We start from the raw sequence: 72,089 nt of genomic DNA, 5'->3' as shown, positions 1-72,089 counted from the left end.
CAGGGAATCCCATGTCTGCTACGCCTAGTGATGTATGTGCTCCCTTCCGCCCATTATGGCTTGCTGTTCTCCCTGCCCTGCCAGATAAAAAAAAAATGGTAGATTGACGGCCTTTCTTTGCTATTACTCAGCTTGGAAAGGGACAGTTTGGTTTCACTGGCCAGCATCCTCAGCATCCTTTTCATTTTAGTAATGTTTTCTGAATATTCGCATCTGGGAGGGTGGGTTAAGGAAATGATTGACTCTTACAAGCTAGCCATGAAATCGCTTTTGTTCATCTAGTAAATGTGTAGTTGTTATTCATTTGTCGTCCGCCTGAGTTAACACCTTGAATATCTTTTTCTGCTAGCTCTCAAGCTGCTGCAGTCTGTTGCCGAATGAAATGTCCTCCAACTAATGCATTCACTGTGACTGCAAATACTGTGCAGACACTATATAAGGCAGTGTTTCTCTAACTTGGCTTCCCAACTGTTGTTGGGCTACAATTCCCATCATCTCTAGCTAGCAGGGAAGATAGGAGTTGTAGTCCAACAAGAACTGGGGACCAAAGTTTGAGAAACACTCCTATGAGGTAAGGAGAACCTATGTCCTCCCAGATGTTCCTGAACTCCAGCTGCCATTATTCCCAACCATTGGCATGACTACTGGTATATTGGTTGAGCCTGTTGGGAATTATCTCTAGCTGAGACAAGCAGCTCACATTATTCTCTCTGCTGAAAACAATTAGTGTGGGTATATTTTCGAGGCAGACATGCCATCAGTGGGAAAGTGCATTAAGCCCATCAAACTTCAGCATGAATCAGCTCCCATGAATGCCTCTCCAGCAATGAAGGCTGAATCAAGTGTTTCATTTACGCAGGTAGCATCAAGGCTCAGTTTGTCACCCCCTCTCCCACCCTCACTGTCAGAAAAATTACTCAAGGTATTGTTTCTTGTTATTGTCTTTTTTGTGCATGAGTAATACTTATAAGAGTAATTGCTCCATTCCTTTAAATTCCCATTGATGAGCCCTTTAGAGTTGCTTTGTAGAAGAGCAAAGTAGGTAACAGCTGCCACCACACCACATAAATTGTAAGGTAATTATTGAAGCGTCTTCTAGATTCCCCATAATTACATTTTTCAGGAAAAAAGTTAAGCCTCCACTATTCTTACAATGTTGAAAATGCAAGCAGAGAATGGGCCATGATAGAGTGGCCCGACCACACTGTACAGTTGTACCTTGGTTTTTGAACGTCTTGGTACTTGGATGTTTTGGTCCCAAATGCTGAAAACCCAGAAGTAAATGTTGTGGTTTTTGAAAGTTTTTAAGAAGCCAAACGTTCAACGCGGCTTCCAATTGAGTGCAGTAAGCTCCTGCAGCCAATCGGAAGCTGTGCCTTAGTTTTCGAATGATTTCGGGAGTCGAAAGGACTACCAGAATGGATTAAGTTTGAGAACCAAGGTACGACTGTACTGTAATAGTGACATCATGGAATTCAATGGCCCCAAAGCACATGATTTATTTCTACCACTGAAGCTATGCAGATCTGGGTGTCTAAGGATGAGTACACATTAAACCCTATCTAACACAAAAAAAGGTATTACTTGATGTGTGGTTGAAAAACCTTCCTTTGATTAGGTCACCCATGCCCTTTTCTCCCTGCAAATGCCCCAGGTGAATGGAGAAAGAAACATGGATTGTGATCTTGACAAATGCCCATCCACACTGTCACTGGGCAGGTGTGGATACATCACCACCCTCACTGTTAGCACCTCCTACCTCTTTTTTCAAATGGACACACTGCAGAATCAACCTGCAATGAGCTTTTGTTTTCCTAATGTTTCTCTATACACGTTTTTCGGGGGGCGGGGAATGCAACAAATCTAGATATTTTCACTGTTTTTAATTCTGAATTTTAAATTGTTGTAACCCACCCTGGGAAAGGGTGGGTAATAGATTTAATAGGACTGCTTAGAAAAAACAAGTGCTGATTCTCCATTGCTTCTAAAACAAAATGTTGTTTGTACACAGCCTGAATGGCAGGTCACCTTTGAACCTGTAAGTTCTCCTGAGCTCCTTGGAGGAAAAGTGAGGTGTCAGTGCAATCAAGGAATCAAGAATGGAATCCGGGGGACATGGATGTGAGAGGGTGCAGAGGTGCCACTAAGCAACTCTGGCAAGGAGTGATACCCCACTAGATTCCACCCAAAGCCACCAAACAGTGTTACTCCATCTAGTCCTCCCCTTGCAAACAAACTTCCCTAGTACCAGTTACTAGTCCATCCTGCTCTAACTTCTTGCTAGCCTGCTAGAGCCCAATTTGCATATGCAAGCAGCATCCTGAGCTGATAAATGTTTCTAATTTGTTCGTTGAATGTCAGCATTTCAGACAGCGCTGCTTCCTGCCCGGGTGCTTGTAAAGATGAAGTTTTATGCTGTTTGTTTTTTAATTAGGGCTCTATATTTGTGGAAACAAATAACTTGTATTTAATTAAAAATCACTCATGCGCCTCCATCAGCTGAAACTTGCTGAAAACGAGACTCCCAGATGGACCTGGGGCAGATTGATAACCAGAAGGAGAAGAAGATATCAGAGTCTTGTTATAGAGAAATAATTAAGAGATTAATAGCGAAAGTTGCTGCAGCGATGAGACTGGAAAGTGTGCATCATTCATCCCAAGATGTCAAGGGCAGGGCCATTACAATACTGCCACCCACCGTATTATTATTGCTAATCAAGGCTGTAGTATTTTAATGAGCAGGTGCTTTGCAAATTCTGTGTTCCTAAGTATTGAGGTAAGTAAGCCATTTTACAAAGGGGAAAGAGGTGGCATGCTAAGGGCACCCAGTGACATCACAGCTAAGAAGGGGTTTGAGACCAAATCTTATTCAACCACCCACTAACTGTTGGAGACCAAGTGAGGGTGTTCTTCTGCCTTGGCTGTGCTGCAGTGGCTTCAGTGTCCTCTTCAGACCATTTGTGGCTTCCCAAGAATATTAGACTCTGGGAAGAATAAACTGTAGGGGTGTTAATCTGCAATACAGGTCTCCATGAATGTTCTGTGAATGTTATTTACACATGTATTCATAGGTGTTTAGTTTTCAACAGCATCAACAAGATTTTCTGGGACTAGTACACTGCATGATCAATGATTTATTTTTGACCCCTTCCACCCAATTTGCAAAAGAGGGCACAGATTTGCCTGTGCTTTGGGTCATATGCAAACTTCTGTCCGTTTTTGCAGGTGGAGTGGAGGGCCCCCCAAACAAATCATTGGCCACACAGTAATAGAATGTCTGACACAGAATGTGAACAAGGGAAAGTTTCCCTACTGTATTTCCAAACCAGAAGAGGCTTAACCTGTTGAATTTCTGCTTGCCACCCAGCTGTTACAACCATAAGAATTGCACTTTCCCTGTAACATCAACCCTAAACTATGCAAATAACTCATATTTCATAGAATCACAAACACAAAGAGTCCATCAGTGCCCTCAGTCCCTGTATCTCAGCGGGCCTGGCTTTTATAATCATGTCTCCTCCTATTATATTTCTGTTATTTGTATTTTTAATTCCCCAGTGCATTGTTATCAGTTATGAACTGACTGAAAGAATGGATGCATGCATGCATAAATGAATGAATGAACGAAAGCTCTGCTTAAACTGAGAGAAGACAATGGAATGAGAGTTGTAGATGCCGCTTGCAAATAAACAGGACTTTACCTTTGATAAAACAACAGAGTTAACAGTTTTTAGGGCTGGTTTATAGGTGAGCAATTCCCCTTGGAGGACATGGATTAATAAGGTATGATTGGCTGAAATTGCACCACCATTTATTTATTTTTAGAAAAGAGAATCCTGATAAGGCCAGGAAGCCCTGTAATCATTATGTCAATCTGCCTGTCACGTAGCTTTGGACAGAGCAAACAAAGGAAGGGAGACTTGGAGGACTGAACAAGAGGCAGGAAAAATATTAGAACCCTGGGGATAAGGCAGTGTGAAGCTTCCATCAATGCTCAGCCTCATCCATGCTTCTGTGGTTCTAGACTGGCCAGTGAATTAGATAGCACAACAATCTGTGGTAATTGTGTATGCAATTGGATTAGGAGCGCTTGAATATTGAAATCAATACAGGTGTTCTGACAAATGGGTACTATTGCTGCTGGTCTCTGTGCTTTGCACCTGTGATCTAGGGCTACATTCATGTTTCATCTATGTGTTTCATCTATGCTAGCAGTATCCCAGCAGTATCCAGCTAGCCACCTACTTTCCACTAAAAGTTTTGCACCTAAAATATATTGTTCAAATATATATATTTATGGCATAAAAGGGAATCTAGTTGAAAACAATCATCCTCAGGGTTCCAGTTCCTGGTTTTCCTTTAGCATTCAGCTGCTCGTTTCTCTTCTACCTGCCCCTCAGAGACATCAAGGGCATCTAAGACAATAGGACTGTGGCATCTGATCAAATCACTAAACAGTGCATTTGGACAAAAGCCACCAATATTGCTATGGTACATGAATTTATCTAGGGGGATATATATATATATATATATATATATATGCAGGTTTTGGTGTCCTCGGGTGTCTTCCCGTGTAAAAGTTGGGGTGTCTAGGCGACGTTTCGACGAGGTCTCACTCGTCATCTTCAGGCTGGTGCTTTCGGCTTCTTGTTACTGGAACAGAGCAGGATCTCAGTGTTTGAGTTCCTATAAATACTGTTGAGGAGGTGTGGTGTATAGCCTCCAATGTTCTGGGCAGAGAGGAGGTTCCCAGGCTAGTGTGCCTTTTCTTCTTTTGTTCCTTAATTACTTGAGGGATATCTTGAGTGATTTCTTGAGTGATTTCCTGAATCCCACTTAGGTGGGTCATTAGGTGTGGATTAGTTGCTAAAGCCTTCGTGTCTTGAACTCTTGAACTTTGTGAAGAGTTTTTCTGAGAAGATGGCTGTACTGCACTTGGTTGTGCTCTGGCTTGGCTTCGTGTATAGGGGCGAGCTGTGGTTTTGTGGCCTGTGCCAGCCAGATCTGTGTAGGGATTGCAGGGGGGTGCAGCATCCGGAGGTGCCACCCTGGTTTGGCTACTGGATGGTGTCTGTAATTTATCTGTGGAGAGGGTCTGGGTTTGGGTCTGGTGTGGTTGATTGGTGATGGCGTTCTGTGTGCCTCTGGATCTGGTGTCAGATTTTGTGGGGAGGGCTAATTTCCAGATGTCTGGCAAGCGGGATGTGTCGTCACGCTTGTTCATGTTGTGAGGGTGTTTCTCTATCTCGATGGCTTCCATGATTATTCTCTTGTGGTGATGTTCCATGTTAAAGAGCAATTTGGAATCTGCAAAATTAATTTCGTGTCCTGTTTCTTTCATGTGTTGGAAAAGAGAGGAAGTTTTTTCTTCTTTTTTGACGGCATTCTTGTGTTCTGCGATCCGTGCATTTATTCGTCTGTTTGTTTGTCCAATGTACGTGGCTGGGCAGACTTTGCAGGGTATTTCATAGACCCCTTGGTTTTCCAACTGAATTTTATCCTTGGGGTTTCTGAGGATATTGGCTATTTTTTGGTTGGTGCAAAAGGCTGTTTTGATATTGTGTTTATGGAGGATTTTGCTAATTTTATCTGTAGTGCCCTTGATATAAGGAAGGAGGGCTATGCCATTGTTTTCTTCTGTGTCTTGGTTTTTGGGGGGTGTTTCTTTTTGGATTAGCTTCGTAACCTTGTTTTGCTGGTATCCACAGCTCGCCCCTATACACGAAGCCAAGCCAGAGCACAACCAAGTGCAGTACAGCCATCTTCTCAGAAAAACTCTTCACAAAGTTCAAGAGTTCAAGACACGAAGGCTTTAGCAACTAATCCACACCTAATGACCCACCTAAGTGGGATTCAGGAAATCACTCAAGAAATCACTCAAGATATCCCTCAAGTAATTAAGGAACAAAAGAAGAAAAGGCACACTAGCCTGGGAACCTCCTCTCTGCCCAGAACATTGGAGGCTATACACCACACCTCCTCAACAGTATTTATAGGAACTCAAACACTGAGATCCTGCTCTGTTCCAGTAACAAGAAGCCGAAAGCACCAGCCTGAAGATGACGAGTGAGACCTCGTCGAAACGTCGCCTAGACACCCCAACTTTTACACGGGAAGACACCCGAGGACACCAAAACCTGCATTCCTGTACCCGTGAAAATCTACGAAAGCAAATATATATATATATATATACACACACACACACACACACACACACACACACACTATGATTTGCTATTACAAAAAAACAAGAGATTTTCCTACATTCCATTATTTTGGCAGAAGCAGAATTGTATCCTTAACATTTGACCTATGAACTATTCATAACCACATTATCCTCACTCTTAACCATTAGTAGTTTTTCTTTTCTAAGTTAAAAAATTCATACTCCATAAGCCTCTTCTCCATAATCCATAAGCAGGGTGCTGCACTGAGTTTTGAACTACTAGTTTTGTCTACTAGATTTGTAAGTGGGTGGTGGCTGTGCTGCTTTTTCCATTTTTTATTTTTTATTTTTGCATGGTGCCTCAAAACATCTAGCAATCATTGTCATGTCTCAGCTGTGAAGCATACCTGAGGCAGGTTGTGGCTGGATTTATAATTTCAAAGCATTCCATTCACTAGTCAGCAACAACATAGCAGGGGTCACAAGCCTTTTTCAGCCTGTGGGCACATGCAAACAAGATAGACTGTCATGGGCATATACACCCCACCCCACAATTAAGCACACACTGCAACCTCTTCTAATGGCTTCCACATAATCCTTATTTCAAGTCTTAATTTCAGCGGGGGGAAGAGACCCTGTGGGCACCGAGAAAGATCTCTTGAGTGCATGTGTACCTGAGGACCCCACATTAGCAACATCTGAAAGGAAATGGCAATTTGGGGGCATACCCTAAGATCCAATGGGGCAAAGGTAGGCCCAAGGCTATAGTGTAAATTGTTGTGTCACTCCGCAGATTGACATTTTTCTGCACAAGTCCTCATTCCTCGTCTACATTTATGGACCCCAAAACATTGCATGGCAAGCAGTGATTGGTGTCCGTTGGGAGTTGGTAAGGCTGAAGTCAGGGAGATCAACAGTAGGTGGAGGCTACTGACAGGCTGAGCCACCCCCTGGCTGGTGGTTGCAGATAAAGAAGGCAGGCAGGTGGGAGCTTGCTGTGGGCTGTCTGAGGTTGGTGGGGTAGGGGCAGGGCACCATGCACTCTAACAGAGCAGCCTCCACTGCCCTGGATGCACCTCAGACTCAGCCTATCCCACCTTTCTGGGCAGGCCCAGCCTGTTCAGTTGAATATTACTGCCTTAGGGATGTTAAATTGTGAGGGAGGCTCAGGCCCTTGTGTCTCACTGTAGGCTAAGCAGGCTGACAATAGGACATTAAGCAATCAGGAGTCAACCATTTTCTGATTCTTGATGTTTCAGTGCCAGTTGAAGCCTCAAAGACCTGCTCCTCCCCTCAGGCTTTTTAATTTGCTTCAGGCCTCCCTGAAGGCAAGGGAAACAACCTGCCTGTGTGGATCTGTACCAGAAGTGCAGACAGTGACTCTAACACAATTATTAGCCGAGGAAGGAAACCTTGGAATGTCAGTAGCCAAGGCGGATGCCCAGAAATCCTCTGTGCTGGGCCAGACCTGCTCACAGAATAAAACTGGGTGACTCCATGCATTCTGGCCTAAGGCAGTTCAGGGATACAAATACAGTAATGAGATCAGCAACACCGTGCCTTTGATAAATGATATTGTCCCAGGTTCTCACCCCTGCACGACAAGCACCCCTGCGCTTCCGGCAATTCCCTCTTCTACGCAATCATTAAAAGATACAAGAGCTATTATGTACAGCAGGGGCCACGGTGGTTCAAGCTGGTGCTTTCTGAACCTATTCGCTGTGGTGATGGATGGGTTGGAGTTTTGTTCTAGATGTGTTATTTTCTCCCTCCTCTATTTAAAAATTTATTTAAAATATTATTTATATGCTGCCCTTCATCAAAAATTGATTCTAGGGCAGCTCGCAATAATATAACAAGTGAAAAATACAACTCAAATGACACCATAAAACACAGAGATAAAAACAGCCAATAAAACAGATATGTCATACTTAAAAAGCCTGGGTGAATAAAAAAGGTTTCTGCCTGGTGCCAAAACAATAGTAACATTGGCGCCAAGTTAGCTTCCCTGAGAAGGGCAATAAACAACAGAGTAGCAGTAGAGGACCAATGCATGAAAAAGGGCAGCTTGATCTTCAGCTATTCTTCAGCTATTCAACATGGCAAGCGCTCTCTGATGTCTGTTCGTTCTCTTTGTTGGGCTTTTACTATTCAATCTTGCATTGCATGGAAATGTTCTAGTCATCTGTAGGATTGGGGTTTTGGATGGGAAAGAGGTCATGGGGCTAGAAGTCCCGTTGGCTCTTAACAGCTCTGGCAAAGTTGGCAAGTACTGTACCTCCTTTATTAGGGAAACTAAAAGTCAGTGGCCCACCCTGACCATGGAAAGGGGAGAGCCAGGTTTGTGCCTTACACAGTTGTAAGCAACTTTCCTGTCAGCACAAAGGTTTCTGCATAGACAACAGGAATTCCCCCCTTTGCTTCCCCCTCATCCCCTAACTCTGTTCTGGGCATTCCTCCCACCCTCCCAAGAAGATTTGTGAAGTCGGTGGTGTACACATGGTGGGGAGTGAAATCTACATGTCTTTCAAACTGATCCCCTTTCCCCAGGTATATGTGAGGAAAAAGTGGGGCAGAAAGAATGTCTTAATGATAAAACACGGATGGGAATTTGTCTAATCCGGTCATCCTTAAATATAGCAATGCTCTGCATTTACAAAGACCACCGAAAATGGCTAAACTCAACAAAAACCTGAAAGCAGATGGGGAAAAGCACTTGTTTTCATCTACCAAAAGATAAAAGCAGGTAAAAATAAACCATGACTGGCAATCTGTAAAACTTAAAACATGATATTCCTACATATTTATTATAAATGTATTAAACATAAAACAAGGGAGGGGGCAGGAAAAACAGAACAAAAACAAAATCACTCGCTCACATTCCCAATAGAATAAACATCCATACATCCATCTTGATTTATACATACAGTTTAATCCATACTATCCAAATGTCCAGACGGGTATCCAAACAAAAGTTGGCATTCATAGAAATGGCATTCAAATGTAGGAGGGGTGCCATGCTAATTTAAACTCTGGTTGGTCATAGGTTTTAAAGTCAGATATACAATTGCTCTAACACTAAATAATGGTAAAATCCTGACTATACAGCCCAGGCCTACATTTCTGGTAACCCCAACCTAGTACTTAGTCATGCACTCAGTCCTCTTTTGTAAGGCAACCCTGTACTACCCTGAGTTCCTTTGTACATAACCTGCATTTGGCAAATTTATTTATTTAAAACATATTTCACCCGCTTTTCATTGCACAAGGTATTTCAGAATGAGCTACTTACCTTCAGACAGAGGTGTCCTTCCACTAACTCTCAGCTAACTACTCTGTGTTCTGTATCAGTACTGGCTTGTAAGGCTTTCCTCAGCTAACTACTATAGTTCTGATTGTCACAACCTGTGGATAATTAGCTCCATTGTGCACCTGGCTTATGCATAGCTGCTGGAGGAATGACTTGCAGAGCAGACCCACTTACTGGCAGCTGTGCATTTGAAAATTGGTAGCCAAGATTGGGGAGGGACAATCTGAAGCAAATAAAGACAGGTAGGGGAAGGGTTAAATCCCCACACCTGCCACCACTCTCCCATTCAAAGCCACCCCCTTGCATCCTTTCCTGAGGTAAAAGTGGGGTATCAGGCTTTAGTTAAACATTTAGGCCTGTAATTTGTAGTTAGGAATTCCTCAGTGAGTTTGGCATAGCCAGAGAGTTTAAACTGACTGGCTCTAGCCACTGATGCAAAATCTGTATCCAAGGTCAACCAGAGGTTAATGCACTATTTGGAACTCTTTAATTAAAACTAATACATTTATACATTTGCTGGGCATCTGCAGTAGTGCCGAAACTAAATATTAGCCAAATGTATCTGAGCATAAAATGCTGTTGATGCAGTTTCTTTCCACTGTGTGTTACTCATCAGGAAATAATGGGAACCTTAATGAGCATTAATTTCTCAACATATCAGGGCAGCTGATGAACTAAAAATCAGCTGAGTGTTCACTGACCCTTGTCGTTGGTGCTGTTTATTTCTGTATCATGGCCTAAAGATGCTGTTGGGGGCGCCTTGTTCATTCACTTGCCATCTTCTGAATCAACTGGAGCTCTTTGATATCCTCGGGTGATCAACAACCTTTTGCTCCTCTTCTTCAAGAGTAGGGGTAAGTAATCATGTGTTGCTCATTAAGTCCAAGAACCAGTGGGACTATTCTGTGGGAGGCAGGGGGAAGGTAAGAAAGCATGTTTATTGAATTCAGCTCACAAACTTTGTGATGAAGCAAACTTTGTTTGTTACTTCTCCCTTGGTAACAGTGTTCTTTTAAAGCTAGCCATTCATTCCTCCTTCATTTATTCTTCAGTCACACCATTTGCAATTGATTTGTATTACACTAAAAGCCAGCGTACATTTGAGGACCATGTTGTAGAAATATTAAAGACTGTTTATAAAGCTACATTGGTGGGTTCCAGGGTTGGATTTCCTATACTCAGAAGGAAGGTACATTGAGTTCAATATGATTTACTCTCAAGTATGTCTGCATAGGGGGACGCAAACTATGGTTGTCTGTACCCTTTTCCCTTCATGTTGTGAAGCAAATTCCTCTTTGACTCCAAAAAATTATGAAGCATGTGGTGTAGTTTGGGAAGGGGGTTGTTTATTACAGAAGTGGAAAACGTAGCATAGTGTCAAAGACAGAAGTTAAAAAGAAAAAAGTATAATATTTCCCCCCAAAATAGGAATCGCTGCCGTAGGTTTGCCCATTTCTATTTCCATCCTGAAAGTGGGAATTCTACTCCCTCTCCCTCCCCAAAGAATTTTGGTGGTATTAAATTAAACTTTACTCAGAGAAGACCTGTTGAATTTAAGGGACCTAATTTAGCCACGTGGGACGCAGGTGGCGCTGTGGTCTAAACCACTGAGCCTAGGGCTTGCCAATCGGAAGGTCGGCGGTTCGAATCCCTGCGACGGGGTGAGCTCCCGTTGCTCGGTCCCAGCTCCTGCCAACCTAGCAGTTGGAAAGCACGTCAAAGTGCAAGTAGATAAATAGGTACCGCTTCAGCAGGAAGGTAAACAATGCTTCCATGAGTTGCTCTGCTTTCTCCAGAAGCAGCTTAGTCATGCTGGCCATATGACCCGGAAAAACTGTCTGCAGACAAACGCCGGCTCCCTCGGCCAGTAAAGCGAGATAAGCGCCGCAACCCCAGAGTCGTTCGTGACTGGACTTAACTGTCAGGGGCCCTTTACCTTTTACCTTTTTAATGTCTGTATATGGTGGTTGCCTTAAATACACCTTTACCACTTGTTTTCAGTACCCATAATCTATCATAACTGAGGTGTTAGCCCCGCTGTGGCTACTTCTTGAAGTTCAAATACATGACAAGGGCCCACTGAATGTTCTATTTTCAGGTCTGTTCTAAGGCTACCAGTATTGGCGCTGCTGCCCAGTGATTCAGTTCCCCACCCAAAATTTTCCCAGTCTTTATAGAATTTCCAGATTGACCAGGATTTTCATTCTATCGCAAATGCTTTGCAACTGTCAAGAACTTGGGATGCACTGAGCAGTGTGGTGCATGCAAACAGTTAATAGAGGATGTGCATGCCGTGCTCTAAGAAGACTAGTCGGCAACTAACGTGGAGGGGGGGGGGAGAAATGGGCATGACAGGCCAGATGCTATAATTGCTGAAAGGCAGAGAGTATTTTAATTTGAAATAATATGATATATTTATTTTGCAAGTGAAATATGCACCTGTCACGTCACTCCCTAGGGGCATTTGAAGGCTAATGCACATAACTCACTGGCCAACGTTAACGGTTAGAGACTCGCATCTCTCAGAGTAAATTATGTGCCTAGCCTATAACCTCCTCCCTGGGGTAAAAGCTTGCATGGGCAGATAGATCTCTCATTCTCTTCGGGTGGCAACAAATCAAGGAGGACAGAGAGCAAATTCCAGAGCCAAAGGTGCTTGCAGGCACAGCCTACCTATGTTTCCAGATGTTCAGTTGTAAGGGCTGCTTGAATGACTTGGCTTGCTTGAATTTTGTTGGTGAGTGTGGCAGTGAGACAGGGAGAAAATTGTCTTGGTGGGGCTGTGTTCTCTCAGATGGTCAGAGCTCATTTGTGTTAATTTGCCTTTCTGAATAAACAAACAGGGGAAGAGAGAGGTGGAGTTGCTTTGAATGGCTTGAAATGTGCCCCTTCTTAAGATGATAATGTCACAATGTGTAATTTGAGTTGAAGGATGGTGGCAGGATGGTGTCCTTGGGGGTGGGGCAAAATAAGGCACTAGTAGTTACCTACCACATTACATCACTCATCACAGATTGTGGGTATCCAGCTAAATCCCTCCACACAAAGAAAGACATCTGCAAAATATGAGAGCAATAGCACCTTCCCCCACTCTCAAATCTGCTCTGTACCCCATAACAGATTTGAGAGGCATTGGGAGGGGGAGTTCCATTGTGTTCACAGATGTTGTTCCACTTTTCCCACAATGATTTTGTTGGATAAAACCCAACAGATTGCCTCCTAGTTATTACATTTGCATTCCCCTCCCTAACATGGAACGACAGATACAGTTCTGACACCAGTCTGTTAGATCATGGCCAATGTGCCCATTGGAGCTCCCATTGACACCTGATGGACGATACTTTAATGGATGTAAGTGGGCTGGTTTATGCTCTTTTGGATCCCAGCAAGTTCACATTGGAGTGTCTCGTCTGAAGAAGTTTGGAACTGATTTGATAAGCTGTAGTATGTAAATTGCTGAGAAGGGACCTGCCAGCCTAAGTGAGGGGATGAAGCTCTGAATTTATGACCCCTGGCAAATCCGACTACTTAATCCTCTTGAAAGGCATTTTGCTTTCAAAATGGACTTTTCCTCCCCTAAAGTGAGTTTCATTTAAATTCCAGTCTATCAGACCATTTCTGACAACTGAAATAGTAAATAATATCCATGGTTTTCAAGGAATGAGCTGGCAAGGTTATTTCCCTTTAGGGGGAGTTTAGATAATGCCACACTCGTTTTGAATAATGGATGGCTGTTCCAGAGAAATGCTGCATGAAAAGATATGGCAAAGATCCTCCCACATGCAGGGCGATATTTCCCAGTTTGAGTGAGAAAGTGGCGAGGATTAAAATCCTACGTGTGCTCCCAGCATCGCCATTGTGCAGATGGGAGCTCATTAGGTTGACTGCATTCCGTTATGTACCAGCAACCAGGCAAGGATGTGTGATCGATGCACAGAAGTCTGCCTAAACGTGTCTTAATTTGATTCCCTTTTTTTTTTTGGAAATTAATAAAAACAACCCCATCTCTCAGCTGATCCAACATGCCCATGGAGTCTGCCCATGCAAAGGCCTTGATGGAGAAAAAGGAGGCTTTGCACATGATTCCCAGAGAGCTTTGGATAGGAAGCACGTATTGATCATGTTTTAGGCAGGCAGAGGCTAGCGGCTCTTTTCAAACACATAGTGCAATACTTAGTAGTTTATTAGATTCTTGGCTCATTGGGTCAAGGACTTGTTCTCTTCTCCCCACCCACCTATATTCTGTAAAGAGCCATGTGCAGTGACATTGCTATAGAAATAATAAACAGCAATGAAATATTAGCAATTTTGAAAAAGGTTATGAAGATTAGAGTGACAATGGTGTTATGGCAATGACCCATCCTCTTCTCTGTTCTAAGCTGCTGTTGGATGTGCAGAGGACTCCACAATGCAGCCCATTCTGGCTCTGTCTATCTTGACTTTTGAAACTCACTAGCTATAAAGACTGGCTGAAAGAATCTCTTTCTGGCACTAAGGGGACGAGGCCACACTGGTGGCCCAGTGGATGCTATGCAAGGGATACTGGACTGTCTTGTCTTCATCCTCACTCCTTCCATGCCCTTCCCAACTATCCCTAGCATAGGCACCACCTCCTGGGGGTTGAGGGGGTCTGGCCCCCTTAACTTTCAGAGGGTGTTCAGCTCAGCCCCCTGGCTCCTCATGACATCGTAGAGCATTCATGGGAATCAGAATCACCAGTGGAGTTTTTCATATGACGGTACATGAAAACTGGTGTGTTGCAATTTTTTTGTCTTTATTAAATGGGCATGGGTAAATGAATTCATTGGGTAGTACCTTGGTTCTTGAAAGTAATCTGTTCCGGAAGTCCATTTGACTTCCAAAATGTTCAAAAACCAAGGCATGGCTTCCAATTGGCTGCAGAAGCCTCAGACATTTGGCTTCCGAAAAACGTTCGAAAACCGGAACACTTGAACCCTTGATATGCTTGAACCCTTGATCTTATTCCCTTCTCCGCATGCATTTAGCTTCTGCACATGGAAACTCCCAAGTGGAATAGCTATGCATCCTACTCACTGGCGGAGGAACGGGGGGGGGGAGTGCACCGCCCCAGGCACCATCGGGAAGGGGGGTACCATAGCGGCCGACCCCGGACACGTGCTGCATGTGCCCCCACCGCGCTGGGGCACCACGCCACCGCAGCAGTGCGCCATGCCCCTGTGGGCAGTGTCTGGTGCCCATGGGATGCATGCCATGCCCCGCTGGATGCTCACCAGCCACAGCCCCACCTGCTCTCCACCCCCAGTGTCGGAGCATGCAGCTTCGCCACTGATCCTACTTTGCAGAGGACAGTTCTCTGTTTGAAGGGCTCTTTGTGGACAGTATTTGCGGGGGGGGACCAGCCCTATGTTGGAAAGACTGTCTCAGAGTCTAGTTTCAAGATCAGGACAGCAGACCGAGTGGCCTTCCCCACTATAGTGAGATGCATTGCTTTTTTCCATATAAATAATAGGAATCATTTCTAAAATGTGCACCTGTACATTAATGTATTTCAATTAATGTAAACCTATGCCCTCTTTTATCCTCTGTTTTGGTGAGGGGCTTCCTTTTTTGTTTTGTTTTGGTAATGCGTAAGTGACTGCCCTATGGTCACAGATGGACAGCAGGCGGCAGGATACCATGAAAACCCCTCACCATTTTATTTTATTTTAATGGGCTCTGCAGTTCAAAATGGCAATGCCTCCCTAGGCATGAAACACGGCGCATTTTACATAATTGGTTTAGCTGCAAAATAAGCAGATAAATAAATGTTAATGAACAGCTGGTCTCAATAAACAAGATAAATTAAAATTAATAATAATCTTATTCATTTAATGAACATGCTAACCATATTTTTAAAGGTAGGGATAAAAAATGCATGAACTCCTGCAGGGAGGTGTGAAGCCAAGCGAAAGAAATGTGTTTACAGGCACTCCAGGGCTACCTTTGAGCTTCACAGGGAGTGGGCATTTTGCCAAAAGCTTTGCTTTTCCTTATCCCCAGTGGCGGTGGTGGCCATGGTGGTGAGATTTTCTTACTTCACTTTTTAGTCAGCCTCTCTCTCCTGTGCATACTAAGCCAGATGTAAAACAAATAAGCTGCCACTGCCCTGTTCCTTGAGTGTTTCAAGTTATCTGCATCAGCACTTTTTTCCATGTCAGGTAAAGCATCACCTGCTTAACTTCTGGGTGTCAGGCTACTGATGAAGACTAAGGAAGGTGGCCAGCAAAAAGGAGTCCTGCTTCCAACAGCAGGCAGTGAAGGGAGAAAGCAGGCAAAAGGACTGGAGTGGCAAGTGAAGGGGAGAGATGGCAAGTACTTGACTGGCGCCATGTCTGGATTACTGCAATGTGCTCTACAGCCAGCTGCTATTGAGGAGCATTCAGAAACTGCAGTAGGTCCAGAAATGCTGCAGCTGGACTGTTTAAGAAGGGAGTGCATTAAGAGTCAAGGAGGAGGGTTTGGTTTTGCTTTTTCCAGTTGAATGCCCCATTTGGATGAGTGGAAGCAGTGTGTAAGATTTCCCAAAGCATGAGAGAGAAAGCCCCTCCAGAAATATGCCTCCCACCTATGACACCCACATTCACACCCACCCAGAGAGAGAATGAGAGACCCTTTTTTTGTTACACTACAGACAGCCTTCCAAAGCACAGTGCCAGGACTTTGTTTCATGTTTAGGGTTATTCTGCATTAATGAGCAGCAATGCTGGGTTTAACTGCAAGTCCAGAGACTTCAGACAATGAGCTAACTGCTCACTAAGCTTTTAGGCATGAATTGGGGAACCCTGTTCCCCCCCCCTCCCCCAAGGCATGCTGGAAGTTGTAGTACAGCAATATCTGGTTTCCCCACCCCTGCTTTTAAAGTTGCAACCTGAAGCTACTAACTAGGGAGGCTTACTCCTGAGTAGGCTTGTGCTGTTTACCACTGTCATGTGGCTGCTGGGTGTTTGCAATCCCCCTTTTGAAGCCTTGCTCAGAGCTGTGTCATCTGAAGGGTTTTGAACTCAAATTTTAACCAATACTGAGACAAGAAAGTTAAATGATTATATGTCTGTCTCCAGGCTTGGACTAGCTTCAGGGGCAACTGTGATGTTTGAAAGGGGCAGGGGGTACTTAACATCATTTGACCAGTTGGTGAGAAGCCTACTTTGATACTGAATTAGAAGATGGATGTTTGGCACACTAATTTATGCAATGCTGGTTCCCTGACATTGTCAGTGGATTTCACCCCAGGGTATGGGAAATTGAAAGGCACTGATCTATTTGTCTAGCAGTACATCACTGCCTGAGATGATTGCAACCACCCAAGTCCCTGATCAGCAATAGAACTCTACGAGTTTTTTTAATGAACTAATTGATTTGCCCTTCAACTAGTGCATTTCAAATGAGCACTAGTCCTGGTTAACCCGATAGTAATCCGGGGTCATCCTAGGAGAAATGCAGGGGCTGACGGAGATTGTGACTCCTTTAGCATAATCACAATGGAAAGTTAATAACCAAAGTCAATCTCTGCAGGGGGGGAAAAAGAGCAGAGATCCAAAACTGACCCAGTAATTAAGATAATCAAACAGTAACTCTGAGGATACTGTGATTATGTAAATCAACAAGGTCATGATTGAGAATATTTTGAGGGGGCAAAATCTCCTTTGTAAGCAGGGTCAGAAAATAGTCCTGACTTTATGCCATGTCCATTAATTTTAAATGGGTCTACTCTGAGTAGGACTTAGGCCTTGGTAATGACTTGAGCCCATTGTTTGCATTCACATCAGTATGCCATACTGAGCCTACTGCAGGGAAGAATTTAAATAAACCTCCATTACACCAAGGTTTGAAAAAAGCCAACAATTTAGCAGGAGGGAATGATAGCTTCTTGTCTGTATGGGCAGGCTCAAGCCCCAACCAATGTAGTCGTTTAGCTCAGGTCCCTTCAGATCTTGTTTGACTTGGGGAGGTTTCCCCCTCATTGCCAGCGACTGCGCTGGTGTGTGTGATGCATCTTAAAACAAAACAAGAAAAGGAGGTGTTTCTTCCTTGTTTATACAGCCTGGCTAACCCTCTCCTTCTCTCCCCCTCTTCTCCATCAGACCAGATTAATGAGAATCATCATGGTAGGTCAAACCTGAGACAAAGTACTCGACGGTTCCTTTTTAAGTGCAGCAATTCGATTACAGATATTGCACTTTGCCTGCTTTCCATCTTCTCTGCCTTTGTAGATGCTAAAAATATCTCACAATGGCTGAAGAGCGATACTTTTGATCACAGAGCTTTGTGTTAGTCTGAATAGGCTGAATTTAGCTGGGTGAGCAGCCCACAAAAGCATGCAAAATACCAACCCTAGTTATCTCCAAATGCACGGCTGGAGAGGAATGACTGGTGGAGGGAGACTTGACTGGGGGACCCCCAGTATGGATTCTGCTGTCCCATGTACAGGGAAGTAATTAACAGGCGACATTAAAAACCCACAGAGGGAAGGACTGCAATTATAAACTCAAGATGGAAATCTTTGCTACCAGGGTAGAGATACCAATTAATTTATCGTGGGGGAAAAGAAAACCACGAGTCATTAATAACTTTATGAGGAAACAAAACACGCAATCTGTGGGTCAGACACTAATTAAAGCCAGGACTGAGCAATGATCCAAATCAGCCCCACACTTCACAAAGGTGAATCTTAAGACTGGACATAAGTGATGACATGGGGGGGGGATTTAGGGCAGGGGAAACACAGAAGGAGCAAGGTATATTTCTAGGTGGGTAAGAAAGAAAATTGACATCATATGTTAATGACAGGAGTTCAGGAATGGGGGGGCAAGGTCCTTTTCAGAGGGTGCTTACCCCACCCCCCACCCCTCTGGCATTGTCTGTGATGGACATTCCAGTCTTTAACAATTTAGTGTTAGATTTTTGTATTTAAAATTGATAAGTTTCTCCCCCCCCCCTCTCTCTCTCTCTCTGTGTGTGTGTGTGTAATTTAATTAGAATTAGTATGTGAAGTATGGCATCAGTGCCAAACCCCTAGTCCAGTAGGAAGTCACAGCAAAACTGTCACTTATTTTGGGAGGCTGTCTGCATCCTTTGTTACCAAATGTCACTATACATGCACCACCAATTTTGCAAATAATGAAATGAGGCATCTTGGTTCAAACGGTCCGATTTTCCTTAGCTTGTGAGAATCAATAGCTTTGTTTCAGATGTCAGAAGAACCTTTCCCTGGAAACTTGAAAAATATCAAAGAGGTGTGTGAGGGGGAAAGCATGTACTCAAAACTTGTAAATGGCATGTTAGAGAACAGAATAGACAACCAAGTACATTTAACATTCCCTCAGTAGAATCCTCCCGGGTGTTGGCAATGACATCTCAGTAGTGTTACGTAGTGGTTGGAGGAGCCTTCCTAAAAATAGTGCCCTGCAGTATATATCGGGCTACAGTTTCCACCATCCATTTTATCTATGACGATGTAATACAAATCATGAAACAAATGAATAATGAGCCAAGCCATGGTAGTAGCCCCATATGAGACCATGAATCTCTCTCTCTCTCTCTCTCTCTCTCTCTCTCTCTCTCTCTCTCTCTCTCTCTGTAGTAAGCAGGATATAGTGAAATTGATGCCGCCACTGCAGCTAGGCCATATTGTGGCAAGCACATGCATGTCTTTGTGTAAATTCAGGAGAATTTTTACCTCAGTGACTTGTTCCAAACAAGTCAAACATCCCTAAAAATAGGACATCCAGCTAATAGATCTCAAGAACCTGGATAAACTATTTGAAGTTTGCATAGTAAGATTTGTATTAAGTCCTTTCCCCCTATATGGCAGCTTGAGGTAAAATGGGGCGGGTCAGGAATGCTGCTGGACTGCAAAATGGGTTTTTCAGGTTAATTATAATGCCCTGCTGATCAAATTACATGAAGCACTAAGGCAGAGGCAGGGAACCTCACCCCTCCCCAGGCCACACCCCTCACTGGCTCTGCATTTTTGCCCAGCCAGAATATGTCCTTGACTTCTGACAAAGAGGCATGGGTGTAACACAAGCTAGCTTACCATTCAAAGCTAAAATGTGTGGTCACTGTGCCACTCACCTCTGCTTCTGCCTCTGCCCCCCATCAGCAGGCAGAGTTTCCCTTAGACTTAGCAACATCTTCCATCTTTGTGCTAAGGGGTTCTCTTTTACTTTCCTAGTGAACGAGGGCTGGTCTTAAGGCAAAAAGCAAGATATCCCCATCCCCTGCCATGTTATGTTAAAACTTTCTTCAGCACTAACAGTGGGGAATCATCCTCTATCACACTTGAAGGCAGCAGACTGTTTTAGAAAGGGAGCAGGTGATGAAGCACACACGGCGCTGTCCTGCAACACCTTGACACTGTTTCCTGCCCCAAAGCATCTGTGGAAGCCAACTCAGCCTGTCTAATGATAGGGCTGGTCCTGCTTCTAACCTCACCCTAGTAATTCATTATCATCATCAACTCATCCTCCTCATAGGGATTCCGCTTTTCTTAGCACCCTCTCACCCTCCCTCTTATAATTCTTAGAGCAGGGAGAGGGAGCCCTTGGCCGTATGTGGCTAGACTTCAACTCCTTTCAGCCCCAGTGAGCATGGCCAGCAGTTATGGATGATGGAAGTTGAAGTCCAGTGATGTTTGAGAGGACCAGTGTTTCCTCGTCACTAGTTTATTCCTGTATTGTTTCATATGCATCCACATTCTGTAATATGGCATATGAGAAGCCACAAATGGGAAGTGATTGTCCTTTGCACGAGGGAACACTGGCAATTCCTCCACTTCCACATTGTTTTTTGGAACCTTTGTGAATTAGTCATAGCTAACATGGGGAAGCATTTCCCCTATGCCTTTTAAAATATTGCCCACATGTCTGGTTTCTGAAAGCCACCTCTGCAGCCCTAAGGAGAGTTTGCTTTCAGTTCACATCTGAAATCCATTCCACTTTGCATCAAATCTATGACAAAGCTGTGCCATCTAGTGGATTTTGCATGTAAGACCCACAAAAAACCCCAATATAATTGTTAGCCACAAAATTTTAATTTTTTTCTTCACAAAGACCTAGAGTGCCTTCTGTTCATGTAAGCAAAACTGTCAAAGCAAGGCTGACTGAGTAGACTCAAGGAGAGTTCAGTATGTCCTGAAATGGTAATAACAAAATTAAAAAATTCCTTCCAGTAGCACTTTAGAGACCAACTAAGTTTGTTATTGGTATGAGCTTTCATGTGCATTTTTAAATTTTGTTTAGACTACAGCAGACCAACACGGCTACCTACTTGTAACTGAAGTGGTCATGTATGATAACTAAAACTGCGTGTCCAGCCCAAAATTCAGACCCAAAATCCATTTACTGCAAGCACAGTAAATGGGTAGTGAGCCAGACAGACACTTATCCAAGGACTCAAACTAAACTAAAAAGAGGTGGCGGGGGTGACTTCAAAGCAAACCACACTCTGCACTGATGCTTCTACTCAATATAAATTATCCTCACCTTGCTAATTTGGTTATGTAAAGTTGTCAGCTCCCAGGTGTTACTTCCACAAAAATACATACAATTGTGTGGGCATCTTCCATGCTGCCTTGGTCATCCTGTACCTTACTGTAAGGCCACCATACCATCTGCTACCGTCCAAATATAATCTCAGCATACAAGCAGGGTTATGTGGGAGAAGTTGGTCCTTCCTGTATCCAGGTCACAAGTGGTGGAAACCATTTCCTTGTCTTTTATTAATCCTTACATGTAGCCAGTGTTTTTTTTTCTAGGGGGATGCAGGGGTACGTGTACCCCTAAACATTTTGTGAATCTAACGGGAGAAGAAACTTTTAAAAATTAGTTTCTTCTCTAGCATGGTGAATCGTCAGTTCCATTGCTACCCCCAATGGTGGCCTCATTTCCTGTCACAGTGTTTCCGGAGTCTCAGATGAAAGCGAGTGTTTAATGCTTGAAGCCAGGAGTTGGAATCTAGCACGGTGATTGGTCGGTTTTGTTGTTACCACCTCTGATGGCGGCTTAATTTCCTTTCCTGGTGTTTCCTGAGTCTCAGATGGAAGCGAGCTTTTAGTGTGTGAAGTAGTGTGGAATGTGGATGTGTGGTGTTTTACTGATGAAAGTTTGGCCTCATTGTGGAAGTTACTGTGAGCTGTCAGCTGTGTAATATGAGGTAATGCATGTTCTTAGTACTTTTGTCCATTTACTGTATTTATTTTTCTCGATTTGAACTATAAAATGGTGATTTTCTTGAGTCAAAATGAGAGTACAGTGGTACCTCGCGTTAAGAACTTAATTCTTTCTGGAGGTCTGTTCTTAACCTGAAACTGTCCTTAACCTGAGGTACCACTTTAGCTAAGGGGGCTCTTGCTGCCGCCATCACGCGATTTCTGTTCTTATCCTGAAGCAAAGTTCTTAACCTGAGGTACTATTTCTGGGTTAGCAGTCTGTAACCTGAAGCGTCTGTAACCTGAGGTACCACTGTACCCCTAAACATTTTTTTATTTTAAAAAAGCACTGCATGTAGCCCATGAGTTAGGTCGCCATTGCTTCCATTTTACAGATAAGCAAATCCAGGAGTTGGATGCAGCAAGGGAGGTTGGCTCAAGGAAACATGCAGTTGCATACAGAGATTTTCTATGGACACAGATAGACAGTGTTCATTCAGGTCCCATTGAATTGTCTGGATGTAGCTGTCAATGCGAATGAGTATACTTGCTGTATGTGGCTGGAGCCAGTGATATGGCAAAGGCCACCAACGTCTCATAAGGATGAACAGAGACTGGAACACAGGCTGCCAATGTGAAAAACAGCAATACCCAGCTGTCAACCCAACAAACTGCACACTGCATATGTCAGGCAGACACTATTTTGGCTAACAATGTAGTTGCATGATCAGCCATGCCAGTTAAGAAAAGTACTGATGCTTCAAATATTACATGTGCTGAGGTAGTTTAATATTTGCAGGTGGAAGCTGTCCCCTGCTCTTCTTTTGCTCAGATGGCATTGCAATAGCCTTTGGTATCAGATGCATTTAGCCCTGACAGATGGAAGCTTTCAAAATAGACACAAATCCTCATGGGAGTATTCCATAATGATTGCATTGCTAAGCCTGAGGAAGGCAGGCCAAGTCTGCAGCAGACTAGGTCAGGCCCAGCACTACCACACAGCATGTTTGGGGCAAATACTGGGGACCACAGCAGAGTATTACTTGTGAGTGGATCCATGCTGGTGGTTATACCTGTAGGAGGATATTGCTGCAGAGTATTTCATTGTATTTTGTGTGGTTTTCAGCTTGTGCGTTTGGAGAAGTAAGTTTCCATTGTTGTGATGTAACCAAGGAAGTCAGTGGGAGTGGGACGACATCTGTCAATCTGTTTTGGGGGATTCTCTCAAGCCTCCTAAGCAGATTGAGGGAAGGTGTGGAGAGAGAAGTAGGAAGGGGAAATGGCTAGGCTCAAACGGAGGTGGTAGCTACTCATAAAAAAACCATTCACTGTAAAAACAAAGAAACCTACCATCTGCAATCAGAGCGGTGTGTTTGTTTTTGGTGGCAGGAGAGAAATAGGAATAAACACATTGGCACCATTCTTGAAGAAAGTAGCTAAATCAACAAATCAGCAAGCCAGGTTGACACCTGGGAATATGATTCATGTTCTCACAAGCTCACTGATACTCCTACCACCTACACATCTTTAGTATCAGGCAAACTATGGCACAGAAAAAATGAGCAGGAGGTAGTGCTGCTGAGGCTTTCTAAGAGGAAATGAATTATATATGCACTAATGTGCTGCAATGAGAATAATGCTCCTTGTCACTTTAAAAAGTGGCCCATTTGTAATACCAGCTGGGGAACAGTGAGTGAATAATAAGCAGACAACCCACTTCACTGTCTTCCTTGGATCAGAAAGCAAAAAGAATAATCTTTTCCTTCCTGCTTACCCGCACAGGTGGGAAAAGCAGTGCAACATGGTCAGCCTTATTAAAATAATGGCTACGCACATGTCCATTTCATTTTCTACCCATTTGTTTTTCTACATGATACCAAATGTAAGCTTTTAGTAAGATTGAACTGGCTTGAGAATATTAAATAGGGCAAATATAGCAGCAGCAGCAACTGGGCTTTGTTCTCCACACAGGACAAGTATTTGAGGTTTTGGTTTTCAACCATCATAATTTCTAGGATATCCGACACTAAATTTGTGGACAGTGATGTAGCATCAAATACAAAGGCCCATTAACCCTCATTGATCATTAAATGGTAAAAAGTACATCCTACTAACTTGTTGGCATCCTGTACCTATAGTTTTGGATGCCACACTTTAAGAAGTATATAAACTAACTGGAACAGGTTCCAAAGAGGGCAGTAAAGGTGATCAGCAGTATGGAAAACAAGTCCTATGATGAAAAGTTGAAGGAAATGGGCATGTTCAGCCAGGAGGAAAGAAAAGTGAGATGGGACTCTCCAAATAGGAGAAGGTCTGTCACATAGAAGAGGCAAGGACTTGCTTTCAACTTCCCCAGAAGACAGGCCTAGATATAATGCTCTTAAATTAAAGGTAAAGGGTAAAGGGACCCCTGACCATTAGGTCCAGTCATGGCTGACTCTGGGATTGCAGCGCTCATCTCGCTTTATTGGCCAGGGAGCCAGCATAGAAGCTTCCAGGTCATGTGGCCAGCATGACTAAGCCGCTTCTGGCGAACCAGAGCAGCACACGGAAACGCTGTTTACCTTCCCACTGGAGCAGTACCTATTTATCTACTTGCACTTTGACGTGCTTTCCAACTGCTAGGTTGGCAGGAGCAGGGACTGAACAAAGGGAGCTCACCCCGTCACGGGGATTTCAACCGCCAACCTTCTGATTGGCAAGTCCTAGGCTCTATGGTTTAACCCACAGTGCCACCCGCGTCCGGGTCTTAAATTATGGGAGGATAAATTTCTGTTGAACTTTAGTAGAATGTTGATTCTTAGCAAAGTGTGGTGGTTAGTGTGTGTGACTTGGCTCTGGAGAGACCAGGGTTCAAATGCCAACTCAGCCATGAAACTCACTGGATGACTGTGCACCAGGCACTGTTTCTCAGCTGAATCTGCCTCATCAGGTCGTTGTGAGGATAAGATGCAGAGCGAGAAAAATCAGTATCCTGTGAAATGATCTAAAATAATATAAATGGAGGCAATATGGCGCGGGCCATGGCACAGCAGAATTCCTGAAGGCAGCCAGCATTAACTGCGCTGCCTGGCAGGCTCCCGGGCCACCAGGATTGCTGCCGCTAACGCCGTCACCGGGTCGAACTGGGGGCACCCAGCAGGTCAACCGGGGGAGCCGCCAAACACTCCCTTAGCCATCCTCATTGAGCCAGGGCTGAGAACACCCGCCCATCAGCCGGTGGAGCTCTGGGGCCTGGAGGCCTAAGGAGCCAGCAGAAAAAGAAGAAAAAAGGAGAAAGGAGCCCCAGCCTCCCCAGCTTACTGTCCTCGCTGCTGCTGCTGCCGATGACACAAAGGGAGAAGAAAAACCACGCAGTCAAGCCCAGGCCCAACCTAAGCCTACCTCCACAGAGGCTAATGTGCCTAGAGCAGGCTGGGACCCCGAGGGAAACAGAACAACAGAGGACTCCCCGCAAGAAAAGAGAACGCAGCTTAACACCATCTAAAAAACCCTATTTTTATTTGTTAGGTTCCCCACCCCCAGTATTTTTCATTTTTTCCAATTTAAAAAACAAAACAAAAACAAAACACGTCCCCCCCCCATTTTTAAATATTTTCCTTTTTAGGGGGGGGCACTGCTGCTGCAGCCACTTTTTACTCATATTTTTACTTTTTAAATCCCAATTCCCTCCCCCCCTTTCTTTAAAAAAATAAATTAATAAATAAATCTCTTTTTTCCCCTTCTCCTTAAAATAATATAAAGGTAAGTTTTTTATTTTAAAAAAAACCCAGTAAAAGAGCATGGAATATACCCACGTCAAATGTTTATCAAAGCATTGAGAGAGTCTGTGCAGTGACACCATCCTGTCATTAACTCCCAGAACTGCAAAGGCAATTTTCTATGAAGCTTGCACCTGTAGCACCTGGAGTGGAGCTTTTTGAGTTCTACATATTTTTGGCATGGTTGCAGAATTATTTTAGCCAATGGCCCAAGTTCAAATTAGCATCGAAATCAGAAAACCATTCAGTCCTGCTGTTTACGCTAATAAATGTCCAGAGATTAGCTGCACATTATCGTTTGTAAAAATAATAATAATAGTAATAAAAGGAATCGGGCACAGCATTTTTGAGTTTTACATCATTTAGGGAAGAATCACTTTAATTACTCCATGGGGCTGCTACACAGGTTATTAGACTTGCTAATAAGCAGCAGGCTACGTGCTCCCACCGGGGGACTGTCAATCAAAGCCGTCGCAGGTATATAGCAATGAGAGGGTCTGGCTAGAACCACATGTACTGTATCAAGGCTTTTCGCAGAGGTTTTGTATTACTTACAGAATGGTAGATTTTCCTCACCCACAGAGGGCTTAAAGGAGACAGAACGGCGCAAGGAGGATTTACCTCCCATTGGCGTGCATCATCAACAATAACAGAGGCTTTGGTGGACAGAATCTGCCTTCAGCACCATGAACAATTCCCTGGCTTTACCAATCCATTATGCAGGAGGCTATGAGCCCCAGGATTCCAAGGAGTGGAAGGTGGTGATCCCAGCCTTCTTGGGGGTGATCTGCCTGGCTGGCTTTGCAGGGAATGTGTGTGTCATTGGGATCCTACTGTACAACTCCAAGAAAGGGAAGCCGTCCATGATCCACTCCTTGATCCTCAACCTCAGCCTGGCAGACCTGCTCCTCGTCCTCTTTGTTGTGCCCTTCAGGGCAGCGGCTTACTCCAGAGGAGCCTGGTACCTGGGGTGGTTTCTTTGCAAAACCTCCGACTGGTTCCGACATGCTTGCATGACAGCCAAGAGCTTGACCATCGCTGTGGTTGCCAAGACTTGCTTCATGTATGCAAATAACCCGGCTAAGCAGGTGAGCATCAAATGGCACACCATCTGCGTTGTGCTGCTGGCGATTTGGCTGCTGGCCTTGGGAATCCCGCTGCCTTTGTGGTTCTTCAGCAGCCTCTGGGAGCCAGAGGTAGGCTCTGCTTTGTGCATCGTGATCATTCCAGCCCACGCTCACGAGTTTATGTCAGCCTTTGTCAAGCTTTATCCCCTGCTGGTCTTTTGCACCCCCCTCACTTTTGCTTTCTTTTATTTCTGGAGAGCTTATGGCAGATGCCAGCGGAGGGGGACCAAGACTCAGAACCTGAGGAACCAGATCAGATCCAGGTGCCTGACTATGATGCTTCTGAGTGTTACTGTCACCTCTGCCTTGATGTGGCTTCCTGACTGGATATCTTGGCTGTGGGTCTGGCACCTGAAGAAGGGTGGGCCTGCTCCCCCACAAGGATTCATGGCCACTACCCAGGTCCTGATGTTTGCCATCTCTTCGGCCAACCCTCTCATCTTTGTACTGATGTCAGAAGAGTTCAGGGAGGGTTTCAAAGGCTTGTGGAAAAGGCTTACGCTGAAGAAACCTCTCCCTGCCCCAGAAGATCAGGAGGAAACAGTGGTTGACAACACGGAGGAAGCCCCAGATTCTGTTCCTTCTCCAGAGGTAGTGACTCCTGATGAAGAAAAAGAGCCCCCCTCCATCCCTCAAACCTCAGAAAGCATGGAAATCAAGAAGGAGATGCCCATTTTGCCAGATGTTGAACAATTCTGGCACGACAGGGAAGCAGTCCCTGATGCTCAAGACAATGACCCTATTCCTTGGGAACATGAAGGGCAAGAGACAGTCGGTTGTGATCAACAGAACTGAAGATAGAAAGCTGATATATATAATCATAATTTTGTTGCTTACTTGGAGTAATGCTGAACTGGGTATACTACTTTAGTTTTACACCTTTGCATGTGTGCTTGGGACTTATCGACGTCTTCAGAATTAATGTAATGAACAAATGCAACTGTCAGTTAATTATTCCAGTTATTCTGCTTTGAGATTTTTATTTCTCATTTTACTTAAAATGCATGTCTTGTACTTTCAGATGGTGATTTAAGTTAAAATTTCAGGAAGGAAAAAATAGTAATTTGGTTACATTTGCAAAGTAGTTTTGCATCAAGAAGTGAGCTGAAATTGCATGAGATGACTATAAAACAGAAGGGCTTTGTGCTTATTTATAATACATACTCTGTATATAGGTTTTGTAGGCACGCTTTGGGGTGAACAATTATGGCTTTGAACAGGTTTTGACCAATTCAAAAAGAAGGGCAGAGCAAAAGGTGTAATTTGGTTTTAACTAATGAAGCAGTATGCATGACAGGTTCTCTCATTATTACACTTAATATGTATTAAACATGCTCAAAGAAAATGTGGCTCATGTTTTTCTGCTAACCGATCAGCCTTCTTAATGGGCTTGCCACTTCACACGAATAACAGAAATTAGCTTTATAGTATAAGTATAGTGTTCCAAACCAGGTGTGTAGAAATCTTCCATTCCACTGTATAGTCATTTAGCAATTAATATAACATTTGTATTTGGCAGCAAGGCAAGTTTTGAACAAGAGCCACTTACATCAAATGCACCAGGACCTTATTATGCAACCGGTATATATTTTTTTTCCAAAGCTACATCATTTATATATTACTTTATCTCTCAATTGTAGATACAGTTGCATGTTTCATCTTCATATGAGGACTCACTCACTCTCATTTAAAATACTGTTTTTGAAAAGAGCAAGTGAGTTACTGATTGAGTTCTATCATCAGGTGTGGCTCATATCCACAGTTCTGGAAATACAACTTTTGTATATGTAGGACAGGATTAGTCTTATTTCAGTGCAAGGCAACATGCATTATCCATCACATAGCAATACTGTTCACAACTGCTGAAGCACATTTGTATATGAAAGGAAAAACTGACTCCAGCAAACTAGCTTTTAAAACGTAAGTGCTATTCATCCTTATAGATTTTCTGAGTGCTTAAAGGTGGAACTGTACATACATACATAAAAAGTTCAGGGGATTAAAGTTACAGTTCAGATCTTGCAGCTATTCGATTCCGATGTATTGATGACATTTTAATTGGTACACATCCCTCTGAAACGAACAGGGACACAACAACTGTTCCTGGGAACATTTTAAATGCATAGAACTGTTAACAGGGCTGGCCAAAGACATTTCTGTTACCTCTAGTGGCTACTACACTGTGAGATTCAATGTGTTTGCCTTAGGCTGCATTAATAGAACTGAGGACATTGGGGAGTAACAATGTATATTGTGGATGAAATCCAGTGCTGCCTTTTCTGCTTGCAGAACAAATGTTGATCCAGTGGAGAGGGTCTTTTACCATACAACGAAAAATAATTTTCACCCTTTCCTCCTGCGTCCTCCTGCAAGTCTGTTCAGGAAGTTGGCAGATTCTCCAGAAAAGTGTTAGGTGGCAAAGCAGGCTGAGTGGGAAGTGGTAGAAATCACCTCCCCTTTTTACATTAGCAGATTATTCCACTGGATCAAAATCTGGAACAGCAACACTGCATTTTGCCAAATATGAGTTGTGCTTCTGTGACATTGCAAAATATCCTGAGATGCAGCTCTTGGATCACGTGCTACTGTATTTTTGCTTGTAAAAAAAATGCCGACCCAATCAACTACTTAGATTATGTGTGGTTAAACATGTCAGTTTCAATAAACTTCCAAGTCATTTGGGTATCCGTAAGTGCATGTATTTTCACTTGGTTGTGTACAGAGCATTGTATCTTTCATCAGTACGCTTAGTGTGATTGCAACTGCATTGGCTACTGTTTGTGCAATAAGACGTGGGTGTGCAGATTGCTCCTGCTGCACCAGGCTCACCTTATTCAGGTAGTAAACTACAGTATTTTATGCTCTATAAGACTAACTTTTTCCCTCCTAAAAAGTAAGGGGAAATGTGTGTGCATCTTATGGAGTGAATGCAGGCTGCACAGCTATCCCAGAAGCCAGAACAGCAAGAGGGATCGCTGCTTTCACTGTGCAGCGATCCCTCTTGCTGTTCTGGCTTCTGAGATTCAGAATATTTTTTTTCTTGTTTTCCTCCTCCCAAAACTAGGAGCGTCTTGTGGTCTGGTGCGTCTTATAGAGCGAAAAATACGGTATATTTGATGCAACCACAAACCTCCTCAGCAGACAAGTTTATAAAGACAAGTCTTTACCAAAGACATGGCTTATATTGCGTACCTTACCAGCACCGTAGAAATAGACACAAAATTAAAATGTACTACAAAACTGAAAAGCAATACTAGTATAATACGTTGCATCTGTAGGATGTCTCTGGAATTATACAGGAGAAATATTCCACCAGTCATATGTTGATCCGAGTTCTTTCATTGAAATGGTCTGCAAGCAATAGGGGGTGGGGGTGTTTGTAAATGCATATACAACCTATGACAACACCATAATTTTCCATTCATGGCAAGTATCATAAATGATCCGGCAACTCTAAAGAGAAAACAGCCCTGCAGAACTTGCTTTACTTTCATTAGTGAGGAAATGTGCACATACTTATTATGCATTTTTAAAAGAAGCATTTGCGGCTAAAGTGCTCTGTGGTACTTAAGAAATAAAAGCTATACTTTATTTTTACCTTGAAATTCAACAAAATATAGATGCTGTTAGTATCTTATTCAGCACTAAGGCTATTTACTCCCACACCCCTCCCCCCAAAGCACTGGAATTGGACAGTCAAATCTAGCTGGACAGTAATCATTCCCTCTGATTTCAAGCTAGACCTGTCAATCACAAGAGCTTCCCCATTTCTCTTGGTGCTTTACCTTTTTCTCAAACCACCCTGCCATTTTTGTTTTAAGGTAAGCTTTAGAGACATGTTCTCTACAGCATTTGTTGGGCGTTCAAATCACCAAACTTTGGGGGTGGGATTCTTGTCTTGAGGCATCTCATACATACTGCTTCACCTTGGACAAGCCCAGAATCCCTCTAAAGCAATTTACATTAGCTTGGGAATCCTCTGAATCCACTACAAACCCTTAGCAAACACTATCCTTTGATATAATCCCTCAAAAAGTAAAAAATGACCCCCCCCCCCATTATGATGCCCATGCTCTGGCATTTTGACTACTTTAAACATGTAGGCGATTTTTCAAAAAAAAAAATCCCATGCCTATTTGTATGATTTCCATATTGCCTGACTCATCAAATAAACAGGATGTGATCCTATGATTGCTGTGGAAGTCCAGGAATGTTAGCCCTCATAAGTCTTCCCACTGTGGGTGTGGCAACATCTGCCATCAAATTATGCCAGCCTTGGAACTAATATACTTACTTTCCTTCCCACTGCGCAAGAAAACCTGGAAATGAAATAAGAAGGAAAAAAGCACCTACCTATCTAAAAAGGGGAAGAGGGAATAGAAAAATGTGCCACCATCTTATACCCTGCTAGGGCTATGGATATGGTATTTCCTTTGCTTCAGATTCTCCCTCCTCCACTCTGCCCAAATGTAATGAGCCATTTACTAAGCATGTACAATCCATATATAAAAAGGGTTGGTTTATTGTCGTTCAAATACGTAAACTGAACAATCCCAACATTTCAAAATTAAACTTTAGAAACACAAGTTTAACATTCAAAACAGGAATATAGTTTACAAGAAATACCCAGAAGGGAACTTCATATTCTAATCCAGAAGTTGGTAGAGATCACTTTATGGTAAATAAAAGTGTATTTGTACAACCGTGCTATCCTGGGGAACACACTTTTTCCTGTGCATTTCCAATTTACAGCAAAAACATTACCAGACTACTGGGCAAAGCAACTTGATTGTGCCTACTGGGGAGGACAAGGAGAGGGGGGAATCAAAGCAGGCCTGTGAACAAGATCAAATGGTGTTTATTCAATTTGGTCACTGCAAGGCTCATTCTCCTCTCATGCTGGATCTGACGTTAATGGGGTTAGTCCTGATTTATATACAGGAAAGGCCACGCATGAGTAGAGAATTAGGCCCTATATTTTCAGGTTCATGAAGGGGCATAATCTTACTGCGGTCTTCAGCAGTCAATAGTTTAATCATAAGAATGCCTGACCTTGGCTCTCCCATTAGGATATCTGCGGTATCTTTTGCCGTTCTTAACTTCAAACCACAAATATCAATCATCCCAAGGCTTTCACATGTAACGCTGCCAAGAACGCTTCAAAATGCTACCAACATTCACACCTTGTACACAGATATCGCATTGTTCTAGGACCTAAAAATCACTGGAAATAGCTGCATGGTTAGAATATTTGTCAGTCATGCGACAAAGAGAAAAAGCATCGATAATGCAAATGTTCTCTCTGCATAGAGACTGCTTTATGTTCACAAATGTTGCTTTTCTCTCTGCTCCTTGGATGGTTTTTGCAATAGGTTCATGGTAATGTATACGATTAAACCTGACAGATGGCTCATGCAATCTTCTTGACTTAACAGATATTCTTGTTCAAGAGTATGTCACAATTATTTTGTTGTTCGTCTTGTAGGCTCTGAAGCTGTGGGAGGAGGCGGGGGACCTCTGCGATCTAAGTCATCTACATAGGACACAATGAGTTTGCGTCTCTCCTCCGGCACACAGTCAAGTACCAGATAACGTTTGTCATTCTGTAATATCTTTTCGATATCCTTCAGGTGCTGGTCAGATTCCTGGATCAGCTTTTTGGATCTGCAATTAAGTGTAAGGGTCATCATTACCATTGGATGGCTGGGTGCACCGCAGAAATGAACTGGAATCTTGGTGAAGATGCTAGTGGACAGGTGTCCCAGTAACAATTCCACCCACCAAAATCAATCTCTCTTGACATTGCAATCAGGTAGGCCAAATGCTCAAAAGGACACAGAGACTGGGCTATCCTCTCACCTATAAGGTTGCCCCTTCAGGTCAGGGGTGAGGCAAAATGGCAGGGATGTGTGAATGTAAAAAATCTTGCACTGCCACTGCCTGTGCTGTATCTGTTCTGCAGGTAAACAGAAGACTTCAGTCTCAAGGGCTGCCAGTACCTTTTAAAATCAGCACTAATTAAACTATAAAAATGTAAAATAAGAAAAATGAGCACATTTCAAATTAAACACTGCAGTTGAAGAACACCTGTAGAAAATGGATGCCAATATCCCAGTTGTACATTCATTTGAGATAGTGCTTTATTTCAATGACAACAATAGCAATAATCAAGTATAAGAGAATAAGCCTGAGTGGGGAGCTCATGCCATCAGTTTTTGAATAAAGCTCCACTGGCCTACAAGAACTGTTGTTGCCAGTCCTTTCTTCATCTTCCTGGGGCTACTTAAAGAACCAAGAAGGAAAGGAATAAGAGAATTCCAGCCTACAAAGCTAAGCTCCTCAAGTAGAGATCAGCAGAGATCACTAACAGCTGGAGGTAAATCTGCTATTTTGTTAGTTAACATTTCTGAAACTGCACTGAACACTTTAGCATACAGGTGGTATATAAACAACGTAAATTGTTAAATAGATACTCTGCAAAAGGACTAACTAAAAAGAAAAGTACACAACCTATTGGGGTCAAATTATCCTTAGTAAATGGATAGAATTATCCATGGGTAGGGACTGCTGTTAACTAAACAATCAGTGGCTTGGAGCAGAAAGAGTGCTTTCTCATCAGCTCTCTCACAGGGGCTAGAATAGCCTTTGCCAACCTGATACCCTCCAAATGATTTGGATGACAGTTTGTCGCATCTCCAGCCAACATGCTGGTAGGATGCTGCGAGCATGGCTGTTGGCTGGGGTTGATGAGAGCAGTAGTCCTAAACATCTGGAAGACACCAGGTTGGCAGAGGCCAACTGAGCTCAGCAACTCTTCATAATGCAGCAGCACAATGTAGAAGGAGTTGTGCTACACTGTAAGAAATAGTGAATGATAATAATACAGGTTGTAGTATATAAACATTGTGGATCACAAAATGGTTTTGAGGAAGAGCTTGCACAAAACGAGAGGTACTCTTCTGGACTTGGGGCAACTTTCTTCATGCAACACTCTTCTGCTAGGTAAGAAACAACCCTTATGGGAGTGGAAGAACAGCTCTGTATCCAACCCAATCTGTTCACACCGCTAAGTAAAAATTCAGAACTAGGGTTTTCTGGAGCAGGCCACATATTTTATAAAATATACATCTCTAAATATTTGTGTACATAAAAATTAGCTTGGCACAGATACTCAATTTGAACAGCATCATCCCAGAAATCCAAATCCATGATTTAGAATACTTTCAAATTCATGGAAAGAACTGATGGCAATCCATTTTTTCCCTGTTTAAAAAACTGCTAAAGCTAACCAGATATTCAACATAAATATTAAAAGGTTGAAGAACCATCTCTGTGTTGCTTTTGAATACACACCTGTATGTTATAAATTTGGTCTCTTTCAAAAGCGTTCTGAAATCCGCTTTGGCTGTAATATATTTGTCTCTGATGTACTCTTCAAACTCTCTTTGCTTTTTCTGCATGAAAAGAAAGAAGGAAATTTGGACATTGCATCTCCATTACAACATAGATCTCCTAATGTCTGTTAGGGGCTGCTGAACAAAATATATGAGGGAGGAAATTACTGTTGGTTTTAACATCACATGGCTATTCTAGAATGACCACTGAAAGGCTTCTTACCCTGTCACTGGAGGAGAATTTAATACACCTGGGATCTTCTTTAATTATTTTCTTTACTTCTTTCCATGTTGATGTTAAGGTAATCTTTTGAAATAGAAAAATAGAAATATTACAGGCTGGGGTAAGAAATTCAAACATGCAATACTAAGCTGCAATTTTTGCAAAGGATGGTTTCTGACTTAACATGTGATAACCATAATCAGAGAAAAGCACCCAAAAGTAGAAGAGGCTGCTACAAAGAAGCAAAAGACCTTCTATTCAGCAGATGTCCAGGGGGAAGGATTCACTCTCTCACAAACAGCCTATACTACTGCTGCACAACACAGGAAGTGGGATGCCCTTTAATTGTGCTCAAATGTTAAGTGAGGGGAAGGAGATAAAAAGGTGCTGACTGACAGTTTTGGTCTACTGTTACACTGTTTTCACTTTTGAACTCAATGCTACTTTTAAACAAGATTTGCAAAATAAAATAAGTTGAGAAACTGAAGTCATTTAAATAGTGAGATGGTTAACTTGGTAGACTATAAATCAATTCATGCTACTAAATTGTTAACATTTATTCATGTAGGATTAAACCTATTCCCTGCCCCACCAATAAACATTTTCATATGTATCTGAGATCTACTACCATCAGACTTTGTCAAAAGGAATCAGATAAATGTTTGCAAATCTCTCTCCACCCGCTCAACATGGCTCAGATCTAGAAACAGGGGCACAACGTAATGGTGGGCTTGAACAGACTACTTTTTAATTCAGCAAACACACATTTTGTTCCAAGATTTGCTAGGCAGAAGTCAGTGGAAAATGAAACAACAGTAGAAAATACCAATTTAATCTCAATAATATTTTGTAGTAAGATATAAAACACACATAAAACTATGTTAGAACCCAAGAAAAATTGCAGAGCATCTGCTTACTGAAGAAGTTTCATCTAGAAGTTGCCGAAAATGCTCTTTCTTTTTCTTTGTAAGTGCCTCAATGTGTTCGTTAAATAGTTTTTCCTTCTCTTCTCTTTCCAGAAGGGAGCCAGATTCCCACCGATGATCTTTTCGAAGTGTCCTTCTAGTATCGGACCATGACACATCTGAAGATCGCACCTAATGGAAGGAATAATTTCAATCACTATAGAGCTTGTTAAAATATATACTTCAAAAGCTTTAGTTAATTTGCATTAATATTATTACTATTATTGCTCCATTTATTACTTGCCCTTCACTAGAAAGTCCCTGGATGGGTGACAGGAATATTAAAATACAGCATTAAAAACAGTTTAAAAACAATTACAGTCACAACTAGACCGGGTCGTAAAAATATGTGTCAAGTGTCAAGTGTCCATTACTTTGGTATAAATGCATCTACCAAAGAGGGAGAAATATGTCTGCATTAATGTAAAAATCTTCCCAAGGTGGTCTCTTTTGCTATGTGGGTGCCCCCCCCCCCAAAAAATAAGAAGTATGGATTTTGGCTGTGCGGAAGACAATACTTATACCTACGTGTTTCATGGAAACACTGAGCATTATCCAACTAAGTCATACTCAAGAGTAGCCCCACACACACAAAAGAAAAAAGTAAAGTCAAAAAGAGTATTTGAAAGTAGAAAAACTTAGCTTAAAGAAAGATCAGTGAGAGCTGGGGAAAAACAATCTGATCCATCAGGCAGGAGAGAAAAAAATAAGGAGACTGTTCCTGCCTCGCAGAGTTCTTTGCTCTCCTGCCTCCGTCACATGATGAGGAATAATACCCAACCCATTTGGATCATCAGCAACTGCCTCAAATATAGACGGGCTTAAGTTACTGAATCCCCCTGATTTCAGCAGAGTATAACTAGCAGTGGATATCACACATTACTTTGAACAAATGAGCTGGAGTCCTTGATTTAAAAATACTGACTGGTTATCTATGTAGATACCGGGGGAACAGTGACCCACCCCCCATTATACAAAATGTACAAACATACATACAGCCCCAAATTACTTCAAAGCAAAGAGAAATTAAGATATTGTGGTTTAAAGTATCTCCATGTATTTTCTATATGTTACAGACCATCAATCTCACATTCTCTTTGTTGTTATTATTCATTTTGAGGGAAGCAGGATTGGGTTTTTGCTATGCAACACTCCCTTTCCTTATCACGCTTCCTGTCTTTTGCTACCATTTGCTATTTCTTGGCAGAATTCTGCAAGTGATTTAACAGTCAAACCGTCTTCCTAGGGAACTCTGGAAACTGTAGCTCTGTGAGGGGACTAGGGGTCTCCTATTGACTCTCAACATCCTTAACAAACTGCAGTTCTCAGAATTTTGGGGGGAAGCCATGACTGTTTAAAGGGGGGGGGGGGGAGTCATGACTCTAAAATGGAGATGGAGCCCTAATCATGTTCATTAATTTCTTTGAGTAGCTAAGCAAAACCTAGTTGAATACCACCCAATTATTACACTGGCCAATGGAAAAAAGGGGGAAAGGAAAGATGGATAATTTAGCTCTTCTGAAATCATAGGACTTTAGGGAAGGCATCTATACTCACACCAGTCTCTTATGGGATTAAAATCAACAGGAAACAATTTAATGTGTTCTCTATACATAAGTGCATACCTGACCTTGTTAATTTCAACACACAGGAACCTCACCATATCAGATAGGAGAGCTTTGAAATTCTGGATGGCCTCTTCTCGTTTGTGCTGCTCTCGTTCTCTATCAATCTCCTTTGTCTGTTCAGAGCGAGCTTTCTGAACTTCTCTCTCTCGTTCACGCAAGCTTGCTTCAATGCGAGCCTGTCTTTCCAGTTCTTTTTCTTTTTCAGAATCCACATTCTGAAATGGAAGCCAAAATGCACATTACATTCTGCTTAGACTAGCTACGAATTTTAACACAAATGAACTCAAGAAAAAAACTGATAAAGCAAATTAATGCAGCTAGTTAAAAATCCATTAAACTGCTGCTGCTAGTGTAAGGTTTCAATTAATTTTTTAAAGAATGTTTGTTAACTATAGTTATCACAGCTCTGATGGGCTATAGAAATGAAAGACACTGAGTTGTATCCAACTGGTATCGCTCCATTAATGAAGTGGAATCAAAGCAATTCCTCTTCAGCAGCACCCCACCCCCTCCCATGATATTACAAGGGTTCCTTAATTCTGTACAGCATATGGAGAAAGGGGGGAGAATTCCTAACCATCATCTTAAAATCTGTTATGTGGCTGGAAGGCTCTGCTGGATCAAAGAACCTTTCATCAGTGGAGGGACACCAACCCAACCCACTGCATACTAAAAGATGTGATAAGACTACCTTCAAAATCAGAACCGCTGAGTGAAGAATAAATCAGGGCTAGGATTCAAGTAAGTGCATGACTAGTTCTACGAGTTCAAGCCAACTCTGGTCTTCTACTGGCAAAACATCTCAAGGACTTTCAAAAAGGAGTGGCGAAAGTCCAACATTTCATTGGGCATAGTGAAGTCATTTGGAATACCTAAAACATCCTCAGGGCCACCTTACTCCACTCCCTTCTCCTGCCTCCAAGAATTTGTTAGGAAAATAGGGTGGCTATTGGTCCAAAACTTCCCCTAATCCCTCTATCATCACTGCAGAATCTTATGGACCCTAGGATGGGCTTCCAGATTGTGCTCTTGTTCTTTTTTATATATAATATATATCATGTGTCACCTCAAGAGAGTGTTTTATAAGGCAATATAAATAAGTAAGTAAGAACCCCAATCTGGGACTATGGGGCAATTCCTACCACTGCTAAGAAAACTGATTTATGCTTGTGGGGGGTATTTCAAAGTCTATTGTCAATTGCTTCATCACTGAAATACTACGAACATGGAAACAGCTTCATTAGTAACATACGTACTTTGGCTATTTTTTCAATGTACTGCTTAAAAAGATCCTCCCTTTGTGAAGAGCTATCCACAGCTTTGTAACGAGGGTCAGTCTCTACTTTGTCCTTCACTTTGCTCCAGCGAGACTGACTGTCCAAGTGGTGATTAGATAAGAGTTCAAAGAAGTCCATTTTGATCTATATTTCAAAACATAAGACAAAAGGAAGAAAAAGGGAACAAAAGAAGTCACTTAGACTTCTGAATGCTTGCAGTGTAATTTAGAAATAAAAAGAAGCAGACTCACCGTACAGCATAAACTATTTTAATTTAATAGATTCAAAACTAGATGATTCCATTAGAATATTAAACTTTAAATTTAATCCACTGCCATTTTCAAAGAGAGATTTCATTATATATTAAAACATAATACAGAAGCCTTAAAAATGCAATGTGACTAATTCCTTTAAGGCTACTGCACAGTCATGAGAGTCTTAGGACATTACATAAAGAGGGTGCTTACACATGTCAAAGAGAACCATCTCAATAGTTAGGGCTTGCTTGAGAAGTGCCTACTACAGCAGCTCTAATCTGCTCTTCCACTTAAAAGAGCGTGCATTATATACACAACTGGTATTGCTCCTGCAGAAACTGCACAGGAAACCCAGAATGTAAATATGGGACTAGTCCTCATATTTATTGAAACTGTCTTCTACATGCATGGTAGGGAAACACAAATGTGTAATGTGCAGCGTGGGACATATGTGTTCATTTGTGCAATCCTTCCACCTTAAGGAAGTGTGTGCATGCAGTCTAAGTCCACACCACTTATAACGAGAGCCTGCTTTGATAAGTAGTCCAGAGCTCTAGAACACATGTGTATACTGTACTTTTGGATTCGAGGCATGGTATAATCCACTGAAGATTGTTGGTTCACAGAAGCAATGCTTGGTGGGCTACACCCTTAGATTTCTCATTGCACTTTTAAGTACCAACTCACTGAATTAAGGAATAGAATCATAGAATAAAGTATCAATATCTATATGTGAGCATAACAATGGGCACGTTAATGTTCCAAGGACACCTTCGGTAGCAGCTAGCAATGGATAATGATTTCAAAACTTTGTATGAAGCGCACAATTACGTTTCATACAAAATAGTGAAAAGTTGTCCAAACATAGTTATCTGGCTGAATGCAAGCATAAATCATAATAGCAGAATTCAGTCTACAATGAAATCTTTCATGAAACAATTCTCCCTTCCATATAAACAAGTGTAGCAAAACATAAGCATTATTTTTCTCTTCTTCCTTCCCCCTCTCTCCCAAGTTATTTTTTTCTGTTGGCTTCCCTTGGAAATTCTGGCATTTTCTTAATTTTATGTATGACAGGGATGTCATTGCAGAGCCTTTGGTACTGTCACCTGGATGGGTAAAATCACGTAACTACAAGGCACAGTAGCACATCATAATCTGTTTGGATGAATCAACTTCTCATGTTGTTGTGGCAGTGAAAACCCACCTTTTCAGGAGTTGTGACAGCATCAACAGTGGTTTATGCATGTATGTGGGAGAAGTGGAGTGTCCTCCAGGTGGTGGTGCTGCACAGAGAGGTGGCAAGGCTGGAGCAACTCCAAGTTGGTGGCAGCTCCACAGATGCACTGCCAACCAGAGCTCTCCTGACCTCGTTCCCTCCCAGTTATTCTAGCACTGCCACCAGCACCTCTGCCCCATGCATGGCTGCTAGATAGTAAGAGTACAATTGCTGCAATCACATGGGAAGATGCTTCACACAAACAACTTATGCTCACCCGTAATCAGGCCTCTGACCATTAAGAAACCTTTTACCAGTTATCTTATCTTTGTAAATGGCTAAGCCCTGCCAAGGGGCCAAGTTTATCGCTTTTAGAGCATTCACAGCTTCTTTCTGAGATTAGAGAGATCATAGTTACTTTAGCTCTAGAACGGATATTATTCCATTGTAATCCAGGCTATATTATAAATCTCAATTCCCACCCCCAAAACCCAAATCATGCATGCAAAGGGTGTTACCTGCAACCCCAAGTCTTAATGCATTATAGGACACCAAATCCCAATGACTTAAGTATGATTAACAGTGCACCTTGATGCCTTACCAGCCAATTAAAACTTGCATTCTAGCTTCCTTCAATTATTAATTACTACATAAAAATAATGCTAATGGTCTGTAGATCTCCCTCAACACTTATGTTTGGTTCTTGGCACAGTATTATGCAAGGACAATGAATTTTTTTAAGTCCAAAGGCAAATAAAATCATGAAAAGGCTGCACAATACTGTGTAGAGCAATTTTTCTCTCCACCAATGGCAGATCTATCAGAGTAGTATTTAAGAAGATATTCAGTAATCTTACAGCTATTTTTTAATGGTATTTGTTATTCCAAAGTCGAACTTAAGCACAGCATGCAACTAGTATCAAAATAGAAAGCTTTCTAAGCCAGATATATGAAAACAACACTTACAAAATTAAAAACAGAATGTGTTTCTGTGGAAATCTTTAAAGTAAGGGTCATTGTACAGGCACACCTAATCGATTATTGCTATTTTTCTACTGTACACAAAGCTAATCTTCAAGCCATAATTTAACTGGGATTCGTTTAGAAGGCTTCAGAACCTTACAACACAAAGAAGGTACAGTAACAAACCTGCTTGACATCTACACAGCATGCACCCGTCTCTCTAGAAACCAGCAGCTGCCCTCCTTTTTCCAACTTGAAAGCCAGCATGATCTTACCACCTAGTGCTGCAGGAACATACAGTATTCCAACTAAAGGCAACCCTTCCATGGATTTTTCTACCAAAACCAGCCAATCCATGCTCCTAATATTTTAATATAATTCTAGGGTTTAGGAAACATGCAGGTTTTCTGGTCTCATATGGTGGTGAGAACACCACATTTTACTTGAAAACTGTCACCCTTCAGGAAAAGCAAAGTAGAAAATGAAAAGCGTAAATCCAAGATTATAGATACTAAATCCATAAATGCAGTAACAAAACTGTACCTGTCCCTCTATTCTGGCTTTATTTTATTTAAAAAACAAAAACATGGACATGGTAGCTGGGTGTCGCTGAAGTTTTTCTAGTGAAAAGGAAGGGAGGCAGAATTGTTTAGTTATAAGGTACTGACCTGGCAACTTTCAGCTTAGTTAGACCTTACTGAGTGGGGCTATATAATACACTTCTGAAAGATGAAAATCCTCAGTTTAGTTGATGTGCCTTACATCTCTTCCTTAGTCATATTCTAGTCCTAAGGGAACTTTGCTATCTTCTCTCTTTAATTTCACTAAACAAGTGAACCACAGAGTTGGAAGATGCCAAAACAAACAAAACCCAAATCACTTACTTTAAAGGTTTGTGGGAAATCACAAAATTATAGTATTAAATTAAAGATAGAGAACCTGAAGCCTTACAGATATTGTTTGACTCCAACGCCCATTACCCCCAGCCAGCAATGATAGGAATTGCAGTTCAACAAAATCTAGAGGGCCACAGGTTTCTCTGCCCCTCCATTAAACCTCATTTTGGGAAGAGAAGAACTGGCTGAGAAAGCTTCACTTAACACTTTAAGCATATTTTAAATAAACTTTTATGTTTCTTGTGGAATCCAAAAAGCATGTATGGCTGAAAATACTTTGCTTTTATTTAGGAGGATTTTTCTCCTCTTTTTGCAGTTTACACATTCTGGGTACAACTCTCATCACTTCACAAGGAAAAAACTGAAAAAAATGTAAAGTACCGGAACTGCGGGAGGCTAAAGTCACCACACAGAGATACCAATTCTTTCCTCACTAGGGAATCCCATAATACTTTGCGTGTCAGTGATTGACAGCTGTCAGACTGAACTGATTGACAGGCCGCACAGCACAAAACTGTAAAATCTATCCACTTGTTACAAAACAGAATACATAAAATGGTTACAAGAGGCTTTGGGAGAAAAGAAATAATTAGTTTCAGATGCAAAGATAAACACATTTATTTAACACAAAATCTTGTTTGATGTAACTCATGCAACATAAAAGAATTTACTTATTAACTATTGATTTTGATAATGGCTAAGATGCAACAATAATGTTTAAGCCATGATTATAGATTAAAACAAGTAGAGTACAATTTAGGCTAGTTCTAGGTTATACATGTTCACCTCTAGAAAGCTAATCATTCTGGTGCATATAGAGTTGATGTACCATAGAATCTAAGGGCACAATCCTGTACATATCTATCAGAAGTTCTACTGAGTACAATGGGGCTCAATATCAGGTAAGTGGGTAAAGGACTGCAGCCTATGAGACTGAGCAGTGCATTAAGTAGTTGCTGGGCTGAATCTCATGCCTAGTATGAGTGGCCTTATGTGAGTCACTTGCCTTTATTTTCAGCTCCCTAACGGGTTCCATCAAATGCAAGTGTGGAACAAATGCTTGCTCACACAATAGGGCAGCAGTGAGGAAGCGAAATACCCAATACGTGGGTGAAAGTCCACTCGGACAATGTTGGATCCTACTCAAAGGATTTTCCGATTATCATTTTTTGCAATATTAAGATTTTTGCATTTCAGCTGTTTTCCATTCCTATATGACAGGTAACTTTTGCCTGAAAGTTTTGCCTCTATCTATGCTACTTATTGAAAGGAAATTATATTAGCTTCACTTAAGGAGTATGTAAGGAAACAGAAATCCCAGAAATGATTAGGTTTCAAAGGTGTATGCTAGGACACTGAGGAAAGTTGCTGCATATTTTGATGCTAACACTTGTTGAAGATACTTTGTAGCATCCACCTTCCCCAGTGATGTGCACTTTGTCTCTTGTATTGACAGTGCAGACAAATGACATTTGAAATTCATTAATCTTTCATAGGCGACCTTTAATTCTGATAAGTAGTCATGCTAAGATACATTTACTGGAAGATTAAAAAAACCACTGAAGTGTTAGCATTTTGAAATTTGCCCACAAATAGTTCTCAAACCTTGCTTGCAATGGTCTGCTTGGAGTTTACCAGTCAGACATTTGTCCCCCCACCAAAAAAAAAAATATCTAGGATTTTATAACCTAGATATGAATTTAGAATAAAATTATAGTACATTTTCTAGAACATTAAACTTATTCCAAATTTAGAAGAAAAAAAGAGTAAAATGACCAACCCCACACCTCCAAATAAGATACAAATGCTTAAACTAGGGGAGGGAAACAAAAGGAAAAAATAATTTGGGGGGGGGGGGGTGAAGGGCAAATCTAGAAGACTAGCATGGGCCCTTCCCCAATCCTCCCATTATGCTATTTTCACATCCTTGATATAAAAATCTTACCTTCTCTCCTCTGGTCTTCGAATCTTCTTTTTCCTTCTTTCTTGCTGCTGTGATAAACTCATTAAACAAGGCTTCCCGGTCTTTCATTTTTTCAATTGCTTTGAATCGTGAGTCTTTAGCATGCTTGGCTGCAAATTCACTAAAAGTAGTTCTGTAACAAAATGGCAAGCGTACTGATTTGGCAGGGCTTTCGTAGACGGAAAATATATTCAAAAGCACAACTGTGTTTTGGTTCTGTTGGAATACATACACTAGGCACCAATATATTGGTATCCTTGCCACCGTTGAAGGTCCAAGACATAAAGTTTGTCTTTTTTCTTTTTTAGAAAGTTGACATGAACCAGCTAAAACTATTTTTTAAAAAATTGCACACACTGAATGCAGTTCTTCACATATAACATAATCCTTGCAGAAGACAAATTCCATGGTCAATCTGTCCTGATACTTCATGATTATGCAATGTAAATTTAACAATGCTCTTTTGCCACCCAACACTGCCAGAAATAGAACTGGCATGGTACAAAAATTCAGATTCTTTTAATACTGTGAGCAAGGACAGTAGTGTCTGAAGGGTTTCCCACCCTTTCTCCCTGCAGTTTTAATTCTTAACAGTACTCTCACCTCCAGGGCCAGATTCCAATTCTCAGATGTGCAGTAGATATAGTACTGCCACTTACCTCGAAAAAAACAAACACTACTGTGCTTTTTCCAAGGTCTGATGCTAATCTGGCCCCAGGTTTACGTGAGACATTATAATCCTACGAATGTTTTCATCTCAGCATGGAAATAATTAGACTTGGGCAATCCCGCCTAATGTTGCTGTAGGGTAAATTAAAACAAGAGAATAATTGGGTAGCTTATTCAACTGACTGGAAGTGAATGTAAACCTAAACTAAAGAAAGTGAGCTGCAAAAGCAAGACTGGACATGGATTTCTGAGCACACAAAGCACAAATATGATTTTTAAGGAATGCAAACTTCCAAATGGGCACTGTTACCTTGGATTAAAAAAGGGAAATTAGTTAACAAGACTTGCAGGTCCTTTGGAGATTGGTTTTAGTCAACAGTGGGTAAAGAAGACAAACATAATATATAAATGATATATACTTCTGTGTCCTTTGGGGTGCAAAAAAGTAGTAAGAAACAATTAAGGCTAAGTAAGGAAAATGGTTACACTAACAAAGCAATTATTTTCAAGCTCAGTACTGTTCAACAAAGATGGGCAACCTGAATCCCTTGACCTTATTTTATGTGGCCCACAGCCTAATTTCAAAAGCTCTTTGCAAGCAATCAGTTCAGACTGCTGGTGAGAGTGACTCATCACTCCCTGACAGTCTGCTGGACAGGCAGGAAAGAGGAGAGAGAGAAAAGGTGGCATCAGAAAGTGAAAAAAATGTAGTCTCAACCACCACTGTCCCCGCCCACATATGGCATGTGGCCTCCAACCGATTACTCCTGGGGGAATGCAATCCCTGACAGAAAAATGGTTGCCCCCACCCCCTGCCTAATAAATGTGTTTAGGGTAACCATTTGTAGACATCAAGTTAATTCAAGCAAAATAGCACAATTTCTGAAGAAACATTTGGGTGTTTCACTGCATTTTACTGTGGTTAAAACCACAGTATTAACCTAAAGCAGACAAACATGTAATGCAAAGTAAATCCTAGCTAGTTTACACAAAAAGAAATACTTTAAAAGGAAATGATAACTACATACTGTTGAACAATATATTGGCAATGTCTTGCTTACAATGTAACTGAACTATGGAAACCTATTTGGTCATGAATAAATAATATAAAATTATTATTATTATTATTTATTCAATTTGTATACCACTTTTTTCTCCTTAGATCTCAGGGTGGTTCAGAACCTAAAATTACAAAGCTAAGTAGAGAGAATCCACCTGGTCCTTTCCCCCATGCTGACTATGGAATAGCTTATGGAAACTTGCCTGCCATAGCTAGGGCCCATTTGCATACGTAGTTTGCTTAGGTAGAACAGACAGCTTTTAAAAAATACTACTCAAAGTCACAAACAATTCTGGTACTAATATGTTTCATATCTACATAATGCTGGAAAAGAGTAGAAGTTCCCTATTATATTCTATACAGTAATTACAGCTAATCAAGATGAGGGAACCTACAGATTGGAGGACATAGCTTGTGAACATTTAGGGCAAATAAATCCATCTTCCACACCTTGCCAAGCATTTTGGATTGTTTCATATCCTGAAACAGCCAGTGTCATAAAATTTGGATTAAATGACAGTAAACAAGCAGAGGATAGTACTGGACTTCAAGTAAAACCAAGTCTAGCAGTACACAGTACCTGAAAAAAGCTCTAAATTTATTTATGTAGGAGGATATTCTTACCTGGGATTAATCTTCGCTTCTTCCATCATTTTCTTGAAATCTTCCTTAGCCTGCATTATTTTATTTTTCTTCTCTTTGCGCTCTTCTTCTGCCCTGGTTTTCACATACTGATCAAATACCTACAGAAACACCAGAGTATACCATTTGGAGCATTATCACCCTGTAAGTGGAGAGAACTCCAAAGGACAAGTCAAAGGCTAGGATGCATCATTTGCAGTAATATGAGAAGTTACCATATATGACGCCAAGAGTATTCCTTCACTAAGCTTGGACTCACTGAAATATTCCTCTCTATAAAAACTTTTATGTAAAGCCATTCAACATAAATTTTAACACTGTTCTTTAGGGCACCAAGTAACAATCACAGCAGCAACAGTACCAAACGTAAAATAGTTGGATGCTTAAGAACTGCTTCCTTCCATCAGGATGAATTTCTGTATTTTTAAATTGCACAGAGGTCTTCATTAGATAATGGCATGTCCTTTGATAGATCTGTATGTCATCCCTCAAGCTGGGATCAAGCCCATCCTGAACAATGTGGCATGGAACAAGGGGGTCCTGCAGCTCAAGAACCCAGGCGGGGAGGTGAAGAAGGGTATTGCCAAAGATACTGCTACATACGGAGACAATGACATGCTCTTCTCTATCAAAGCCAAAAAGTGTAATTCTCACTAAGAGAAGCTAATATATAAGAGAAGCTATCAGAAAAGAGCCAGCTCTTTCTTCTTTCATACCTCATAGCCAGCATTTAAGAATGCTCAATAACCCTAGAAACACTTTTATGGCAATATTAATGCAATCAAATTATCATTTATTCATGAGGACACAGTATCCACACCTATTACTAGTTAGGATAGGAGAATATATGTGCATGATTTAATATGAGAGACATACACCTGACCACCTTGGTTCAGAACCTGGTGGTTCTACCAAGTCTCAGCTTCTAAATAATCACTCTGGAGATGAAGAAATTAAAACAGAGTACATAAATCCTGATTGTTCCCTTTTGCAAATTTTACATTTCCCATTTATTTTCATCTTTGTAGTAAAAGATTTCACACAAGAATATTTTGGGTATGAATAACGTATTCAGGGTTTCTTTGTCAAATACTCCTGTTAATATTCTTATACAAATCTCTGCGACAATTATGGTTTGGGGGTGTGGGACTTCGTACCTAAACATACATTTGAGTTTGAAGCTTTCATTTCCCTATAGAAATTGTCAAGTTCTCTTTCTTAAGAAATACCTGGAACCTTACCCTTTCCCCACCCCATTCCCTAAACTTTTGTTATCCGAAACTCCAGATATCACAGAATTCTCAGGCCAGTTGTGTTTACCTGTAGGCCTTTATTTTACCTGTTTTCTTTCTTTAGGGTTAAGAAGCAGGTAGCGGGGATCAAAAACTATCTTGTGTAGCTCCTTCTCCCAAGTAGAAAATGCAGAAACCTTAAAAAAAAAAAAAAAGAAAGAAAGGGGTGGAGTGGAAGAGAGAAAAGTGCTGATTTTCCTAGCAATTAAATTCACCCAAAGACAAGCAAGTCGTGCTATTTTGCTTGAAACCTACAGGACATCTGTTAGAGAAGAGCTATAACTGAAACCCTTACAGCAGTTTCATCACTAATAGATGACAAGCTCCAGGAGGTCAGCATCACAAATTTCCACACTAATTGGCTCCAAAAACGTCTACATAATTACACAGAACTAACACACATCTAATTACTCATTAAAATAGCCACTACTGTGTGACATTTAAAAATTGCCACATCAAAAGAGAGCCTTGAAGTTCTCTACTCTGACTTCCTATGCTGCCTGCATAGCTCTTTTTCTAAATGATCCAATGTCTCCCCCGCCCGCCGCCACCCCAAATAAACCCAAAGGTTTTGCACAGAAATTGTCTCTGGAGCACTTTTAAAAAGACAGGTTAACAAGGCAGACTTATAACATTTCATGGAAACTGCATTGGAAAAATCACACCGAAAGCTGATATTCTTTAGAGAATTTTGAAATCAATTGCAAACATATGTGCCGTTCTCCTGTCCCACCTATACCAAGGCTCCAGGAATAGCAATGATAGTTGCCAAAAATGCTCCACTTCCCTAAACTGCCCCTGAAAAAGACAACTGTTGTGGGCTTCATTTTGCATGAAAAAAATATTCTACTGAAATCCAGAATTTATCTTCAGTACACACACATAGGTAACAGACACACTCTTCAAATGTGAAACTATAGTAGTATAAGGATTTGAACAGAAGCCCAATTTATCCAACTCCCCAAATTAAGATTACGCACCCACCCAACTAGTTGTGTGCAACAATCCTACATCGCAGAACTTCAACAGATGAATAGGTGTGTGAGAATGTGTGTGTGTTTCCCAATGGCATTTACTTAATGTGAACACTAGTTTTATCTTTGACCAGTTATTCTGCACATGTGCCTTCTGAACAATCAAACAACAACAAATTATCAAAGCACGGGACATCCTTATCATTAGCACCATACAGAGTTGGAATATCTTATTAGTATACAGATAACCAATATCCTTCAATCCTAATGACAGTATGCAGGAATAACTTGTCAGTGAAAGAATAACAATATAGGAACTAACAGACTTTTTCCATTATTTGGGCTAAAATGTCAGTGTAATCAGGAAACACCAAGGTTGTTCCAGTTCTATTTCTTTTCCCAATCTGATTTAGGGATGCAATACTGCATGATAATTGTCACCAAAAAAAAAAAAAAATAGTCTGCAACATTCTAGAGAACTTAATACAATAATAGTTTCTGACCCCTCTTTCAAGTAGCATGTCCTTGAACTGTTTCATTCGTGCTTCCAGCGGGACAATTGCTCTCTCTCGAGCAGCTTTAATTTCAGCTTCCATGGCAGCCTCCTTCTCTGAATCAATGTCTTTGTTTTCCTCCTTCCTATGAAAGTGAAGGCATACAAGACTCCATAAAAAAAAATACAACTAAATCTTTAGCTTTACATCACTTTGTTAACATATGTTCAGGGTGGATTCCATTCAATGCATTCCATTCAATGCACAGTGGAACCAGAGACTATTTAACTTGGCCCAATACCCCCCAAACAACTAATTAAAAAATATGATTGAGCATACAACAATACTTTCGGCGTACTGCAGACAAGCAATCTCGCTCAATATGGTGACTACAAAAGCCACTGTGTAGTGTGGGAAACTTAGCTTTCCACACTGAAAGAGTTGAGCCCCAGTTCAGACTTAAAAACTTTAAAGCTCAGAAATTAATGAAGTCTATCCTTTCATACACAACTTACTTCCGCTTCTTTGCTTTAATAGGTTCATCATCATTTGTTTCATCTAGCATTTCATGCTCTTCTTTTACTGTAAGAGAGGCCTCTATTAGCATCCCTATAGGTACAGTTCAGGGGAAAAAACACACCACTTATATTCGCTTGTTGTCTACATAAAGGTAAAGAATGCATCTCATGTTAATATTAAGACATGCCAAGTTAGTCTATGGATACACATTAGAATCTCAATAAAGAATGCAATATTCCACTCTGAGGTTTTCCCCCACAATCAATAGGTATATTAATTTTATGAAATAAAATTAAACAAATAATAACATTTGATCAATAATGTATGCTTCCAAAAAAATAGAAATAAAAATAATAAAAAATAATGTATGCTTCCAATTAATAGCTATATTTTTTTAAAAAAATCCACTCTACCATAGCTTCCAGAACCTAATACATACCAGCCTCAGAGGCAGAGGCTCAAATCAGATAGAACAGCCATTTATGGCTTGGTGTGAAATCTTAATTGTTATTATTTATAAATTTTATATTCCACACTTCCTCCCAAAGGAACACAGTGCAGCAAACACATAAGCGACACATTGATATTTTTTTAAAAAAAACACCTGTGAAATGTTAAGCCAGACTGAACCATGTAGTTCAGGAATGACACCGTAGTTATTCTTGTGGGGTGCTAGGACTCTGTTACAATGTGAGTGCTGCAGTCAGCAAGGTCTCTGAAACTAATTTGTGCCATGGCTCAGCTATGCCCAAGCTTCTTGGTAAGACTGCAATGTATTTTGTGAGGTACGTAGTGTATGTATATACAGAATAAAAAGCACTTCGGTATTCCAAGTGTTTACATTGGAAATCTCACTAATCCTTTAGCACCATCCAACCAAAAAGGCCAAATCAAGCTCATAGATGTGATGAACCACTGCCTGGTTTCCAGCTGCATCTCCAACATCACAGAAGAGGATCCTGTATCCCCCCCCCCCATCTCATCATCCCAGACCACCAGCCATGTTTCCCTAACTTTGTTCTACATGCCGGTGGACTTAAAGTAGAGGGAATTGTTGAGTGAAAGAAAACATTAGCTTTTGAACCAATGGGAGATATCAAATACAGAGGACCTGCACTTCCTGAGATTATGTAAATATTCACATTACTGAATATATGCTTAGCCTACTTTTAGCAATCATAAATGATTTAATATAGTCACAACTGAGTCCCAGAAATCATGCATTGATCAATAACTTTTTCCAGTGCAGTTCTCTCTTGCTTGTTAATAAGCACAAAATATCTCTTGCTTTGAATAAGCACAAAAAAATTGAACCTGTAAGTATATTCAAAATTGCAAAATAACCAAGACAAAATAGGAAGAATACTGTTTTTATTCTTACTTTGCTTTTTCACTTCATCTATTCCTTTTTTGTGTGGAGGCTCCTGAATAATTTTATCCACATCTGCTCTTCCAATTAAGTCATCTGGTCTATCCCACATAGACAGACGTGTGGTAGGGTTGTAAAAGAAAACCCTCTCATCACCTGTCCACACCACACACCTACAGAAAAGCCACAATCAATCAATGGTTTATCAATACTCTATCAAAGTTTGTTTAACCTATAAGCATGCTTTCAGTTAATAAAATACAGAGGTCCAAATGCCTTTGTCACATGCTTTTAAACTCCATAAAACACAGAAGAAGAAGAAGAAGAAGAAGAAGAAGAAGAAGAAGAAGAAGAAGAAGAAGAAGAAGGAGGAGAAGAAGAGGAGGAGTTTGGATTTGATATCCCGCCTTTCGCTCCCTTTAAGGAGTCTCAAAGCGGCTAACATTCTCCTTTCCCTTCCTCCCACACAACAAACACACTGTGAGGTGAGTGGGGCTGAGAGACTTCAGAGAAGTGTGATTGGCCCAAGGTCACCCAGCAGCTGCATGTGGAAGAGCGGAGAAGTGAACCCGGTTCACCAGATTATGAGACTACCGCTCTTAACCACTACACCACACTGTCCTAAGCATGCTTACTCACAAAGAAGCAACATTATATTCAGTGGGCTTATTCCCAGATAAATGTGCATATGATTATAGCCAAGATCAACAGCACTTAATTATACCTGTCTTTACTAGAATGTTTTATAAACAGAAAGTAGACTTACGATCACTGCTAACTGCTGGTCAATCTCATACAAAAATAATGTAAAGCCAATTTTTTCTTTATTCAACATGAAATGTATAATATAAGCCTATTGCTAACATTATTGATTGATTAAATCATTGTAAATCTAACATTAATTTTATATTAGAAATAAACAATGCATAAAATGTTCACTATGAATAGAATGCACAGATTTAAAAGTAGTACTTATATATTCACAGTTACAGGTAGGTCTGCCTTAGTCGAAACAAAATTTAAAAATTCCTTCCAGTAGCACCTTAGAGGCCAACTAAGTTTGTTACTGGTATGAGATTTCGTGTGCATGCACACAAAAGCTCATACCAATACAAACTTAGTTGGTCTCTAAGGTGTTACTGGAATGAATTTTTTTTATTATTATATATTCACACGAATCAATCTGAGGGGAAAAATGTTACTTACCATGGAGTACCAGGAATAGGGGTAGTAGCGACAGGTTTTGCTTTCTGAGCTGCTTTTTCTTCTTCCGTCATTTCTTCTTCTTTTGGTTCCTGGTGAGAGATCAAAGGTAATTTAAAACCAACTGTTGCATTTCTAGTGAATTGACAAGAAGGATAAGGAGGAACTATATAAAATCAATTGGTAATAAAAAGTAATTTGGAAATCAGTGAAACCAATGTGTAAGAAAAGTTTCTGAACTATAATGATTAATTCATTTTATGTTTAACACACACTAAGGGCAACATCCTAAGATGCCCACCTGCTTTTGCACAGTGGTTAATCCATCTGTGAAATGGGATGTCTGGTTTCTTTTTGCCCCTTTCCACCTGCACCCCCATGTGCCCCAAAATCTGCTCCAAAGTAATATAAAAGCTGCCAAGAGTTTGTGATATCTTACTACTTTCAAAACTATGCAATAGCACTTTGTTTTGATGTTTATGTTCCTAAATGTAAATCAAGTTTTCAATATTTAAGGCACTGAATGTGTGCCTTAAAAACTGTGGACTGTATTCAGCTTGTTTTTACTCAGAATATGCATTTGAATAAATGAACCTAGGTTGTCATACTTATTCAACTGATTGACGCAAAGTATGATTAACATTGGATACGATCAAGTTTTTCAGCCATTGAAGACTATCCACAATGCTTTACTTTCTAAGTAATTTGTAAAATCAAATATTGCTTCTAGTTAGTTCCTAAATATAAGAACAACCTATTCACGTTAGCGAGCTGTCAATATGCTGCCAATATGCTCTCAATATCCAGACCAAAATGTGCGCATTTTCTATTTTATTTTGGTTTACTTAAATGCATCTTCCACTTCATTCTACTTGATCTGCAGCTTTGTTTTCACAAACCAACATAAGAGTATTTAAATACAGCAAAATTAAGCTGTAGGTTTCTCATGTCTTTTACCTCTTTTATAAGTTCCTTGATAGGTTCAATTTTGGGTTCCTCCTCTTCGGTCTCCATAGGTAAAGGGTCTTCGGCAGGCTCCTTAATGCTTTCTTTCATCTTCTCTTCTACTTTTTCTAGGGAAAAGCATTGCTTTTTTACCTTCCACTTTCTGTAAATTCAAACTTAAGGCTCTTATCAGCATAATTATTCATAATGAAAAGTGCATTTGAATGCTAGTGTTTTCATTTTTGTCAGAATTTTTCTCAACTATGGACATGTATCTGTGATTATACAAATTATTACAGAGCTAGCAGAATGACACTGGGAAGCTATATTTCTGCTCCCAGACAGCTACACTTTTATGTGCTGCATGATGCTGTTTAACATCTATATGAAGCTGTTAGAAGTGGTCATCAGGAGATTTGGGGTATGGTATCATCAGTATGCTGATTACATCCAGCTCTATTTTTCTGTTACATCCAACTCTAGTGTGCTGTGCAATCTCTCAATTTCTTGATACGGTGGTGGACTGGACAAGACCCAATACTGAGTCGGAATCCTGGTAAGATGAAGGCCTTGTGGGTGGTTTCCCAGTCCAGAAATCAAGAAAATCTGTCTATTGCCGACACAGCTGCATTTCCCTGAAGGAACAGGTATGTAGTCTGGAGAAGCTCCTTGACATGCAAGGAGTTCGAAGAAGCAGCTCTTTGTTTTCACTAGGCAGTCTGGTTTTATTTAAAGCAACTGTTATTTACAGTCTTCTACTTATATTTCCAAAAGAAACGTATTTTCATACTTTCCGTCTTTTCAAAATTACCATGGATATGCAACCGCCTTATACTGGTTATCTATGGTAAGGATGGCAATCACTTCTGTAATCAGCAGATACCACAAGTACTTTAGAAAATAATTGCTAAATGTTTACACAACAAGGATGAGATAATATAGTGGTATTCTCTTGCTACTGATATGTGGAGATTTATATTGGCTCCAGGACTACTGTTATGTCTTTGTCCAAACTAAGACAGTTATCTATGCTGCAATTCTAATCTAGTTTGTTCTTAGCAATAAAGTTGCTGTTTTGTTAGGTATCCTTTGGGGTTTGCCTCCTTCTCTGAAATAGTATGAGATGGTGTCAGAAACCCAAGTCTTAAGTGTTACAAAAATTGCTCAACTTCCAGCCCCAGAAAGCTTCAACAGACCCTCAGAATAACCAGTCTGGCAGAAAAGATTTGATTGTTGCTGCACAGCAACATTGTGCTACAATGAGATAGGAGAAATTAGACTCAGTTCCCTCATGTTTAAATCCTTCACCTTTATTGAGGAAAACCAAGGATTATTAATTTTATTTAATTATTTATTTGTTTTCTCACCCACCCTTCATCATTAAGATCCCAGGGCAGGTTACAGCAATTTAAAAATACAATTTAAACAAATTACGGACAAGACAATAAGATAGGTACTGAAAATAACTAGGCAGAGCAGATTTGGTTAATTTTTTATTCTTAAGTGTAATATAGTTTATGAGGTGGAGTATTTCCACCTGAAATGTCAAAGCCTAGAGAGTCAACGGAATACCTTTTTAAAAACTCATGATTTGGGGAGCAAAAAGGAAGAGCTTATCAGTGACAGATTAATAGTGCTAGGCATCCTGTACAAACGACTCTCAAAGAGTCATACCCTTTTCACACTGCAACAGAAATGCCAAGGCCAATAAGAAATGGTTAAAAAAATCTAAATAGAGAACATGAAGCAACCTGGAGATAGCTACTAAATAGAATTCTAGAAATCATCCATCTGTAAGAAGAAATCCATAAAAAGCAAATACTTGGAGACTCTCAAAACAGTTGGCGGTAGGCTCCAGGAAAAAACCAGGCATTTCTCAATTTAGACAAATGGAAGCTTAGAGAAACCGCAGCCTGACAGTGGAGGTCTGCTATCCAGGAGCCCAAAGTCACACACGCAAAACTGAGGCATTTTGTAACAGTGTGCCATATTAAGACAACAAGAGAAGCAACGAACTTCAACTGTGAGCTGGTAAGAAAGGGAAAGACTGTAAAAGAAGTAGCATACTAGCGGAGGTGGGACACTGAATCATCCCATAAGCTTTTCTGAAAGACCAGCTCCACTGGACTCTTCCTGTCCCTGAACTGTTTCCATTTATGTTGGTCATTATAAGAGTTGCAGAGCTTGCTTCCCCCCAACTTCTGACTCACCATGGCTTTTTCTTTCTGTGTCATGTTTTTTTAGATTTTGAGTCTGTAGACAGAGAGACTCTTAACTGTATGTAAGACATACAGTGAGGGACACGGGTGGCACTGTGGGTTAAACCACAGAGCCTAGGACTTGCCGATCAGAAGGTCAGCGGTTCAAATCCCCGTGACGGGGTGAGCTCCCGTTGCTCGGACCCTGCTCCTGCCAACCTAGCAGTTCGAAAGCACGTCAAAGTGCAAGTAGATAAATAGGTACCGCTCCGGCAGGAAGGTAAATGGCATTTCCGTGCGCTGCTCTGGTTCGCCAGAAGCGGCTTAGTCATGCTGGCCACATGACCTGGAAGCTATACACTGGCTCCCTCGGCCAATAAAGCGAGATGAGTGCTGCAACCCCAGAGTCGGCCACGATTGGACCTAATGGTCAGGGGTCCCTTTACCTTGAAGACATACAGTAGGTTTAAAAATGCTACAAATAAGCACACACATTCATCAGCCAATTTGTCTTTTTAATTTTGCAAAGCGCAACATTAGCTGGTCCAAAACTGAACACTATACCTTTCTCCTTCAGTTCTTGAGGCTTCTCCCATGTTGATTCCAGTGTCCTATTATTATAGTAGTAAGTCTTCCCATCTGCTGTTTTGTACTCTGTCCATTCAGAGACTGCTGTTGCTCCAGCCAATGTAGCAGGTGAAGCGGCAATAGCAACCTGAGGATGGATCATAGGTACAATAGGAGGAGCCATTCCTGGCAAGACACCTACATAAGAAGGAGCAATAAAAAGGCAAGTACTGATAAAGTAACATTTTGTGAATCCAAAGCATCAAACTGAAATCAGCATATACAGTGGCTTATTAATGAAACTGAAGCTATCAATACTCGAAGCTGAGACATTTCTTCTAAGCTGTAGTTCTGTGTTAGTACACTGTACTTGCACATTGCTTAATCACTACTGCCCTGTATACCCAGTCATGGATGGCACAAAAATGTAGTAAATATTTGATGAATCTTGTGAATTTGCACTATTTTTTAAGTGTTGAGAATGAAGTTATTGCTAATTCCATACACTATCATAATAATCAGCATTAAAAGAAGATGGGAAGGATTTACTGCTCTTCAAAGTGGTAACACTAACAAAGAGTAGTAAAACAATAAAGTCAGCTTCTTCAGTACAGATGTAGCATGATTATCAGGAAATCTTCTTAGTTCTCTCTATTAAATGGTCATGTGATCCAGCAAAGCAGACCCACACATGCAAGCTGAGCTTCCCCAGTGCCATGGAAGGGGAGAGAGTCCTGCACACTTACTGAGCTCCTTCAAGCACTGTCAGGAGCACCCAATCTTAGAAGTCAGGATCACATGTTTAGGGATTTTGCCTTCAACTTTGATTTTTGGATTTTAAAGTTAAAATAACAGATGGTTTAATGCGGCATGACTCTAGTTTTTTGTGAATATGTAAGGTACTGACAACAAACTCCTTTTTGCATGAAAACATATATATCTAGAACAGCCTTTAACATGTAAGTTTAAACATAGACACAGACATACATACACATACACAAGCACACTAACATGCAAACAAAGTCTGATCACTGTACAAATAGCAGGAGGGGGGAATCAAACACTGTATCCCACATAGGAAAGCAAAAACAAAATATGGTTATGGAAGAGATTCACATGAACAGAGTAATTTAACTTGCATAAGTGTTGTTGTTTTTTAACTAATTAAGCTCATAGCCAGTTAATTGGGGGGAAATCTTTGTAAGTGTATTTGTAAGTGTATTTTGAAAATAAATATAAGAGATCCAGTTATTTGGGAAAAGCAAATAAAGGTAAAAACAACAACATTCACTACCATGCCAACTTACAGACAAAACAGACTAAGATGGTTTAAAAAAATTACCGGTCTTGGTGGTAGCGACTGTCTTTACATACGGGCAGCTGACTATTTGCATCATTGCTACACCTGTAAAATGGATAAGCAAGCATGTTGGAAAGCTGCCACTGCATGTCAGCTACCACTGGGAATCTGAGTAGTATCAATTTTCCTGCTACAAATTTAGCATGCCATTTTTTTTTCCAATGGCAGTGGGAAGCAAGCAGGAAGGTCTAAAATGCGTTTCCCTTTTAGTAAAGTGATTCAAGATCAATGACAAGTTCCTGCAATAATCTTGGATTATACTGAACATGAGGACTTAAATGACAATGCAGCCATCTTTTTTTAAAAAAATGAGGGAATGATGCAGGGATTTAAATTCAGTGTGGTCAAGCTTCTCCACCCCCTTGTGAGACAATGCTATGAAAGGTCATACTTATCTTGCCGTATTACAGCAATCTGTCCAGGATTAGTGCAAATAGCTCATTTAGCCCAATCCTATGCACATTTACTTGGAAGGAAGCCCCATTGTGTTCACAGGACTGAAGCCTTAGGAATGTATTTGGGGGAGCAGGGGGAAAAGAATGGTGGTGTTGAGAAAGCAAATCATACTAGAAGGCACAGGAGTATCAGTCTGAAGAGGGAAAACAGGTAAGGTTGAAGGTAAGATGGTGAATGCAAGTAAGGGACAAGGTAACAGGCCCCCTCCAAAAGAAGAAAGGAAACAGAGAAGTTGAGTTGATGGCTCATTAGTTGCCTATATATGCTCTCCCTTGTATCTTCTCTCCCTTCTCCCTTCTCCCACTCCTACCTCCATTCCGGAGCCAAAACAAATTACAACTTACAAAACACTTCCCTAGCCACACAGAAGAGTCCCATGTGGCAAGGTAGGCTTACGTTTAAAGGACGCCTTTTAAGTTTATTCATTGAAAAGAGCAGTCAAGAACTGTTTTCCAATTGAAAAATGTTACTGACAGGTTGCATAGGACGGGACACCCAGCAATTGAGGAAGGAGGGGAGGGAAACAGGGCTGAAGGGACATTCCAGACAAGAGATAATTTAAAGAGGTACTAAGTTTATAGTACCTTCTAACACTAGAAAATGCAAGAACGTAAACCCTTCCCAAATTTCTTTTAGAATATTTTTACTCCCATATTTTGAGATGCACAAAATGAAATTAAATCCCAAGTTCAAAACAAACAAAAAACAAAGTTTCTTCAAGAGTGTCCAATACAAAAACATTCAACTATCATTCATGGGTTTTTGTATTGCATTAGTCTTCCAGAAAATATCTTTTCTAATAATATTCCCAAGCTTTATTCATGCATGGAACAAAATGCACAACTGCCAAGTCAAGCAAAATATTTGCTGATATATGTTAGGGTGTATTTACGTTACAAATTTGCAATGAATGCAGAGGTTAATCTTGTTAACCATGTTTTGAATATGCCTGAAAATTAAGTGTAGAGCTGCAATCCTAAACAGATTTACTAGAGAGTAAGTATCATTACATTGTGACTAACTTCTGCATAAGTATGTGTAAGATTGTGCTATAGAAAGATCACTGAATCTGGGCAAGTTTTTGTTCAGAAAGATTTTTGAGAAAAGTAGCCATTTCCACTGTCAAACTTGTCATGTTAAAATGTAACTAAACACTTAAGGCTGTTTAGTTAAGGCTGTATAGTTAAACACTATAACTAAACACTTAAGGCTGAAGGGGAGAAAATAATTCGAACAGGTACTTCACGTACAATCTCAGGAGTGACAATGTATAATACATTTTCAGTATTTGAAACTGTTACTGGATGTTCCAACCTCTCTTATTTTTTTCTTAGTGCATTAGTATTCTAACCTGACTTGTTTTTTATGCTACGAAAAGTCTGTTTAAAGAAGGCACATAGGATTCTGCCTATGGAAACGACAAAAACTACACTACTAATTGGATCAAGACTTGCAATCAGCAGCGTTCTGCTCACGTTGGCGGAAGATGGTGGAATTTTCACCAATTCCTCCTTCCTTCTGTATCTCCTGTTGTTGCAGTTCCTGTGCTAGGTAGTTTCCGCTGCTTTACCAATCACGTTTATACTTTTCAGAATAACTATTGGAATTTCATATTGTATATTTTAAGATCTCAGATGTTTCACTATTAAGACAGGCAACTTGGCCAGTAGCACTGAAGCCAAACTAGAAGAGTTTCATGAATTTGAAAAACATATCTTTGTATAAATGCCCACATATGTCACTGGCACTAGATGTAGCTTTTATAAAAAGTTAACCTTTTTCAGTCAGCTGAGGTGACTTAAGAATCCTGGTAATGCTAGAATCCTAAGTAGGGCTTAAACACAACAGCCTTTTAAACAGGGGTGGAGGTGGAGGAGAGTATTCTTTTTGTTTGTTACTATGCATTTTTGTGTTTTTATATTGCAAACTGTGCTGTGATCCTCAAATGAACAGCAGTATAGAAATTTTTATAAATAAAAAATAAAATAGACTACAGTAGTTATTATATACTAGCAAATTTTCAAACACACTTCCCACATAGGTCCAAGATTCTGTCTTCAACCATACAGGCCTGAAATTATTCCAATTTCAGAATGAAGCTATATGGCCTGCCCAAAAAGTACTTGTGTATGTGAGTACCACCAAATCCTCTCCCTGTCTGCAACACAGTCTGTCTTTAAATTCTAGGGGTACAAGTGATGGCAAGAAAGGGAGGACACCATAGGTGGCACCATGGATTTGAACTTTTGTTGCACTGACAGATAATTAAACCCTATCTTTGAATTTATTAATTCATTTTATACTGTCCTTCAATGAAAGTTTACTGATTCCATCTGGTAATTACCACTTGGCAAGGTAACAACTGAAGTGTATTTCTTTTGCACTCAGTCAGTTTTATCTCTATCAATTACAAATATGCATACATTAATAGCTGCACTGTAATATGTGACTCTACAGCTAATGTTTTGAAGAGCTTGTATAGGTAATTAACCAGTTTAATAAGAGTTAATTCACCAAAGCAGCTATTTACTTCAAGACAGTAGTCTACTTCTACCAAGACATCGCTTATTTTAAAGTCAGTAAAGCCTAGTATCACATTCTTAGGGTGCAATCCTAAGCATGTCTACCCAGAAGGAAGCATTCCCAGGTAAGTGTGTATAGGATTGCAGCTTAAGTAACAAAGACAAGGTGAATTTCTTCCAACCATGAACTGTTAAACCAATAAATTGTGTTTGAAGTATAATATGTATTCATGCCAAAAAAGGGGGTTTTACATGACTTCTTGCCAATAAAAATAAAATCTGGAATATATTTTTTTACTCTAAAAAGCCTGTCAGCTAACTCCAAATTTGTTGAAGAATATATTTTAAATGAAGAGGATTCAGGCAAATTCCATACACAGTAGACACATGAGTGCAAACAAATTGACAACATGGACATGTGGCTGGCAAGACAGTGATAGTATCTCAATTTACCTGGAAGTGGAATAGGCATGCCAGGAAGAGGAACACGAAATGGAGGTACCATTACTGGTGGGAAAGCAGGAATTGCTGCTGTCGGCTGAGGTACTGCATGAGGTACTGCAGGAGGCAAAGTCTGTGGGACTGGCTGGGGTACAGTCTGCACAGATGTAGCAGAAGGAGCAGAGGTTGAAACACTGACTGAAGGTGTGGCAACTGAAACAGCTGAGCTGGGGGTCTGGTCTTGTGTTGTAGGTGCTGATAAAGAGAACAAACATCAAAAACCCTGTATCATACATGTATAAGCTCCATGTTTAATATGATTCACCAACATTCCTTTGTAAATTGATGCCAAATTCATTATGCTCTCATAAGTAATTTACAAAACTATGCAGTTTTCGGAGGGGCCACTTAAGAACTTGCAAGTTATTTCATTTTAGTATAAACTTCAATCTTAATGCCAAGATTATCAAGGGGCTCTGCTAGTGGAGTCACCAAGAGGTTTCTGCTGCAAGGATCAAATAATGAAATAATCTCTGCAGCTGCAAAAATTTACCATACACACGCACACTCACCTCAAACAGCCTAGGCAAATTTCTGAAAATAGCTGATAATGGTTTTTTTCAGCTTTCTTCAAAGGATTAAGATTTTATTTCATTTCCACATTTTCCATAAAATGCACCTAACAAACCTCCAGAGCAGTGGCATGAGTTTTCTGTTGATTCATCAAACAGCAAATAAAGTCATTTGAACAACTGATGTATTAGGAACTTACATTGCTCCTACTCAAAATAAAGAACAAGGAAACTACACTGTACCATTGCAGAGTGAAGGTATACTTTGTAATATAAAGCAAAATTTTGAAACATAATGAAAGCACTTCAGCATATGCATGGCCACAGCATAATGCAGATACTGTATATTCAATATTTCCCTCTATAACTCAGACTGTAAGCATTCTAGAATCCTATAGCACCTCCAAGTGGTGCAATAATTTAATATTAAACTCAGCAGCAATTTTACTTACTGGAAACTGTTTGTGAAACAGACGTCGTTGTGGTACTAGTAGACGTTGTAGATGACTGACTATTTGATGATGGAGATGGAGATACTGATGCAGGACTACTAGTAGTAGGTGTGGAACCACCTACAGCTTGAGCTTGGGCTTGAGCCTGGGCCTGGGCTTGAGCCTGGGCCTGAGCAGCAAGAATTGGTGTCAGTTCAGACTGCTGAATAACTTTCACTCCATCAGGTTTGGTCCATGCTGACTCACGTGTCCGTGCATTATAGTAATAAACCTAGAGGCAAAAAAGACAGTTTTATGCTACTGTACATAACCTTGTTCTTCCATTCACCTTTCAGATTCCTACCTGTGAAAAACTCTCAAAATCAATATAATCGCTAAAAAATTTCCGTAGTATTCTGAAGGCTTTACAATGCTACACAACCACCTTAACAAATAAGATTGCGAAGGATGCAAGCCTAAGCCCCTGATCAATGCTGCTAGAGGGGGTTGGGATTCTGCAGACGTGTCCATCCACTGAGCATGATCCTGCAAGGGATGCTGCTGCCATAAAGGTTACCACTGTGCCTGCCAAAACTGTGGGCAGTTGTGAAGTTATCCCTGACATGAGGCCCCAAATCAAGGTGAGGCATGCAGAGCAGGGCCAGCCATGGAACCACTAGGCCCTGGGCTGGTCCTTTGAGACTCCTTAAAGGGAGTGAAAGGAGGGATATCAAATCCAAACTCTTCTTATTCTTATATTCTTCTTCTTTTCCCAAAGAGGGGAACAATTCAGACCGCCCTGTGGTGCCAACCTGAAAACATCAAATACACACCTTCTGCCTTTCCCAACAGGATCGTTGTATCTTCAGTGCAGCAAGACAACAATTATTACTATTGCTACTAGGGATAAATCTTACCTTTCCATCTGGAGTTTTGTTTTCTACCCAGATCTCTTCAGTAGGTGGCATTGTTGGTGTTCCAGGGGCAGAGACAGGTGGCATCCCTGGAGGAAACATCATACCAGGAGGTGGTGGCATATTTCCCATTGGAGGAGGCATGAAAGGTGGTCTCTACAAACATATGCAAGAGTAAAAATATTACAAGGGATGTTCAAATTCACAGTGCCTTCATAACTAATCAAATCTATCCAGAAATAAGTCCCTATGGGATGTATCCAACTTAAATCACTGCATGCACAGAACATCTTCCCCAAACACAACAGAACCTTCCCAGCCTCTCCTCCCCTTGCATGCCCCCCCAAACTGTTCTGGGGGTTCTCCCAACTCTCCAGAACATATTCGGGGGACATGCAGAAAGAGGAGTTCTGTTGCACTCAATCACACAGGGCTTACAGACTAGAGGCTACTGTTGGAAAGGTTGTGACAAAAGACAGACGTGCTTGGCTTCCAGGGGAACACATCTAGGAAGCTGGGTGGGAAAAATGTTCAGTTATGGAAAGAGTAAGGACTGAAAACTAGACACTTTCTGGAAATAGTGGGCAGATTTGAAAGAAAAGAGGAGGAAACAAATGAGTTGAGAAATAGGAAGAAAGGCTGATGAAAACTCCATCAAAGCCTTAGGGAGAAAAGGTTGTGGACTGTTGCCCTAAGCAAGAGAAATAGATGAAGTTTCAGGAAGCAGAAAGTTGGACAGCTGAGTGAAAAAAGGCAAATAATGATAGTGTTTTTTTAAAGTATATGACAGCAGAGAAAAAGAAGAAAACACCTAATATTAACATAACTTTAATTCTTTGGACAAAAAAGGTGGTAAGGGCTATTGGCAAATGGATGATCACAGTTTTCACTGCTGGAACAAGCAATCCTTCAGACATTAAAAAATAAAACTGATACTGTCCTCATCTCATACATATTTTTACCTGTAGATGTGGAGGTCCCATAGGTGGAGGAATGCCTCCTGGGGGTGGCATTGGAGGCATATTTGGATCAAATGGAGGACGTCCAAACGGAGGCCGGGGTGGTGGTGGAGGGCCTCGCATCATACCAAAAGGTGGAGGTGGGCGCATAAGAGGTGGTGGGCCTCTCATGACAGTATTTGGTGGAGGAGCTGGTCCACGAAATCTCAGTGCTTGTTGTTGAGCCATTCTGTGAGCAAACCAAAATGAACAGTTTTGTCTTCAAATTATTTGATCAACAGAAGGGAATTGGTGTAACAAGTGAACCAAAACATTGTGACAAAGCTATCATGAACCCCAAACTGTTTGGGAGGCTTTGTCCTCACAATTTAAATGACTTGGAAAGCAGTATCTAGACTGGGGATACTTCAAATGGAAAGGCACTGCACAAGCTTCCCTCCCACAAGCCTAAATACAAGTCACCTCAAACACAAGGTGCAATACCCACATCTCTCCTGTATTTATATATCTCCAAGACTTCTAAAACAACTGATTTTAATAAATACCAAAGCACCCAACAGTTTCATAATGTGAATGGGTGCACACCACACACTTGGATGGGAACATCTACATCCTTTTCACTTGTAGCCTAAATCAGAATTTGAGAATGCTATCCCCACTGTGCCACCCAGCCCTCTACAGAGGTAGCTTAGTAAATGTATATATAGAAAAAACGTTCACCTTTGCAACCAACAAACGCTCTTCTGATGCTCTCAGGAAAACAATTTTGCCCACCATTTAGTGCCAGTGCAATACCAATGTTGGCATGATGACTCAAAATTGAAAAAAACAAAGGTTATAAGGTGGTGAACGACAACAGACAAATAATTCAACACTTAATATTCAACCTTCTAATTTTGGAAGTTGCATAGCACAGAGGTGTTTAAGAATTCTATTGTTGTATATAACTCATAAATTTGTGATGTAACACTCAGTGGCCACTGCCAACTCCACTGAGATGGTCAAGAGCCACGGCAGATTATTTTTTGTTGTGATAAAGCTATTAAGAGTACATAATATATGCATATTGCATGAGTTACAAAGGATGCACATATGTAAGGATTTCAGGTTATGCCTTTAGAACTCAAGCAAGTTTGGGCCTGAACTTTTCCTATCACAGCTCACTTTAAAAGGAAAAAGCCACAATGCAGCTAAGTAAACTGACACAATGTGCATGTATTTTGTACATGTAAAATATAAGTCATTTAAAATATATCTTATAAATAGGGGTACCAAGACTGAACACTCTCACTAAGGAAGGTATTCTGCCAGTTCTGGAAAAATACTGTCTACAGAACTGATAGAATTTTATCACAGCACATGCATAGGTAGTGAGAATTTGCAATTGGCCTCCATTATTTGATAATAATAAACTTGTGAAATGGAAAATATTATGCGGAAAAATAAAGCATTGAATAGTTTTCTGCCATGCATTAGTGCATGGAAAAAACTGGTTGCCCACATCCATCCTGGGAAGGACAAATTGGCAGAATCCAAGAGAATGCAAAACTTTTAGTATTTCCGAGACATATAAGTTATTTCATTTCAATTCATACTGAACATAAAAAGCCTCCTATATAAGTTTCTGAGAGGAGGAAGGTCTGCGGCCTGCTAAAGAGCACACAGTGTTCTGGTGTGATATAGGTCTTCCTGCCCTCCCTCTACCTCCAGTATTCAGTACTCTTGCCACCAGCCCGCCTCTACCCATAGTCTGGCATAAGAGGGAGAATAAAGGCTGGCAACAACTTGGATTGAGGGCTTCTTATCCTACATCTCTAAATCCTCACTGCTTTCACCACTGCTGCAATAGACTGGAGAAACAGCCTGGGCCTTAAGTGTAGCAAGTCCACTATATATGCATAGTCAGGCCTTGTTTTGTTTGTCATAATGGGCCATTTCAAAAGGACAATGCCTTTTTCTTGTGATGCACAACAATTAAATTGGAATAGAGATTGCTGCTTAGAACACTAGAAGTTAAAAATACTATCTGGGTGAGTTTTTCCACCACTCTTATGATTGTTAGTATTTGCAGTGGAATTTCTGGATACAGTGAAAGTCACATCATACTGCAAATTACCAAAGATACAGTATATGCAAGCAGGGTAGCTGGGTGAAAGAGCAAACTGGACTTCTGCACCTTTAATAGAAGTGCAGAAGACTTTCACCAGCTGCTGAAATTATTTCTTCTGCAAGACTACTGAAGGTGAAGCAGCCCTGTCTTCGTTTTCATGCATACTTCTTTTTCAAGTACAGATTTCCCACTTTAAACTGGACTGCTTCATATGTTTTAAGTGGAAGAGGGCTGGGGTGGTGGCACAACTTCAATCTCAGTTATTCTGTTTAGTCACCAATGATGCTTAATATGTACATTTTTAATATTTGAATTTTTTACTTGTAATTTCTTAATGTTTGCAAATAATATTTTTCTGTTAATTCTGTTGTTTTAAATGGTGGATCTTTACTGTATTTCATTTGAAGCTTTGAGGAAAGTTGCAAACCCCTTACAGATTCTTTTTCCAGGAATACAAAGCAGTACAGAAATGACTTTAATAACAAACACGCAAGTATTTCCATGTACGGAAAATCGTCATGCATGCGTTTTGCTCTGCATCCATATGTTGGGAAGCTGACATTCAACACAGCTTTCCAACACATGGACGCCAGAAGCATACCATGCAAAACACAACCCTATATTAATGTCACATGGAACGCTTCCTTATGCAGGACTACCGTTAAGAAGTGAAGTATTCCTTCTGGATAAAACTTTCTACGCTTCCTTCTACGCTTGCATTTCAAGTTTTTCACACACACACAAACCTGAGGGGCTTCTCCTCCTCAATGCAGTCTGGTTACATGAACATATGAAATCCTGCCTTACATTTGAGGCAGCCCCTGGCTTCATTTAACTCTGCACAGAATAGATTTAACAGGTATCTGCTGCAGATGCAAGGGTTCTTTTATTTCCTCCCCTTGCCTTCTTCAGATCCTCTTTCCTGCTGAAATATTGAGGCCTTCCACATGCACAGAGGCATGCGCTCTCAGCTACTACTGAGCCGCAGGCCCCCAGCTGAGGCGCCAGTTCAAGAAGGAACTGGGGAAGAGGGAACCACGCATCTCCTCGACCGCCCGCCCGCCCCCCGCTCTTGATACGTCAGCGTGTGTCCGGGAGCCGCCATTGGCAAAAGCCGGCTGCGTGTGGGGGAGCAGCCAACAGACAAAACGGGCATCCCGTCCTCAAGGCTGAAGAGCCGTTGGAAATAAAAAAATAAATAAATAAAACAAGCGAGCATGGAGACTCTGAAATAACGGCGGTTAAAGCGGTCGGGGCGCTGAGCGGGAATCTCACCAGGGCAGGAGCGAGGCTTGAGGTGAAGGGCGGGCGGGCGGGCGGGCCGGGGGGGGGGGAGCCCCGAGAGGGAGCGGAGGCTGAACGGCCGCTTCCGCCTCGAGACGAAAGGACGGAGGGGGGCGGGCCCAGCGCCGCCAAAGCGGGAGCGGGAAGGGCGCTCGTGCCCTCTGCGCTCGCTCTCTCTCCCTCGAGCGCGCGCGCGCTCACAAAAGGCCTCGTGCTCCCGGCTCCTCCTGCCAACCCCTTCCTTCCCCCCGCCCGCTGCCATCCCCGGAGGACTTGGCCTTACCTCATGTCATTGTTGTACCGCTCCGCCGCCCCAGCGTCCCCTTCGCCGCCGCCTGCTCCGCCACTCGCGCCGCCGCCGCCGCCTCCTCCTCCTCCTCGTTCCGCCATCACCAGCCGACTCTGCCGCCGCACACGCCCACCCTCGCCAGGCCTCGCCGCCTCGTCAGTGGCTGCCAGGTGCGTCAATCACATGACGGCACCGCGTCACCCTCGCCTCGATTGGTGCCTGTCGCCGCCGATTTTGAATGAGAGGCGGAAAGCGAGTAGTGACTGGCTGGTTTGGCTCAAAGAGCATCAAGCGGCGCCGCTTGAACGCGCCCTCCTGCGGCCCGCTCGCTTGCACGTCACGTGACCTATAACCCGGAATTGACCTTGTTTACCTTAAAAAAAAAAGAAGTCTCTGACCACAGAGATAAGAAAATAAAGGGGCGCATCCTATTCTTTTGATACGGAACTTCCGGGTGTATGTTGGAGAAGCCATTTTTTCAACCTCGCGGGGTCTGAAGTGAGAGCAGTAAAAGTGAAACAGTAAAATCACAATTTTAATGTAGTTCAGCTATGGTGGGGCTCCATCGTGTCCTCTCCGAAATGGTAGAGACGTTTAGGATCTTTCTTGCTCAGGACTTATTTCATGCGAAGAGAAATGCGATCTTTTTACCAAAGAAGAACAAATACTTTCAGATTTATTCATTTGATTTATGGCAGTTAACAATTTTAAAACAAATACACCATATAAAATGTAGAGTGACAATATAATATGGGATTATATTCTTTTTGGTTTTTTGCTGCAACGGATTAACATGCTACCCTTCTATGATTTATAATGTATTTTTAAACATTTTAAAATATAATTGCTATTACAAATGCAAATACAATCCTTAATTAATTAATTAATTAATTAACAAATCACTTCCTAGGATGCATTTTGAAGCGACCTCACAATAGAATAAAAATATAAAACAACTATTGCATATATAAAAGCAAGCAAAAGCTGTTACAGATAAAAGTACAATTTCAAATACTATAAAATGCAGATACTGACTGGGATTGGGGTAGGGGAGGGGGAGATATCCACTCATAAGGCTTGTTGTTGGTGGGAGAGAGTAGTTTTTGTTCACCCTGCAATGTTACCCAAGGTTAATACTGCTGATTAAAAGTAGGGTTTTAATTTCAAGCCAAAATACCACTCAGGTTATACCACTGCTTAAACTGCCATCTCAGGTCCACTCAGAAGCTTGCTGCTCCATTGACTTGCAAGAGAAAGTGTTGTGCTTTTAAATGTTCAAAAACAAAAGATCTTTTTGTTGTTGTTGGCATCTGCCTGAAAAGATACCAGTTAGGAAAAGCAGGACTTTCTTTGGTTGCTGCTACCTTTCACTTCTGGATGAACATAGTGTAGCCCAATCACAAATATAGTCAGGGTGTTGCTTGCTATGAGTCCTGGTGGCTTGACTAGATGCTTGGGGTGATGAGAAAGAGAATTGGGGCTTGAGTGCCGACTCTCTTATTTCAGAGCTCTGAGTGTCTAGTCTGGCCATCTGGACTTATCCATGGATGTTACTTTTGGTTTTTCTCTTTTGTTTCCACTGGGGTCTGCTGTGGGATGGCTAGCCACAGTTAGTGTCTGTGGAAGCAGTAGTACCAGCAACATCCTCTTTCTGAAATCAGGATGGAATTGCAAAGGCGCAGGAGTGAAAATTCCAGCTCTGGTGGGTAGTGGGAAAACCCTCCCAAAACTGGAAGCTGAGTCTGTGTCACACTACACTTTTTGTATATTGGGTGAATGGCAGACCATAAATGCTAACTTAAACTCTCAGAGAAGTCCTACTATTTTAAATAGGATTGTACCTTATTCCAGAGCCAAGGTTCTAGTTGTCTATTTTTCATTGCAAATATAACAAAGAAAAAGAAGAAATGATGTCAGCTCAGGTTAGCAATAAGAACACTCTATCAATCCTAATTTAAATTTATATATTAATATAGGCAGTTCATAAATCCAAGCAGACACCCAAACACAATCAAGTATGATAGGTTATAATTTCAAATGGAGAAAGGCAGTAAGATCTTAAGACAGTGACCACTGAGTTATGGATAGTAGGTGTTTATTCTTCTAACCTTGACATATAAGTCTCTCTGCAACCATAAGAGCTTTCAGAATCCACTTCTGTTGTTGATTGTTACATCACAGGAATATAATTTCAAAGAACCAATGCTAATCAGGTTCTTTCCCCTCCATAGTGTAACTCTTATTTTCACTCTTCCTTTTAGCCACTAGGAGATCCCCTTCGGCTGCTTTGGTATGTGTAGACAGAATTATCCATCAAGGTAGCAATGCAGATCTTCTGGGGAGTACTTTACAGCTGTCGGTTTCTTTTGATAGCTTGTCCAGTGAATTGCTTTGAAGATTGACCTAAAAGAGCATTAATGAAATCTCACTTGTTTGCAATACTCATGTCTCTTCTGTGCTAGGTCTTTTGTTAATGGCCTCGTTTCTTGTCTGCTGCCTAGGAACAAGTAATTAGCCAGCAAACAAGACACCATGTTCTCTTACACATTTTCACTTGCCCCTAAAGGGTTAGGTTGCATACACACCTACATATTAAGCACATGCATTCTCCCCCAAAGAACTTCCCGCAGAGCTACAATCCCTGGCACCCTTAACAAACTACAGTTTTCAGGATTATTTGGAGAAAGTCATGTGCTTTAAATGTTTGTGTGTACTCAGCCCTTTCAACAAAACTGAAACAACAAACAAAACTGCACAACAAGGGACCTGTCTGGCTTAGGTTTTCTCTTCTTCCTGTGCTCAGTCCCTCTGTAGAGGGTGGAATGCATGAGGATTGGTGGCTGCCATTGCTTTGCTTGGATGCCCAAGAAGTTGTAGCCTTCCAGACATTGTTGGAGAACAATTTTCATCATTGCTGAGTGACCACAGGCCATTCTGGCCGGTACTGATGGGAGTTGGGGGTGGCCTGTCAACATCTGCAAGTTCTCCAACCCTGATTTATTCTGCCCCTTAAAACTCAGTGGTAGCTATTTAGAACTGAAATTCATGTCTACATAGTTTGCCCTTTTCTTTACTTGGCCTCACCCTGGGTTCTCGTCTTGGTCACTTTACAGTACAGCAGGATGCTGGGAGCTGGCCTTTCTATGATAATAATAATAATTTTTTATTTATATCCCGCCCTCCCCAGCCGAAGCTGGGCTCAGGGCGGCTAACAACAATCAAAATAATCCAACATTCTAAAAACATTCATTATAAAATTAAGTAAAATCAAACTGATGGCAACCATTAAACAAAATTCTGTGCAGATTGCCAGAGGAGGGGGTCAGGCTGCGCCTGTCTTGCAGGCTCTGCGGAAAGATGTCAGGTCCTGCAGGGCCCTGGTCTCTTGTGACAGAGTGTTCCACCAGATTGGAGCCGCGGCCGAGAAAGCCCTGGCTCTAGTTGAGGCCAGCCTAACCTCTCTGTGGCCTGGGATCTTCAGGATGTTTTTATTTGCAGACCATAAATTTCTCTGTGGGACATACCAGGAGAGGCGGTCCCGTAGGTACGAGGGTCCTAGGCCGTATATGAATATTTTATTTGAAAATTTATATAATCTTGATTATCTGCCTTTCATCCAAAGCTGCTCACACTGACTAAAATCACAAGCATAAAAAAGGGAAATCAGCATAACCCAATGCCAAATATGTTACTCATTGTAAAACGAGTCCCTCCTTTGAAAACAAGTGTATGTTCATTTCTAAATAATGATTTGCCTTGTTTTATTCGGAGAAATTCCATGGTTGACTCTGAGCAGCCTCTAGGCAAGCAGTGTTTCTGGAAGCTGGGTCTTACACTTGTAAGATTGTCTTGGCACAGATTTTAGATGATGCAGGACAGGAGCGGATAATGAATATTCAGGGAGGAGAAGGAGAGGGAGAAGAAAAAGAAAAAGAAAAAGAAAGGGGGCAGTAAAGAGACGGTTCTGCTTGTTAAATGGAAGCCCTCAACTGAACTGTGTTTTGTTGTTTTAAAGTAGTTTCGTAGTTTTAAAGAGCAAGTGACTAGCTGAAGACCTGCCTTGTTTAATTGTCCACCTAGGAAACCAAATATATACACATGTATCTGCTCCTTTGATGTTACTAATGAATGAGCTCTTTTAACTTACTCTGACGGCTGATAATTGTGCTCTAGCTCCTGGGCAAAAGTTATCAGTAATGTGGGTATGTGGAGTAGCCGCTGGCATCAAATATTCATAGAGTCACAGATGGGAATCTACAAAGAGTTAGCGCTGAAACAGGAGCATATTCCCAGCCATTCTGCAGTGAGCGTGTCAAAACATCAAGAGTAACGGGTGATTTGTTGCTACAGCTACATAAGACTGGCATGGTTTTGCTTTTCCCAAAGATTAGAAGGAAGTGCCCTCACCAGCTGCTGTATTTCCAGTTGAAGTAGGTCAAGATATGTCATTGGCTTCCAGAGGCAGAAGTGTCGCCTTCATCATGTTGTTCTTCCGACTGTGTTTATTCCTGGATGATGGGACATTGGGAGCCCAAAGTGTGAGAGGCAGCAGCGGCAGTCCAGGTGAGGAAGACCTGCCCTGCAAGAGGACTGATATCTGCTTTGGCAGCTGTTTCTGGGCCAGAGTAAGATCTGCTTTGGCCCAGAGGTTCAGAAACAAAAGAAACCACTGGGATGTCTGAGATCTTGTTGGGAAAATGTGTATACACAGTCTAGCTCCTCCCTAGGTGTCTATTTTGTTGTCTTTTTAAAGGTATTATAAGTGACCCTGAAAGCCTTAAATAAATAAAAAGGTTGTGGGTGCCTTCAACTCGGCATGTGGGAGGAAGGGTTGTCAAAAAGATTGTACCTCTCAGATCAGGGGTGCCGTAACACAAATTGATTCATCGTTGACTAAAAGTCATGGAAGCAATTGACTTGCCCTGCAAACCTATGCATGCCATAAGCCCCATGGTAATGGAACACTAGTGCAGGCCCCATGGCCTCCTCCGGCAACTGGAACAGCTACGCAGCATTCCTGGGAAGGGGTCCTGGTGTTCTGGGACTCGTAGCTGCTCTCTTGTGAGCACCTGGTCTAGCAGAGTAAAAGCAGCTAGCTGGGCATACCTACTTTATTTCTACTAATTACAGATTAAAGAACATAACAAACACATATGAGAGGAGCAGCCCTCATACAGACACCCTGTCTCGTCGCAAGACAGAGCAGAAAGAAAAAAGTACAATAGTACCAGAGACAGAAGTCACACAGACAGGCTTCCTTTCTCGCGGAACAGAAAGTAAGCAATAGGATCAGATGATCCTTGCAATGGGAGGAGTGAAATACTAACACATGGAACACAGTGCTTCTTACTCTCAAGTAGACATATCTTTGCTGGTCATTTATTTAAAACATTTTAACCTTGCAATTCTGTTGCTTCAGACCAAATGCCCATGGTGGCACACAGTCAACAATGCGATTAAAAGCAGCAGCAGAATTAAAAAAAACTATGCTGCTAGGTTTC

At 41.2% G+C, this 72,089-nt stretch overlaps 2 protein-coding genes across 19 annotated transcripts; one reads left to right on the top strand and one right to left on the bottom strand.

Annotated features, from left to right (window-relative positions):
• Nucleotides 1-25,914: 25,914 nt before the first annotated feature.
• Nucleotides 25,915-29,225, top strand: GPR151 (G protein-coupled receptor 151). The gene has a single exon (XM_083427044.1). The coding sequence runs from the start codon at nt 26,093-26,095 to the stop codon at nt 27,326-27,328; it is 1,236 nt and encodes a 411-aa protein (XP_083283170.1). The 5' UTR covers nt 25,915-26,092; the 3' UTR covers nt 27,329-29,225.
• A 1,812-nt stretch (nt 29,226-31,037) lies between these two features.
• On the bottom strand, nt 31,038-66,744 carry TCERG1 (transcription elongation regulator 1). 18 transcript variants are annotated; one of them, XM_083429013.1, is made up of 23 exons: nt 66,583-66,724; nt 63,626-63,717; nt 62,909-63,134; nt 61,950-62,102; nt 61,054-61,324; nt 60,042-60,284; nt 56,593-56,655; nt 55,248-55,448; nt 52,498-52,613; nt 51,544-51,632; nt 50,350-50,510; nt 48,965-49,058; nt 48,459-48,594; nt 47,029-47,118; nt 45,672-45,790; nt 43,301-43,451; nt 38,000-38,164; nt 36,776-36,958; nt 35,068-35,247; nt 34,151-34,234; nt 33,887-33,987; nt 32,393-32,556; nt 31,038-32,197 (listed from the first exon to the last, which is right to left on the bottom strand). In XM_083429013.1, the coding sequence occupies exons 3-22, from the start codon at nt 63,131-63,133 to the stop codon at nt 32,409-32,411; spliced, it is 2,973 nt and encodes a 990-aa protein (XP_083285139.1). In that variant the 5' UTR covers nt 63,134; nt 63,626-63,717; nt 66,583-66,724; the 3' UTR covers nt 31,038-32,197; nt 32,393-32,408. The 18 variants fall into 18 exon arrangements, with proteins under 18 accessions (XP_083285139.1, XP_083285136.1, XP_083285149.1 ...); XM_083429010.1 differs by lacking the exon at nt 63,626-63,717 and having other exon boundaries at nt 32,393-32,489; nt 66,583-66,744; XM_083429023.1 differs by lacking the exon at nt 32,393-32,556 and having other exon boundaries at nt 66,583-66,730.
• Between the last annotated feature and the right edge of the window lie 5,345 nt (nt 66,745-72,089).

This window comes from Podarcis tiliguerta (genome assembly GCF_965153285.1).
Source record: "Podarcis tiliguerta genome assembly, chromosome: 2".
NCBI classification, from domain to species: domain Eukaryota; kingdom Metazoa; phylum Chordata; class Lepidosauria; order Squamata; family Lacertidae; genus Podarcis; species Podarcis tiliguerta.
This window is presented reverse-complemented; position numbering and strand designations above follow the sequence as displayed.

Excerpts from the sequence above, each read along its gene's own strand:
- GPR151 (XM_083427044.1), top strand. The coding sequence starts at position 26,093 with ATGAACAATTCCCTGGCTTTACCAATCCATTATGCAGGAGGCTATGAG.
- TCERG1 (XM_083429009.1), bottom strand. The coding sequence starts at position 66,689 with ATGGCGGAACGAGGAGGAGGAGGAGGCGGCGGCGGCGGCGCGAGTGGC. Across the intron at positions 51,633-52,497 it reads TCAAGGAACTTATAAAAGAG|GAACCAAAAGAAGAAGAAAT; the intron begins GTAAAAGACATG and ends ATCTCTCACCAG. Across the intron at positions 32,198-33,886 it reads ACCAAATTTATAACATACAG|ATCCAAAAAGCTGATCCAGG; the intron begins GTGTGTATTCAA and ends ACTTAATTGCAG.